The sequence below is a fragment of the Sinohyriopsis cumingii genome, chromosome 15, assembly GCF_028554795.1.
Source record: "Sinohyriopsis cumingii isolate HCF-2022 chromosome 15, ASM2855479v2, whole genome shotgun sequence".
Taxonomy (NCBI): domain Eukaryota; kingdom Metazoa; phylum Mollusca; class Bivalvia; order Unionida; family Unionidae; genus Sinohyriopsis; species Sinohyriopsis cumingii.
In genome coordinates, this window is record NC_142975.1 from 49,606,333 (window position 1) to 49,678,421 (window position 72,089).

At 35.6% G+C, this 72,089-nt stretch overlaps 1 protein-coding gene across 1 annotated transcript; it reads right to left on the reverse strand.

The window, feature by feature from the left end:
• Window positions 1-11,417: 11,417 nt before the first annotated feature.
• LOC149781774 (neuroglobin-1-like) lies at window positions 11,418-51,622 on the reverse strand. The gene is made up of 3 exons (XM_089935926.1): window positions 51,073-51,622; window positions 20,766-20,991; window positions 11,418-14,920 (listed from the first exon to the last, which is right to left on the reverse strand). Exons 1-3 carry the CDS (start codon window positions 51,252-51,254, stop codon window positions 14,762-14,764), a joined length of 567 nt encoding a protein of 188 aa, XP_089792052.1. The 5' UTR covers window positions 51,255-51,622; the 3' UTR covers window positions 11,418-14,761.
• Between the last annotated feature and the right edge of the window lie 20,467 nt (window positions 51,623-72,089).

The window sequence follows — 72,089 nt, forward strand, 5'->3', positions numbered from 1 at the left end:
TGATATGATCCATCTGATACGCTGACGACTTCCCCGGGGGGGGGGGGAGGGGAGCGTTTCAACAGTGTTGGTTTTGTGTGAAAATACCATCGAATTATTAGCGTCTAACCCACCAAATGATTTTTATCTGATACATGGCCAGCTATAATAGTGTCGTAATTGCGCAAGTACGATCTCACGTTTCCGACCATTGGCGGATTTTATCGGAGCTGAAAAAACTATATCATTTCAGGCCGCGTTGACCTCGCCGATAATCATTGTGGTAGTCGGCGGTGTTGTGTTAGCGATGATCTTCTCCAGTCCTGTGGTTATTTATGCGGTCATTGTTATAGATATGGCGGCTTCTAAATGTGGTGACTGCCTCTGATATGGCGGAGTTCTTTTGATACTGATAATAAATATCCCTAATTGCAACAAATTCATTTCTTACAGTCGATTAACCTCGCTGACAGTATCTACGCTATATTTATACACGCATACATCGCCGCATACTTTATTTCTGTGTGTTTACTTTCTTGCTGCCACATTTAGATATTTTGTTCACGATAACATTGAGGATACCAGCAACACCCAAACAACCGCGACACCGATTCTAACAACGGATATCACGTACGTCGCTGATAACTTGCCAATTAACGTCGTTGTTTCAGCGACCAGCGAAGAGGCCGTGTATACAATATTGTCAATGACGATGATTAGTCTGCAATATTTGTTTGCTTTGTCATGTGCTCGTCGATGATCTCTTTCAGCGATACATTCTACGCACAAGCTTGATTATACCAGAATGTCTGTGTTCAATTCATTATGGTATTATACTAAGTTACCAAATGAGGTGTTTACTCGACGAATTCCAGACAACACCAATACATAGTTTCGGCTATATTCCTCAGTATTTTGATTTAATACGACTGACACCGTTCTAGGCAATCTATCAGTGGAATGACGTCATGGAAATTTGGTGAATATCCTAAATTTAACGGCGCTAAACACGAAGAGCCTGTACACCGAAGTGACCTCAGCGGTATGTTTGATGGAGTTGTATTGTTTTGACCATGTTGCTGATCCAGACGCTACTGTGTATACCGTATGAACAACTCCGGTGGAAATCTTTTTGAATTTTTCGTCGATATCATCGAGTCGTGTACGAATTTCGAAGATTTTAATGTCAATGAGATTAGAATTTCCAAAGAATCCATTGATGAGTCTATTTAAAATTTAGTAAAAGATCGTAAACATGGTCACATAACTACTATACTCATATTTGAAATTGGCTAATACTTCATTGATCAGTTTCAACGAATTCCTTATCGCGACATCGTTGTTGTCCATGTATTTCTTTATTGCAGTGTCATCGACCGATCTTGGTTCTTTCAAATTAGCAATAACATTTCCGCCCATGTTGAATTCACGAGTAATTGTATCGCATGCTTTAGCATTACGTGTACTGTAATGACAGTGGATTATCGTGCGTGATATGCCCCAGTCTTTGATTTGTTCTTAGTATAACCACCAGCTCACACTTGTAAGTCAACGATTTAATGTCTAAATAAATCCAGCTGTTCCAACGAAAAGAAATAAATCGGATACAACGTCGACATTCTTATCACGCTCCATAAATCTCATCAGTCTATGATATGCCCCTGTTACGTTGTTTTGGCCAAAATTCATTATTATGTCTTCGAATGGTTTATGATGTCACTGCTAATCTATCAAACACCATTGGGTTTGCTGTCTGATTGATATACCTGGTGGCACGCTGTAATGCCACGAATATAGGTCGTGGTGCTCAAATTCTCTCCTGTGATGCGATCTGTCATGAAAATGTTCCTGCTGTGTCTGGATCTTTGACTGTGGTCATTGTCCGCCAAGGCAGAGCTCCAAGGCAGAGTTGATTTACCAAAACTATCCCTTAACGATAACAACCGTGCTTCTTCTGTCACTGATATAGTCAATGTCGGCATCCATAATATTACGAGCACCAATCTCAGCACGCCAGATACCATCCTTGTTTATGTCACGTCAGACCCGTGCAACCATATGTTTGGCTTCAAAGATAACTTTTATAACATGTCTTCTATATCCCAAGATATGTGACAGCTGTATCACACATGAAAATCCACCATCGGCGTTAAACTGAGATCGTCGTTTGCGAACCCTAAGTTTAATTCTGGATTGGCCCTCTTCAGTGTCGCAAAAGCAGCGTCAGGCCAAGGTATCGTTCGAGCTACTACAACATCGGTGCTAGCCTGTTTTAATTGTACTATGAGCTACTGTCTATTGTCAGGCTGGTCAGTAATGTTCTTTGCGAACATGATTGGTCGGCCGGTGGACCGTGAATAGCCATCGGAGTATCTCGCAAGACCGATAATTATCGTAGCAACATCAACGTTATCGAAGCATGCTTCGAGTTCTCTACCGTCAATGGTTATGTGACACTGTTAAACAACGCCATAATACCGTTGTTAACGAATCCACATTTACCTTGACCTTCAATAAATGCCTCGGCTGGCAAGAACTTCCTTGATGTATCTTGGACCTGTAATTCGATTCGTCCACGTTGGTCTGGTTTTCGTGCTTCATATGAATAATACTGATAAGCACGTATCGACTCATCTTTGAGTGTTGGTGCATCAATGACGAATGCGAGATCAGACACACGCTTGCTTGAACATTTTTATTATATTCGCTGCTGTTCTAACACCGATCAATATTGTCGACGACAACGGGCAGACAACTACCCGCCATAAGGTTTCCGGTTATATTCTTTTTCATTCTCGGCTGCGTCTTGTTTTTAGAGACCGTCCGCCAGCCAGTTCTTTCAACCACTCATTTTCAGCTTGATTTATTATTGTACTGACACTTGCTGCATCACTTCGTGGCAGGGCAGTTTTACTGGATGATGTCGAACCGCTTGCTGTCTGCGTTCTAATTCCGCGAGTCCTTCTTTGATCCCCGACAACGCTTTACCAGCATCACTAGCAGTGACAATACCCTTATCACGAGCAACTTCGATGGTTTTCATGCCTAATTATTTTGAAATCGGGATAGCTTTTGGAGCGATCTTTCTTAATAAATTTTGAATAATGTCGCCGAGTACCTATCCGTCGCTCGCACTATAAACACGTAATCGTGAATTTATCACCCTGACGCTTGGGTATTGTGTATAATAGTGTTTTTTTGTTGTCGCCGACCGAACTGATTACTCACTGTAATAATCTTCGGTAATTTAATCGATCAGTGCCAGATAGACTCTGCTGTTCATGACGCCACCGGTGTATAAACGCTGACATATATCAGCTGCTTAATTGATGGTTTCCTTTGAAACATTGCCGGCTCGTCTTCCACCAGTTAACATTTCCAGTTGATCATCAGCAGCGAGGATGTTATTTGGACAAAGTTTATCCTGAATCACCGGCGAGGTTTGCTTTTTACGACGTCGATCGGTAGTGGCAAGATTCTGCCCTTAATATGGGTCATCACTGTTTATAGCTTATCGTTTATACGGATGGAGAGTATGCAGTTTAATCAGCCTGGGATAAAAGTGTAGAATTTTGCATCTTAATATTTACATATGATGGATATCAAGTGTGTTGAATAAACATGTGAACATTTATAAACAGGACTTATAATACAACTCCGGTAGCTAGTGCCTTATCTTCAGGAGTGCCAAACTAGGAATAATTACGTGTCTTGTCCATTTCGACACATTCTGATGTATTTTCTTGTGACCAGCCTGAAACGTCCATTGATTGCTGCTTAGCTTATACCTATTCTTATCAAGAAGACGACCGTACATGCTGCTGATACATGTACGTATGTATGTATGTATGTATGTATGTATGTATGTATGTATGTATGTATGTATGTGTGTGTGTGTGTGCGTGCGTGCGTTCGTGCGTATGTATGTATGTACATGCATGTATGCATATATGTAGGTAGGTAGGTAGGTAGGTAGGTGCTGAAAACAAATTGATAGCGGTCCAATTTCAAATCGGTTTCGCAACGTTTCAATGTAAACTATGTCTTTTTCAGGAGAAAAACAACTTACATATGCAAACAAGCACTTAAATTCTACGAAACATTCTGACTCCTGCATGTTAGATCACCAGAGGCAATTTTCATCTTCATTAACAAAATACTAAAATTTGCAAGATTCACTTTTGATCTAATTTCAGAACGCATTCTATTGTTACTATTTGTAAAATTTGAAGAAGAAAAAACAGTATTAAAGGTTAATAAGTTTTCTTTGGTGGACATTACTATGAAGTATACCTTGACAAGACATTCTTCCTATTCTTGTCCAGTCATAAAATTGGAATAAATCGTTTGCAATTATTTACACATTAGCCTTATATATTGATAATTATTACATAGCTATACCCATTAAAGCCGTAATCCCGTATGAACATCCATTATCATCGCAACCACTCTGGTTTTAAAGTCATTCTAGTTTTTAGTGCGATTTTGTTTAGTTGATTTTATGATTATTTATGATCATTCCTCCGCGGCTTGGACTGAGAGAACTTTCTTGTTGTATTACTTCAGTACTAAGCACAATGAAGATTACACTCGATATGATCATTACGTAAAAGTATATAATAAGAATGTAATATCTCTTCATTAGAGAAGACAAATTTTTGATTACAGCAAGAAACAGCAGACATACACAAACTGTGACAATTGACTGATATACTTGCGCATCAATGCATAAATGTACAATAGAGTAAAATCCAGTTATGCAAGAAGCTGCACATTTATTCATGGCTTTTAATAAAGTATACAAGTTAAAACTTCTTTTTAAATACTTTACGGTTTTAAATGATTGCAAGCTTATTACAAAAATAAAATAAATAGGAAAATAAAACTCAATCTTCTGTTTTAAACTGATCTCTTGCTTTTTCCTAATAGAGATTTTATTGTCATCCATTACTTATTAGACTAAGCTGAGGAACAGCTTGGTGTACATGTTTGTTTAAAAACAATTTTTAATACTACTTGTGATGACATGACCTCTGCAAACACACACATCTGTTGATGACGGCGTTTGTTACCTGGTGATACATCATTGTCTGTCCAGGAATTTTTAAAATTCCGATGGTTTATTTCCACTGTAACTTAGGAAACGAGACACAGTCCATATAAGCATATGCTTATGAATATTTAACTAAGTATGAATCAAATCGACTATGAACCAGACCATTGATAGAAGGTGATTACTGTATGGAGTGGCAGGGCTAACAATATTTTCGGAATATGTAAAATGTAAGTGAATTTTCGAAAAAGTATAAATCTTGGAACTAATATTGGTATTTTTGTTATATAACCCGTGAACTTCTATGAGCAGAACTTCATATTAATCACTGTGTAATAAAATGTGTCAAACGATTGTATATGTTCAAATCGAAGGTTTCTAAGTTTTCGTTTAATTGTGCAATGAAAGTGTGTCATGGACTATTCTTTTAGATGGTTATCGATGTCTACAAGTTGATAGATTACGATGTTATACCTTGGATGAAGCGGATATAAAAATATGAAATTATTTGCTTCAATAAATAGACAATTGTACAAGATTAATTCTTGGAAGCACATCGACCAGAAAGCTGAACTAACTCAGTTCTAAAATGCAATTGGAAGTTTCGTTTCACCTTATGACAAATATTTCAACCATTTGCATTTCGATAAACACAATCCAAGCTTTACATATTGTCCAGCTTCGCCTGACATATCAAACGGTACCTAATTATTAATCAATCTTGGCCCTACCCTAGGCATTCAAATATTAGCATACTTAAACACGCCACGAATTTAGCCCGTTGCAAAACTGCATACATCGATTTAAATCCAAAACAACATGGCATTTCAGTGTCGGCTGAGAGTCTTATGTCTTCCATCGAGGCTATCCAGCGATAGGTTCAGTTCTGTGTCTGTGGCTGAGTCTGTGGCAGCTCTTCTACGATTCTTCTCTGAAAGCTACAAACAACATGGGTGGCCTCCCAGACTCACGGTACTGATGATATGGAGGAAAGGGATTCAGTCTCTAGATAGTTGAACATAAAATAAATTGCATTTGGGTTTGGCTGGCCAGGATTGCATGATACTGGATGTAATATTTCGATAAAAGGAATCTTTTTAGATCATAACCCAGTTGTAACTGAAAACATAAATAAAGCCAATGTTTTATTTCTATTTCTGGAAATTCAGTCCATTCAAAGACTGTAGTTTGGAAACTCATTTCTGAAATTAGCACCTGGCTGATGTGGAATTGCAATCAAATGTCGATCCATAAAATACAGCGGTTCAAATAGTTTTCTCTACACAGAAGCTGTCACTAGCTGTCAGAATGTATATAATGATATGTATCCGTTTGATCACGATGATTCGGAAGTTTAAAGAGACTGAATCTTTAATATCATGGTGTTTGCTTATGATTACTATGGGAACTGATTAGTAAAACAGTCCCACAATTCCTTCAGAGTTGTTACTCTGCGTTACCTTAGCCATTTGTGTTGTAATATGTATCAAAATGGCTACCACGTGACTTCTAAACCGCCTGCTATAAGGAGATGACGTAGCAATGTGTGTGGTCATGCGGACAAATATATGGTCCCGTCTCTTCAAATAAATCGGACATTGCTTCGCGATAATATTGCTTTTTGTTGATTTAATCTGTACAAAAGTCGTATTTCTGTGCATTAATTCGGGTGAGACATTAAAAAGAATACAAAATTACAGTCAGTGATGCTTCAATATTTGATATTAACATATTTTCGCTGTAACCTTTGACAGTCATTCCATCTTTGAATTTATCATGTATATTTTAATGCTGTTAAAATGATTAAGAATAAAAACATCTTTTGTTTTATTTTCTTTTACGATTAAATTATATGTTAAGAATGTTCTTTCTCAGGGAGTCTGTCAAACATAATATAACCCCAATTGTATGTTAGCTTATGCAGAACATCAGTATAGAACAATATGAAACAATCAAGAGTTGTGCCAGCTTCCACCTTTAATGTTTTTCATTTGAACAGGTATTCATTATTATAACGATCATATATTTTCTATTAGCTCTAAGTTTTTCAAATATTTTTTTCTTCAATTTTTCTTCAGCCGCAAAAGTGTTTCTATTCACCGATACCCACCGTCAATGGGACTCATACGTGTTGTCTTCTTGTGTGCGCGTGTTTGTGTCTGTGTGTGCTTGTTTCTGATTGAGTTTTCTATGTACTGGCTGTCTTTGTGAATAAAATAAACACCTCATGACTGTTTTCGTCGTTCACTTATTGTTTATGTCTAAAATTATGCTTAGCTCAGGAGCTAGCACGTCATCCAATTTAAAGACATTTCTATAGATAAACTTCTTAAATGCTTTTGCTGCGCTTCCTATCAATGTTAACTATACCGCGAAAAGTAAAATGACCAGCTACAATGGTACATATTTCTGTCGCACGTAATCTGTTAAGTAAACAGCTTTCATTCAAATAAAACATGAAACTGTTATCAGAACGTTGCATGCCACAAGTTATTTCGTTTGGTACATGTTATACTATTCGCTGTCAATGACCGGATCATTTTTAAACATGTAAAAAGTAATGCCATTGTCAGTTGGTAGTGCACGTTATAGCGCTGGAGCACTTGAAGCCTTTTCACTTTTTTATGTAAATGAAAGAGAAAGTTTGCTCTCAGACAGATTTACTGTTTGCATCGAGTATGTTGATGACTTAAGGTGTGTTATTCTACTGTATATCTGGTATAAATTGTCTTGAATTCTAGGAAAATGTGCGCCATGGTTGCAACGTCATGATTTATCATGTTAACATTTTGGTTTGCTTTGAGAAAAAGAGACAGGCAGTTCCTTTGGTTTATTGGTATTCATTTACAGAATGTTAAATGTTGGGTTTTTGCATAAAATTGATACGTTACAATTTCGTCTCTTAATAATGCATGCAGAAAGAAATAGTAACACACTAAGATGAATTGGAATGAATAAAGTTACAACATTGTCAATGCTATTAGCCAAAGACGTGAAACAATTTATATATTATAATTTGATTTTAACTTTACTTGTTGTGTGTGAAGAACTGTGTCTGTTACAAGTCCATTTGCTATGATGTTTTCGATGGTTTGAAGAATTGTGTCTGTTACAAGTCCATTTGCTATGATGTTATCGAGGGTGTGAAGAACGGTGTCTGTTACAAGTCCATTTGCTATGATGTTATCGATGTTGCGAAGAACTGTGTCTGTTACATGTTCATTTGCTATGATGTTATCGATGGTGTGAATAATTGTGTCTGTTACAAGTCCATTTGCTATGATGTTTTCGATGGTGTGAAGAACTGGGTCTGTTACAAGTCCATTTGCTATGATGTTATCAATGGTGTGAATAATTGTGTCTGTTACAAATCCATTTGCTTTGATGTTATCGATGGTGTAAAGAATTGTGTCTGTTACAAGTCCATTTGCTATGATGTTATCGATGGTGTGAATAATTGTGTCTGTTACAAGTCCATTTGATATGATGTTATCGATGGTGTGAAGAACTGTGTCTGTTTCATGTCCATTTGCTATGATGTTATCAATGGTGTGAAGAACTGTGTCTGTTACATGTCCATTTGCTATGATGTTATCGATGGTGTGAAGAACTGTGTCTGTTACAAGTCCATTTGCTATGATGTTATCAATGGTGTGAAGAACTGTGTCTGTTACAAGTCCATTTGCTATGATGTTATCGATGGTGTGAAGAACTGTGTCTGTTACATGTCCATTTGCTATGATGTTATCGATGGTGTGAAGAACTGTGTCTGTTACATGTCCATTTGCTATGATGTTATCGATGGTGTGAAGAACTGTGTCTGTTACACGTCCATTTGCTATGATGTTATCGATGGTGTGAAGAACTGTGTCTGTTACAAGTCCATTTGCTATGATGTTATCGATAGTATGAAGAACTGTGTCTGTTACATGTCCATTTGCTATGATGTTATTGATGGTGTGAAGAACTGTGTCTGTTACAAGTCCATTTGCTATGATGTTATTGATGGTGTGAAGAACTGTGTCTGTTACAAGTCCATTTGCTATGATGTTATCGATGGTGTGAAGAACTGTGTCTGTTACATGTCCATTTGCTATGATGTTATCGATGGTGTGAAGAACTGTGTCTGTTACAAGTCCATTTGCTATGATGTTATTGATGGTGTGAAGAACTGTGTCTGTTACAAATCCATTTGCTATGATGTTATCAATGGTGTGAAGAAGTATGTCTGTTACACGTCCATTTACTATGATGTTATCGATGGTGTGAAGAATTGTGTCTGTTACAAGTCCATTTGCTATGATGTCATCGATGTTGTGAAGAATTGTGACTGTTACAAGTCCATTTGCTATGATGTTATCGATGGTGTGAAGAACTGTGTCTGTTAGAAGTCCATTTGCTATATGTTATCGATAGTATGAAGAATTGCGTATGTTACAAGTCCATTTGCTATGATGTTATCGATGTTGTGAAGAACTGTGTCTGTTACATGTCCATTTGTTATGATGTTATTGATGGTGTGAAGAATTGTGTCTGTTACGAATCCATTTGCTATGATGTTATCGATGGTGTGAAGAACTGTGTCTGTTACATGTCCATTTGCTATGATGTTATCAATGGTGTGAATAATTGTGTCTGTTACAAATCCATTTGCTTTGACGTTATCGATGGTGTGAAGAACTGTGTCTGTTATAAGTCCATTTGCTATGATGTTATCAATGGTGTGAAGAACTGTGTCTGTTACAAGTCCATTTGCTATGATGTTATTGATGGTGTGAATAATTGTGTCTGTTACAAGTCCATTTGCTATGATGTTATTGATGGTGTGAAGAACTGTGTCTGTTATAAGTCCATTTGCTATGATGTTATTGATGGTGTGAAGAATTGTGTCTGTTACAAGTCCATTTGCTATGATGTTATCGATGGTGTGAAGAACTGTGTCTGTTATAAGTCCATTTGCTATGATGTTATCAATGGTGTGAAGAACTGTGTCTGTTACAAGTCCATTTGCTATGATGTTATTGATGGTGTGAAGAATTGTGGCTGTTACAAGTCCATTTGCTATGATGTTATCGATGGTGTGAAGAACTGTGTCTGTTACAAGTCCATTTGCTATGATGTTATCAATGGTGTGAAGAATTGTGTCTGTTACATGTCCATTTGCTATGATGTTATCAATGGTGTGAATAATTGTGTCTGTTACAAATCCATTTGCTTTCATGTTATCGATGGTGTGAAGAACTGTGTCTGTTACAAGTCCATTTGCTATGATGTTATCGATGGTGTGAAGAATTGTGTCTGTTACAAGTCCATTTGCTATGATGTTATTGATGGTGTGAAGAATTGTGTCTGTTGCAAGACCATTTTCCGAAGTTCTACCAAGTTTGGCTCTATATTGATCTATTGACTTTTGTGAAGAATCCTGCTTCAACCTCCGTTCTAACCTCGTGCATCGATTGTGCAGACTTTATTTGCTCTACTCTGAACCTGGAAACTGCTTACCTGAAGACGATGATCCAGATGCGTGTAATTAATACAGATTGTTGATAATGCAGAGTTACTGCACGATTTTGGTAAAATAGCACAAGAGAAATATGTTCCGGTCGAAGTGTCAACGTTTCTTTTTAAGTGTTAGTTCTATACGAGGAAGACAGAAAGAAAGCTTTTGGAATGAATAGTTTGCATTGGAACTTGAAAGAAACAATATTAAAATACAAAACATGCGCTATGACAACCCTGGTGATAGGACAGTTGAAATTACGAGTGAATGATACATCACATCTATATTTGCACCTGACATACTAGCTAGAACAGGGTGGGCAAACTTCGGCTCGCGGGCCGCATGCAGCCCGCCAAGAGCTTTCATGCGGCCCGCCAAGGGTTTTCATGCAGCCTAGGAACAAGTCATCATTCGCACTGACTCTGTTTATGTTACTCTGTTTATCAAATAAATGTGCTTCTTTTGAAGTTTAAATTTAAGTTTTCAAATATTAACAACATATTAACAACTGAAAATTAATTAGATGTTATTTAGAAAAACCTTTTGTTTTTGCTATTTCAAATAATAATTATTTTACTTAATGAACTATGCGGCCCGCGACAAGGTGTAAATTTGTGTATGCGGCATTTGCACTGGAACATTTGCCCACCTCTGAGCTAGAAGGAGGTGTTGGTCACATTAAGATGGACAAATGAAGGGAGTAAATGGGTATAATCCGTCTGGGAGAAGACACAACCTAAAACTACTCTGGAACTCATTATTGGTCAAAGACATGTATGCAATTGTGCCTGAGGAAATATATGTGCAAATAGGAGACATAAATGACGCGTTTAATGACCAAACATGGGAGGAAGACGTTTTAAAGTTGTTAACATAACGAAAGCATTCAATGTGGGTTGTTTTTATTCACTAAACAGGAGGAAATGTAATGAAGAGTTATCAAAATGTCGCGGAAGTTCTCAATTCAAAATTATAATATATGAAATATGATGTTACAACTTATGAGAAAGGAGTGAAAAATAAAGAAAATAAACCAGCAAATACAGAAATCCAAAATAAAATAAAATACTACTCAAGAACAGTTAGACAATAATGAATTGCTGAATCACAATTCTGTTAGTTGAACATCTAACAGGGCTGGAGAGATTTGTTCAAGAGAAAATATTCAAAACTCAATTGTAAAGCTAGAGTAAAATTAAAATTAGGTTAAATCTGAAATGACTGATAACAGAAATATGTGTTACAATATCATATAAAGCCACTTCCTTGGAGATCACAATAACAACTGCTGTTCTGCTTTGGAAAAGGGTCTAATATTGGGCTACTGCATCAGAAGGCAAAGATGATTCGTTAGCTGGCAAAGTTTAAAATGGCTCGCTATACATAGATCACTATTGATTTGAGTTAGCAAGACATTAGCAACAGCGTATTGACAGTGTAACAAGTTGACTTACGAAAGCAACTGGATACTTTGTTTATTCCCTTGTTAAACATGCTGTTTGTCCATATGTTGTGTAACTGATTGGTATGCCAATTGCTTTTATGAACGTTGTTGTGAAGAAAATTTCGTGCAAGATTATGGGAAGTTCATATTCATAGTGCGATTAAAGGTTATGAAGGCGAATCGTGGTTTAGACTACTGCAGGGGACACAATAAATTAACTACTTCCAAAAAGTAAGCTAACATTTCCCGTAGTATTTACTGGCCATATCAAGTATTGTTTGTTTAATGTTTAATATTGTGTGTTGATGCAACCTGCGTTGGATGTGCATCTGTGTTCTTTACATGCTTGGCGAACATCAGAGTGTAATTGTCATCATCATAATCCTTTGTGACATAATTACTACTAATTTGGTCATTGTTCGTGTCTTTTATAATTCCTTATCACAGATATCAGCCTTACTGATACCATTCATCCTTACTTTAGTACTGATGGCAGAGATTACTCAGGGTAATAAGAGACACCACGTTTATGAAATTGTTCTTGTATCCAGCGATACTATCCTTTTTTCATTATAACAATTAGCACAAATACACAGCAACATTATCATGTTATAATTACCGTTTAAGTCTGATGCATTGATGAAAGATGGTCATAGGCGTTTTATCTAAATTAGCAGTTAGTTTGTCTTAAACGTATTAGCTCTATTTACTTTTCAGTAATTTGATACCGTTGAAACGGGCCGTGAAATAACTGTTCTATTTTGTACCTGTATTCCAAATATTTAAACCCAAATGCTTTCATTTATTGCTCCTCCGTCCGACCGTTGTTTTCTTGTAAGAAATGTGCCCTACCTGTTCTCTTGGTTAGTCTACCATGAAATGTATCTCATCAGTTGATTATGTTTTGGAGGTTTCAGTAATACTATCATTATAGTTTTATTGTCAATTGTAAGCTTTCAAAACATCAGATGTTGCAAGTACGTCGAGTAGAGTTTCGTGATGTGGCTTGAAACTATAAGAACTGTAACAATGCACGAACGACTGTTTCTGTGGGATATGTGCTGCTTACACTTGTGAGGTTTGAATTGTGACAAGTACGCCTTCCACTTATGAGATTTTCTTTGTGACATGTGCGGTTTTCATGAATGGAATGCTCGAGGAGTTTGTGGAATGGTTTATGCATAAAGAAATGTCTGTGAAAGCTATTTCAGATAAAATTGCTCATCTTCGTTGATTGAGCAATACAACTATAAACAGAGTATTGAAATGAGTATACGTGTATCATCGTAACGCTTTTAATACTGATGTGTCAGGTCTTCATTGTGGAAATGAATTTATAGTTGTATCATCGTGACGCTTACAGGAACGGAAAGCCGTGTCAGACCATTGATAGCTTATAATCATCGCATTAACACCTCTTACTTTTTCATAACTTAGATACATGAAAAATTATTTCCGAATCTCATAGCATCCCGTTTATCAGTAAAGATGTAAATGAATTTGAAGTAGTCGAATGAATGGCGCATGCTATATTAATTTAATAAACACAGACGTAATTCAGGATGCAGATCTTGAGAATAACATGATCCACTTCCTATCTTATACAATAAACTATAATCAAAAATAGTTAATTGGCTGTGTTCACGTACATTGTAAAACAAGCGGTTTCTTATTATCTGCTTATGTCTATGTTTTTTTTCTTTTCTTGTAATTGTCTGCACAAGAGCGCGTCTTTATTTTAGTCTTTAACCTCTCCTTTATTCTTGCTAATTTCTTTTGTAGCTATTGTAAAAGTATTTAATAAATAATATCACAAGTTGTAATTGTATTGTCTTTATTGTCATGAATTATGCTCTAAAATGACCAGCTATTTATATCTATCTTATTTATTGATTTTCTTGAAACACAGGAAGAAATCAGATTATACCAGCAACTTTTTTTTCCTTTAAAATGATTCACTTTATATTTTTGTCTCATTAAAACATTTTTTATAAAACTATTACGGGGGGGGGGGCATATTCCGTATTTATAACTGTACCCTACAACTATATAATTATTTTATATTTTGAAACTAATTTACACAAATAATGTTTTATTAAAAAGTGCAGCTTTGAACGTAAACATTTGCTATATAACTTCAAATATTATGCACCTGTTCTGATATAAAAATATATTTGTTTACACTTCTAAGATTGCAGTTGACGAGCATGAATTCCAAGACTGATAGACGACATCGACAAAAACCGTCGTATCAGTACTAATATATAAGTTTACACACATACAATTATATGCATATAATTGTGAACTGAATTGTTAATGTAAGGTCAGAAAACACACATCGGTAGATTGCTTTAAACACGAATCATGACATGATGAAAATGTCTCCAGGATCCAATCTTACTTCGTACTTTGCCTGTACCAATCTTTATAAAATATATTGATATAATAGCCCCAAATTAAATCAACAGAATAGCATATTCTGTCACATTTGCAACGAACGAATGAACTACTGTTTAATAGAGTAAAGATTACTGACATGTTCTTACTGTAAAGTAAATATATACCTAAAGGACGTCATCAAATAATTATCATTGTCCTCCGTGATGTAAATAAGGCCGAACATTTGCTAAAGGTGTGTAATATAGGACAATTGTTTTCTAGGTCCTATTGCAAAGGATGTATTCCTGCTGTTTCTTATCTTTGGGTATGTAGAAGTTCAATAGTCAAATTAGTAATTTGAAAATGGGTCCCAAATTTAGAAAATATAAACCCTGTAGATCCAATATCAGCTGAATGGTTTGATGTTGTCCTTACGTTTTTCCATTCCTCTTTTCATGTAATATGCCATAATATTGAACAAGTCAGAAAACGCCTTCTCATGGGCTTGGGACCACTGATCTGTCAGATGTGGTTTTAAAGCGTGGACGAATTGCTCCCCCATTAACTGAAAGAAAGAAAGGAAAAATAAGAGAAATCCATCTAATGGCATGTATCGGATGTGTTATATAATATAGGTTATAAAAACCTCTCATGTATATATGAGCCAATCTATCTGTTATGCCATGCATGCTTCATTTTAGATTAGTATTTCAAATAAAGTCGAGTTATCTTTCTGCTTCTCTAAACGTGGAAATAATCTAATCGATATCAAAAGAGATAAAATGGAAAGGGTGGAAGGGGAAATGTCTTTTTATTTCTGTCGGCAATATAATACCGTAGGCAAAGGCAATGACGCGTTATAAACTAAAGAGTCATATAATTACCATTATCTTACAACCGATATATTCCTTGTGGTAAGATTAGAGTGATTTACTGTTAACTAGGGGCTTTCATTTAGTATACCGATAAGCATGATATATGGAATAGTTACATCCACGTGTAAGCAAAAGAACGGATGTCGTATTAATCAGGACTTGCACAAGAGAACGTCAATTGTAGCGAGGTGAAGATCGAATAGTATCAGTATTTTGTTGTTATTTTACTGATCGTCCTACTTAAGATTAAAGTTCTCGTGTAATCTCGACTATCACAGATACACATTTGAATTTTAGTATGTTGGCTGAATTAAACTGCAGGTTAAAAACATCGAATGGTCTTTCGGATGGTTAACATAGCAATACTTAAAACAGGGAAAGCAAAAATCCAGTGCCATGCACAACTAAAAAGCATTGCGAGGCAACCTTTTATCTAAACAGTGTGAAAACAGCCAGAAAATATTCATTAAAAATTATAATTTTAAAATTATAATGACATTCTTTTATTTTTCAGCGACTAACTTTCGATCATTATATTGTGCCTCTGGTTTCGTATAGCATGGTGCCCGTATCAAATGCAGTTGGTTGAGTGAGTTCTATTGGTAGTGTTGACTACTCATTATCCAATTAACTAATCGCAGTCCATACTACAGGAACGCAGGGTATAACCTTAAAGAGACATGACTCGCAACTGTTTGCCTCTTGTCAACATACCAACGTATATTAGGATTTTTTTTTTATATTCGGGTTGACACACTGAATGCGTATGATCTAGGGTTAATCATTTAATTGGTCTGCCGCTGGTCTAGTCTTACGCTTTCTTATATCGGTCTGTTGAATATACGGAGACTCGCTAGATAAAATTCACTTGAGATGGTTAGTTATCGATACGGAATATGTCAAGTTTAAATAAACACAAAGTTTTGTCTTAAACTATAACGGTTTGTGGACTAATGCCTAAATAAAATTTCCATGTGGAAAGCTTAGAGTACCCAGTCTCCTTATTACTTCGAAGCAGGATTAATAATGTCGGACAGGCAATTATCTGAACCGTAATAATAAACATAAAAAGGGTATGTTTCTTGTGAGTGGTAGGAAACTACTAGAAAGTACATAGACATCACGATATATTGTGGAAAAACAAAGTGTTCGATTATGTTTCATTTGCTGACTTCAAATATATTAAATATGATTGGACACTTGTGAAGTACTTTTCCAGGACTAATGAGTTACAAGTATTGTGTACAAGTATTGTGTGGACTATGCTGTAATTTAAGGGGCATTTAGAAACAACTGCAGCACAACCCGATTTTCAAAACGTTTCTTCCCCTGCAAAGAGAGTTCTGAATTCTTTGGTCTTTTATTAGTTATCCCCGTGATTCCTTACAGCTCGGAATAGCATATCTGTCCGTCAGTCCATATATACATACATACGGTTATGTACGTACGTATACGTGTTCGATTAACTGACACTACATCCGGGTTTCATATTTAACATTTCTTCATGGAATTGATATTGGCTTTCTCCATCCTTACCCAAAGGCACTTAGCCCACAGTCACATCAGCATACTTATTTGGCATGACAAGACAAATGCACATGCCCAAATGTTATGTGTCAGTCTTGAGCGCACAACGGGAAAGCTCGCTTATACGTGTTATACAAATGGATATTTCAGGATTTAAATTAATTTGGTGCATTCCGAAATACCATATAATATAAGTGTACGTCTACGAAAAACAAATGTTACAAACTATTGACAGGTTAAATAGACAAATATTTTCAAAAGTGGTATAAAGTTTCTCCATAATTTAGTTAGGATACGCTATAGACACTGTTCTTCAGCAAGGATATTAGAGAGAATTAATTGTCAGGTGTAATAGGCAAATAACAGCTCTAGATCAGTATAAGTGTTCACCTGTTAATGCAACGTTATATTTACACAAAAAGCTCCATTAAAAAAATTCCATCGCATCCTTAATATATATTTTGCTTACTTATTGATGTTAATTATTTGTACTTAATCGTACCCCGCTACGTGTGTCATGTATTGCAACACTCTTGCAAAATGAACTAATATTAATCTGAAAGAAGTCAACTGAAGCCATTGGTTTTATTATATTTAATAAGCTCTTTTATGTAATTACTAACAAACTGTGTTGATTAAAATTGTACTCTTTACAGCGCGTTGGCCAGGCCGTACATAGGTATGGTTATGTACGTACGCATACGTGTTCGTATTGCTAGCACTGATCCCTGGTTCCATATTTACTCCACCCCCAGCAATTTAGCCTCTGGGTCTATACATAGAAATCATTTATTGATTTATTGCAGTAAGGAATTTTAAAAATGTATTCTTAGTACGCACATGCTCTTGTTCGTCATTCGAGTTCGAAGATGGCAATGACATCACCAACTGGTTGATTTCTGTGAGTATGCGAGTGACTGGTCAGGCCAATTTGTGCTCCGAAATGTCTGTTATACAAATGACAGGAATGCCTCCTGGGCTTGATTGATCAATAGCGGACGTTGCGTAGTTCTGAAATTTACCTACTCGCGCGTCTGCATTGCTCCTGCAATTACTTCCATTCAACACCTGTAGCTCTAGTATGGACGATACCTCACCAAAAGTAATCATGTGATAGCTCTTCTCAATACTCGTGGTAAGTTTTGAAGAAGACTTGAGGGAGTCTTTGAAAAGTTTATTTTGCCTACCATGAGATCGCTTTCACCCCTTCAGCTCGCCCTCGAAGAAATTCTGAAATCCTGGTGGAATGGCCTGCCCATGTCAATTATGATTTCATCTGCAGGGTGTGGATGCTTGGAATGTCCACTTGTGAGAACCTCTGATTCTGGAACCCTGCCATGCCATGGGTTTCCTCAGGCAGCTCGTGTGAAAACGGCGTATGTATACATTCGGAGATTCGCAAGCTCACATAAGAATCGACAACACAATAATTGTGTAGACCTTGTTTGTAGACTGTTGCCTCTGTTCTCCCACATATGTGTGAGTAGTCTGACAATGCCACACTTGCCGTAACAATTCTGGTTTTGGTGTCATCATAGAAGTGGACTGCATACGAAAGTATGCTGCCGAGATAGGTGAACGTGTTCACTGCCCCAAGCGTTTGGCCATTTACTGTGAGGGAAAACTCTACGTAATACTTTGCTGGTAAAGGTTGGTACATCGCCTATGTCGTCTGGATACATGAACGTTAAACAAAATTGTCACAAGCTGAATGTAAATGATCCATATTACGTTGCACGTCAGACTCAGATTTGGCATTAAGAAAACAGTCATCAGCGAATAGGGTGTGACGCATAATCACTCTAACTTCATTTTCGCCTGTAGTCTTTTCAGATTGAAAAGTTTGAGGTATCTAATAACAATCCAAGTGTCATAGTCACGGAAGGCAACATAAAGCATGGCAAAGCACATCCGTTCTGTAGACGGTTGTTGTCATCACACGGCACGACCGAGCATGCTATCATGGAATTGCCGAACCATCAGAATGAATTTCTCTGGCAACCAAATTTTGTTATTATATTCAAAAGTCCTCAAAGCTGACACTATCAAAGGCTTTTGTCAGGTCGATCAATGTCGTGTACAGGCTAAAGTTATGTTCCTGATAATTCTCCTAGAATTCTGACGAGGACTTCGCTGGTTATTGACAGAAAGCATATGTCTCGATGGTTGTCGCAGGATTGTCTGTTGCCTTTCGGTTTATTGGAGTGGACGATGGCTGTTTCAATAAACTCCTGGGGCATAGTTTCCTAAGCCCACATTGACTGAAAGAGTACATTTACTTTTTGTACCATGTACGAATCTTCAGCTATGTAGACTTCTACTGGCATTGCATCTGCTCAGGGTTCTTTGACATTTTACAGCAGGTCAATTGCTTAAACAACTTAAATAAGCGTTGGAGGTTCAGCAAGTGACGAGTTGATTTCCACATTGGCAGTTGTTCAATTACTTCTTCAATTATAGATGACGTTTGATTGTGGATGTTGTCAGGGTGTTCCACTCATCTTTAAAGTATATTTGCTTTGTCCGTCAGCAGTGTGGCGCTATCAGCACGCAATATTGGAGATGTGTTTGGTACCTAGGGCCCGTTGATTGCCTTCGTAGAACTGAATTCCGACCGTATTATTGCTCAACCATGGGTCTTCACCCTCTCCGAGATGGTATTGGACAGTCCTCTTGATACTGTTGGAGCTGTCTTATTGGATGATGAAGTAGTGTTGTGTTCTAAACATGCCTTCTGTAGCCGATGTGTCCCATTAAGAAGTTTCTGTCTGGCGGCATCATTTTCATCAAAGTCTCTTAAGGATACCCAGTTTTCTTTGGCATTCTCGTTTTTATATATATTGTATCTAGCTGGCTGCAAATTTATATTATTTAGATTTAGAGACATTAAGCTTTTATGGTACCATTTGCCCTGTGGTTGTCTGAAAGCTGAGTCTAGATAATGAGTACATAGTCTCATTCTCCGGCTGTATAGACAGATGGCTAGATCTGTGTGGATAGTGCAGTTCATCAGCTCAGACGTAGTACGAACTGATGGAAATCCACTGCATCATGGCGTGCGTGTCTCCGTACTTTCTTGACATTGTCTTGCTATTGAATTCAGACAGACTTGGACGACAGAAGTAGGAGTACTATGCGCAACCTTCCTTTGCGTAAATCCAACTCACGGGCAAATCATGATATCAATCCCTTTCCACCACCACATACCTTCATGTCCTGTGCCGGTGGGAGATCATCAAAGCGGCAGGTGTTCATACACTGGGAATGGTAGCTACAGACCTGCACACAGGCGGCTCATAGTAAATGGTCGTCTTTCACTGGATCGAAGATGCAATGGAACTCGGCAGCCCCCATACATTGAGAATCCTATTTTAAGATCGGACTGATCATCACCATGGCAGTATACCGTTGCTGACGGGTATTCCACCTTAATGGTTGAAAACCTAATAAGAAGACAGAGGTGATTCAGCTCACATTCGGTGCCTGGAATGAACACACACTAATGTACAGTATATCAACAGATAACCCAGAGAGATAAACAGCTCTAGTTGCTAGAGAACTGAGCAGATGCAATGTCCAGATATCAGCAGCAAATCTCATCTAGGTGAGAAAGGACAACTCACTTTTCTTCAGTGACTGAAGTAAAGAGGAGCCAGAAATTGGTACTGGGTTTGGTATCAAATCACAGCTACATATCAAGTGACAAATCTCCCAAGGGGTAGGAATGACAGACTAACGCAAAAGAGACTCCCATTCTGGATAAAGACATGCAAATAACATTAGCGCATGTGACCTAGTTTGAATGACGTTTGTTTATTATACCAGATATGATATGATATGATATCAATCTGTGTTTCCGGTGTCTAGAATTTTGAGCGTTACATAAACAATAAAGCAATCTAGCCAGTAGGACATGCATCATGTTATATAGGTACAGTACTTGTGTAATTTTAAGACAAAAGGATCAAACAGTCAGACTGAAATATCTCATTGATTTAATTTACTCACGTCAATGTATTCTTCTGTAGCGTTGTAATTGGCGTGTCTATTTCCAAGCTCCTCCATAACAACGAAGAATTTTTCAGGGTTATCAAGGCGTGAAATCCCCTTATCAACCATTGCCATCACCCTTAGTGCGTGTGACCGCAATATTGCACTTTGTTCCATGTCCGACATTGAAAGAGAGCGGAAAGGCAGAAACGCGTCGTGAACTTCTGGATGTGTTTCAAATAATCTGGAATTAAAGGAAGACAATAATAATAATAATAATAATAATATTATTATTATTATTATTATTAGTTGTTGATGTTGTTCATGTTGTTGAAGATGAAGTTCTGATGTTGTTCTTGTTAGTGTTGTTATTTCACTAACTCAGTGAAGCTGTGGTGATAATATATTTGTTAATGAGATACGTATAACACTATTACGGGCGACTAATCAGCTTGAGCAAGAATACACCTTCATTTCCAAAGCAAACTTCTCGAAAATCTTTACAGGGTGCCGAGGGTGGCCTAGTTGTCTAATGCGTCCGCCTTTACAAGTCGCTGACACCTCATGTCTATCTGAGCGGGTTCGATTCTCCGCTAAGCCAACGCGGGCATGTGAGAAAGCTTGCCAGCAGCTTTCCGTTCGTTGTTAGTTCTTCCCTGATTTTTTTCGAGGTCTTCCTCTTAGCCGCCATATATTGCATAGCGTGTTCTAAAAATGACGCTTTACCCACAAAACCACAAATATTAATACACAGATGCGTGTATGACATATTATTTATTACTGTAAATTTCAAAATATTCTTTATTCCATTTGACTTGATGGTGGTTGTGTCGGGGCGAGCAAAATGCAAGGAAAAAACTGTTTTGGAGAGGAAATGGATGAACATCTTTCTTATTGCTGATTAAAGTAGATACAAAATATTGTGTGCTTTTATGACCTGTATACTGGCCGCCCTACACTATTTTATGACATGTATTCTTCCCGCCCTACGCTATGTTATGACCTGTATACTGCCCGCCCTGCGCTTTTATGACCTGTATACTTCCCGCCCTACGCTATTTAGTCGTCAGTTGTCTTATCGAGTTCTAATAACTCTTGATGTATGCTCATAACTCTTTCTCGGAAATAATGACTAAATGTAAATATAATGCTAACAATAAAAACTACTTTATCCATTTTGTTTATAGTTTATAAATTCAAGAAGATCAAAAATCGCCAAACAAATTCCATTTGTCTCACTCTTATAAAGTTCCGAACACAAGATGAATGTGTCTTTTACATGTTGTTCCAAATTATGAAAACTTTTGTTTTATTATTTGTCATTCATGCTCGAACACGAAATTTTGAGTTACATTATAGTACAATATACCGGTTACAGTATTCCCATTAGGAATTTAATATGTTTCATATTAGGCTCAGGCGTACTTAAGCGCTTCAAATGACGCGTCCAAAATATGTATTGCTTGTGATTCAAGAAAACACTATATGATGATCATAAAGCAGTCGGCAATTCAGCCAGCTCAATACTAAACAGCAATTAAGTCAAGCCTATTTGTCTAATAAGCAATCATATTCTTTTGTATTATAAGAATGGGGTATATTACTAAAATTGAAGCAGAAATTGAAATAAATACATTTTTTAAATTAAAGCAGAAATTAAATCATATATATGCTTGAAAAGGTAAGAAGTTACAAGGTCGATATTTCAACTATTTTCATTCTTGATTTGGCAACGTACGGTGGAATAACGTTTGATCTTTAAAGAGTATAGGTAACAGGCCAAATAGACACCAGATGGACCGTAACATGGCAAATGGGTGTTATTGCGATGAAGACAGACATTCACAATGGTCTACTGGCTGTGATTAACTGATTAAATAAGTAAAGGCAATGAGGCGTCTTTAGGTAAAACCATGTTCGTTAATATAGTCTTTCTAACTTATTTAGACGATGTGTGGAAAATATGCCAAATGTGATGTAGGGTAATACAAAATGGAATACACAATTTAGTAACGATTGCAAGCACTTGTTATTATTAAGCTGTGAATGGATAATCCGATTACAGTCTGCATTTCAGACAGTTATGTTGCGTTATAATATGGTCACTTACATGATCCTGAAAGGTGAACTTGTTCGAAGGAAAATAGCATAATGAGGTATACATGACAATTTAAATGACTGCCTCCATCCACCCCCACCCCCAGCCTAACCGCCTCTGAATGTTGAACAGCATAAATGACACATAGCCAACTAAATAACAAGAGTAAAGACTTAGTAACCTGATAACATACAATCTCATGTGTGTAGTTTTGGTAAAGGCATGACATGTCCTCAAGACTAATTGTGACATTATTCACGGAAGGAATAAGTACCTCTAATACACTGGACAACAAATTTTTACAAAAGTCATGTTACTGAAATAAAATTAGTCAATTCTTATCAATTTTTATGTGCTGAACACGAATATGACAGTCAAATTGCAAAATTGGCTCTAGTTTTTTTGTAATCTGCAAGAAATTAATGTTTACATAACGAAATGCATTCCAATAGTAAAAGGTCAACTGTAATAGCCTACCTATAAAAAATCAAGTCATTGACTACATCTTAGATTTCTTCGCCTGTCTCTTGTACAGCTGTTCGGGAGCATCTCTGAGGAGTGTCCAGCAGTAGTCAGCCAGCATTGTAGTGGACCATTTTCCCTGGTATCTTTGTTCCATTGTTGCGATATCTTGATGAAAACGTTCGCCGTGTTCATCACTAACAATACCACAGTTGCTAGGAAAGAAATCCAAATGGGAATGAAGGAAGTGAATCTTTAGAGACATATTGCAGCCAAGTTTCTTATACTTCATCAACATGTCTTCTACTAGTTCCTTATAGTTTTCTGCCCTAACATTTCCGAGGAAGTTTGTAGAAACTAGGCGAAAAGCATTACATGCTTGTTTCGCGTCACCTTCCAGCAAGTTGTTGAACCGGTCATCTTTGAAAAGCTCTCGAATCTGAGGACCCACAAAAACTCCCTCTTTAATCTTTGCTTCGCTGAGTCGAGGGAATTTTTCATGCAGGTATCGGAATGCTGGCAAAGTCCGGTCAATGGCTTTCACGAAGTTCTTCATCAAACCTAGTTTGATGTGAAGGGGTGGTAGCAAGATTTTCTGAGCCTCAACCAGAGTTGGGTGTTGGATATTCTTCTCTCCAATGGCTACATTCTGCCTGTGAGTCCATTCCTTCCTCATGTAGTGCATTTCCCTTGCTCGGCTATCCCACTCGCATAAGAAACACATGTATTTTGTATATCCTTGCTGCAGTCCCATTAAAAGGGCAACTACCTTCAAATCACCACAGAGGTGCCAGCTGTACTTGTTATACTCAATGGAATTCAGTAGCTGCCTTAAGTTCTCGTATGTCTCTTTCATGTGGACAGCATACGCTACTGGAATAGATGGAAGAATGTTTCCATTGTGCAAAAGCACAGCCTTGAGACTCAGTTTCGAAGAGTCCACAAATAGTCTCCATTCTTGTGGGTCATGAGTGATTTTTAAAGCATTCATGAGGCCCTCAATATCGGAACAGAATATCAGATTACTTTCCTTTCTGAAGAAAGGCTCCAATTGCTGGTGGCGCTTTCGATATGCAGTAATTGTGACATCTTCTTCTAGAAGATTCCATTGTTGGAGTCTTGATCCTAGCAATTCTGCCTTGTTCTTTGATAAGTCCAAATCACGAATCAGGTCATTTAGTTCTTCCTGTGTTATTCTGTGTGGGGTTGATGATGCACCACAGTGAAAATCTGGATCACTGCATGCTGATGGACCAGGAGAAGAACAGGTCGACTCACCTTTGTCTTCGTCAGATGAATCAAGAGAATATTCTGCTGCAGGTTCTGGAATAGGAAGTCCCTCACCATGTGGAACTGGTCTCAATGCAGACGGAATGTTTGGGTAGACTATTCTCGACTTCTTTCGCTTCGTTATTCCGCCGGAAAGAGGAGGAACCAAGCAGAAGTAACAGTCATTTAGGTGGTTGCTTGGCTCTCTCCACACCATTGGGACTGCAAACGGCATTGATGACCTTTTGCAATTCAACCACTGTGAAAGCTGTGTTGTACATGTAGCACAGCATATATGCGGAGCCCAAGGCTTGTCTTGGTCACCAACCTTGCATCCGAAGTAAAGATGATATGCCTTCTTCACTTGAGAATTGATACTTTTCTTCTGGTTGGCAAATGTCACTTCCCCACAAATATAGCAAAAATTGTCCGCGGTATTAACACACTTTCGAGGCATTACTGTTCTTTATTGTACGTAAATGGATAAAATAATAAGTTTTATGTAACAGTAGCTTGAACTGTCTCGCACAACGTCTAAAATATTTTAAATGCTGAACCTATCTGATTGGGCTTTATATAGTACACTGCTTACGTCAGCTTCAGCAGCCGCCTGGCATTAGTATAATAGGCCTACACATGTATAGTACACTGCTGACGTCAACTTACTTCAGCAGCCGCATGGCATTAGTATTGCATTGCATCAGAAAATGATGCAATCAACTGTGGATGATGTGAGCATGATGGTATTATGCAATGTTACATCATTATTCCGGATGTTGCTGCAGTCCTACTGGAGAAATTTACACAGTGAAACATAGAAAATGAGGTATATGAATATCTTCAAAACGAGAGCCAATACAAATTTTTCACGGTTATATTCGTGTTCGGCACACCAAAATACTACAGATTAGGGCCTTTTCAAGTCAGTAATGATTTCACTGTTGACCAGTGATATCTGTCAGGCATTCCATTCAATACCTTTGTTACTCACTGTAAACGGAACACAGTTAATTGGGTTTTAAAATTGAAGCTTGCAGTCATCACCATGTTTGAAGCAACAGCTTTGGACAAGTGTTTATTGTATTCACTGTCCAAACATGATTAATGTCCAATCACATTTCCTGCGGTGACATGTATCGTAAATCTTTTCATCATGTTTGCTCCTGTATATGGTAACTTCCCTCTATCGCGATAGAGGGATCATTTTGAGTGACAATGTTTACATCGTATGTCGTTATTCCCAATTAGTGTTAAGATACGATATGGCTGTCTAGCATATAGTGAGCCATTAGTATGTGGCGAGCCGGATGTCTAATTGTGTACATTATTAATACATCTGATAATTGCTCCTATATTGAAGCTGGCATTGAAACCCGTTTCGAGTTTGTTATTGATTGAGCCCAGTGTGATACCGATTCCATTAGCGAAAATATTATTTTAAGCAAGAAAATTATCTTAAGACTAATTGGAATAAATTATTAAGTAAGAGATGACAGGAAAAGATTAGAAACTAGTAAAGTCAGTGCCGGATTACCCGTTACGCACACTATGCACGTGAATTGGGCAACATCCCAACAGGGGCACAAGAAAAAATTCAAAATAATTGTTGCTGATAATATTGAATGAATTATATATGAATATTTCAATCTGCACGAACGAGTATTTTAGTTTATAATGATGACAACACTTAATTTCCCTCCGTTCTAACTTTCAATATTTTGAGTTTCACATTTTGTAGGAGGGACCATACTATTTCCAGTGCTAAGGGCCCTGGAGGGAATTTAACCTGGCACTGATTACAGCAATAATGTATATAGTAATCAAACGGTCATAGAGATCTCTAGATCAGACACAAGTCTGTGTATATTTTTATAAGAATGTCCAGCAAAACTCTCGATCAGACAAAAATCCGTGTAACGTTTTGATAAAATTATTTTCCATGGCTCTAGCTCAGACAAAACTCAATATATTTGATAACAAAATGTCCAACAAGGTTCTAGATCAGACAAAATTCCTTGTATTTGTTTATAAATCTCTCCTACCAGACTCCAGTTCAGATAAAATACATGATTTTCTTTTTAAAATTGTTCCAATAGACTATAGATTAGACAAACAAATGTTTTGTTTTGCAAAACTGTCATACAAGGCACCAGATCAGTAAAACGTCAATGTACTTTTAATGAACTGTCCTGCAAGACCCTGGATTAGAGGAACGTCCACGTAATTTATTTTATAAAAATGTCCTACAAGACTCGAGCTCAGACAAAAATGTATATGAATATTTTGATGAAACTGTCCTTCAAGGCGCTAGATCAGAACAAAGTCCATGTATTTCTTCATCAAACCGCCCTACAGGCCTCTAGCGTAGGCAAAAGTCCATGATGATTTTTAAATAATTGTATCGTACAAGGCCCAGCTCAGACTACGTCCATGATTATTTTGGTTTATCTTGGGAGGAATAAAAGTGTTCCACAAGGCTCTAGATCAAACAAATATGTACTTTTTGTACAACTGTCATACAAGGCTCTAGCTCAGACAAAATATCCATGAATATTTTGGTAAAATTTCCCTGCAAGGCCCTAGCTGAGACAAAAGCCGTTGAAATTTTTGACATAATGTCCTAGAAGGCTCTCGATCAGACTAGTCTTTAAATTTGTATAAACGAGTCATACAAGGCTCAATATAAAATAAAATAACAGCACGTTTATTTTTTTTATATAAAATTGTCCTACAAGGTTCTAAATCAGAAACACGTCCATATATCTTTCCTGTAAACGGACAGAGACATGACTTAAATAGTTCCTAATTGACATAAATGAAAAGAGAACTTTTATGCTCATGATGGGTAAGGTTGTGCTATAGAATGCATAGGCTATTTAAGTATTTACACGTGGATGAGATCTCAAAACCCTTGCAATGAAATGGAACATAAATTATCTTTATTATATCTCACTTAGTTGCAGTGAAATCCTGTATTAAATAAAATAGAAAGAAATTTATATTTTTCACTATTAATTTTACATTACGGTGTCTTCCTAGAATTAGAACCATATATTAACAAAGTGTCACCGTCCCAAAACTTAAAGAACTAGGAATATCTTGTTGCATAGTCAGTAGGAAGAAGGAAATAAACTCTGAATTTAGCAGAGCATTTTAAAGGTAAGCTTAAATAAAATTCAGATATTCAGAAAGCTTCCATTTTTCGGTTACGCTTTGCACTAGGATTTGCTGCACACAATTCGCACAAAATGTCACATGTACATATGACAGTTGTTCATGTTATGAACATTAAGTACGCTTTTTATTTCAGTTTCCAAGAGTCGCCTATATGATTTACATTCTTGTCACAACTGAAAGTCCGAGTGATTTAAGAAAGCATAACGAAGTACTTTTATCCATCATTGATCTAATACGCATGAAATGGCGGAAATGATAAAATGACAACGTAGATATAAAGATGGAATCAAACATTTTGTGCGGGAATAGTACTAAGGAAAGCCCCACTGACTTTTAATTATATTAAGGGTCGTATCTTCTGTGTCTAACGAACATGTTAAACAAAAATATATTGTTCGTGGAAAGGTTGTTGTGATTTACAATAAGACTATAGAGTCCAAAGGTATACGCCATTAAAATATGGTTAGTAGTAAGTAATTATGTTACAAACTTAAACATAAGTTCACAAATTATATTATATATTTCGTAACACCAAAATCTTAAAATTTGTTAAACGTTTCCCTTGTTTCCATGATCCAATTCTTGGACAACAGTTTTAATAACTGAATGTAGCAGCACTAATGTTTATGAAATACTGATATTGGGGATTTCAAAACTGATATAAAAACTAAATACAAATTTAAATTAGTTTTCATACCAGTTTCATTATTGTGGATGAATGTTTCCTTTTATAAGATAATTAATAAACCGCTATAGAATTTAAAAGAAATTGAAATATCTTATATACTCTTGGTGCCTATTTAAGTGCCTGATATGTTCTTTGATCAACATGGAACACACTGCTGTCGGCAAGCTTCATCAAAATATTCATCTGACATTCCTTTAGTAACTGAAATTAAGCTACATAAATAAATGGCACAATAAACGATTGAAAGTTACCCAGTTGTCAAACTTTACATATATAATATACAAAACTTACAAAAGGAAATGGATATTTGAAAAACAAAATAATAGAGATGTAAAGTGTGTGCATAATCAACAATATTAAAATGATATTGTAGCATGAGATGACACTAAAGAATTACGCGTAGAAAACAACACTACCTAAAGGACTATTGTATATGCACTAGAAAGTCATTCTCGTGCTAATTTTGGTAACAAAGTTTATGTTGGTTTTCTCATATACTCATGTACCATTTGGTTTTGTAGAACCTATAGAAACTGCAGAGCATTGGCGCGTGTCTCTGTTAACTGCACGCGTGCTGAGTACCACGACAACACTGGAGGACCATACAGTAAATTCTTAAACAAAAGAGGTTTCTTCTAATGGGATCGTGTCTTCGGCAGACTATTACTCTATTTTAGTATCGTCCAGCGATTCAGTTTAGCACAGTAAATTGGGTAAATCACATTAGCCAAGTTAACATTTAGCAAATTTATTTAGCGAAATAAAATCAAATATTTGAAACTGAATATTTTTTCACATAACATAATAAAACATATTTGATAATTATGCTCAAACATTTGAAACGATGAATGTATGAAGAAATGCATAGTAGAGTCTAACACACTATATATATATATATATATATATATATATATATATATATATATATATATATATATATATATATATATATATATATATATATATATATATATATATATATATATATATATATATATATATATATATATATATATATAATAATAATAATAATAATAATGATTTCCATGGAGTTACCTGCTGATAATGTAATAGACAGCAAAAGGAATGTTAACACCGAAAAGTCTCTAATTTAGAGATAAAAGAATGTTTTAAAAACACTGTACAAAATTTTAGATGATAATTAAAGAACAGGAAAAAGGAAATAATTATTATTTGGGTATGATACTACATAACGATTGTAATGTTAGCGGAAAAAAATTCGTTGAAATGACATTAACTATTTAAGAACTCCTAAAGTTACAGAGTCATTTTGAAAAGAAAATCCGCACAACCTTTGAAATAAAACATTTCTAGAATTACTGTCGATGACAACATAGCAGCATATAATATAATATCAACTAACGCGAATTCCCGGATGTTTCAGATCAATCAATTGTCATTATGTCTGTTTCGGAGTCAGGATGTAACGCAAATCTTTTGAAGAGAGTTTAGCAGTACAAGGAGTAGCCCGAAACTTTGTTAAAGAATAGTAATTGATACATCATTAATGGGACCTACTTGGAAATGTTAACGTTATGAACGATAGTTCTTGTAAAAGATAAAATAAATCTTAAATACGATCTATAATTTTTTTAAATTGATTCTCACATTTTTGAAAAGGATGCTTTCTGAAACAATCTTAATATTTTTTTGTTGTTACATGAGAGACTTTTTGATCATTAAAAGAACAGGCTGTCACAGAATATAGCAAAAAAAAGATTACTTGGTTATGCCTTAGAACTATTTGATTATTTTTCGTTGTAGATGCGTACAAGGTTATCGAGGGTGAATAAGTGTTTTTCCAGGTAAGCGACTGTATTAACATGTACCTGGACGGAAATTACTTGCCATAAGGGACATTAATAACATGATATGCACGGGTATTTTACCCTGAATATTGCTCACTGTCTTATGGATTTAAGTAAGATCAATTTCTAAACCGACACTGGTCGTTTTGGATCACATCAAGGAGTGTACGCTCTCCATTGTTCTCCAGCCATAGGGGTAAGTGTTAAATTTATATTTCATTTGATATGTGAAGCTTATTCGGTTTGTAATGTCTTATCGCGTAATAATGCATTTATTACAACGCAGATTTGAACTTTGAACTACAAGTCACTATTAGAGGTTAATGTATTAGCATATATCAGGAGATTTTACAGAAACTATTATTATGACCAGTTTGGTTTTATTGTAGCTGATTGTGATAGTGACTGTGACTATGACTACAGCTGACTAGAGTTGACTAGAGATGTCTAGAGCTATCGAAGCTGTTTCGAGCTGTCTAGAGTTTCCAGGGTATTTAAGGTTGCGTGCTGTCGATACGTATGCATGCATGTACGTATGCCTGTGCCACGAACGTAGACGTATCTAATTAGAGGGTGCTGTATGCTGTCTGTACGTGTGTATACGTATGACTGTACATGTGGTGGATCCATGAAGGGTGCGAGCGGCCGATAAGAGTGTGAGCCAACCCAAGGAATCATGCGACTGTACAAGGGGTCTAGAAGCATACGTTTGGTTCAGTTATTGTCCCAATTGGGTGCATTTATTTCTGTTTATAAGATTATTGTGAATCTTAGTTGTGTTCCAAGAGATTATGTGAATCTCTCTCATAGTTTAGGACATTATTTTGAAACACATTTGAATATCATAAGATTATTTTGAATCTTAATCTTAGTCCATACTTGAGATTATGTGAATCTCTCTTGCAGTTTATAATACTGTTTGAAACGTATCTGCTGTCCATGAGGTTCTTGGATTTGTATGTCATATTGAGTTCATATTCATGGTTTACTTTCAATGTGTGAATGTTCGTGTAGAGTGAGTGGGTCAATCGTATGTTGAGAACGTGAGAGAATCATTGCATTTTTACACCATATATTTTTCTTTATCAATTCATTTCATAAATTTCCATCTTTCACACATTGTGTTTGTCTTATTCATTTAGTCCAAAAACCCACTCGGTTTCTATTCTGCGACACAGGCAATGAGGAATTCTAAAACTAAAGAAATTGCTACATCACATTATTCTCTCCATATTCGATTAAGGTAAAGTTTTCTACACAAAGAAATAAGAGTGTAAATGACCTACATTGGGGCATTTATACAGTTTGTAATCATTCAAAAAGATTTTAAAGAAACAAAAAAAAAACATTTTTCATTTTGCAATTAAAACCTTTTAAGAGATGTGCAATTCGATGCTTTCAAGTCACGTTTCTCAAATCAATTCCTTGAGGATGGCCTGAAACACTTAGCAATGTTGTGGTCAATAGATACTGTAAGGAAAAAGCTGTGACCTGTTGTAATGTGCTTGTAAATAATATGATGGGGAGGTTTGAAAAGACGTGGAAAGACTTAATATTCAAGTTCAAGTGTATTTTATTATCTCTATGATGGAAATAATCTTAGAGAATGGAATGTATGTCGTACATTTATCGCGCCAATAGTGACGATGAAATTAATGGCATTTCAGCTGGCGGCTTGTCTGTGATATTCAATCAACGACAAAATGTTAGACTTAATATGTGAAAAGAAGCAACATTGTCATAGTTTAATAACTAAATAGTCTAGTATGCCTAAACAGTGACCGTGTTGTTCTAGTTCCACAAGATATGAAAGTTTAACAAACTCAAAGCAAGAAAAACATCAGCTTCACAAGTACTGGCAAGGCGGAAAGGTATACAAGTATTGGAACTGCAAAACGTTCTTGAAGAAATTCTGTCTGAATCAGATCTGATTGGTTGGTTTGGCTTTGTCCTCAGCAGCAAAGCAACACTTTGAAGATTATATCGTATCGCAGGTATAGTGGCTTGCCATTATACCAAGAGTCACCTAATTGTATCCACACGAAACAAATATTGTGTTATTCATGAATATAAATGTAGATTAGAATATAATTTGTTTCAGATTAGATATGTTATGGCAGAACAAACAAGATGAATTCATTTATAAGTTATACGTATTTAAGGACGAGAAACGTTCGAATTTTTATAATCACATGCAATCTTGTTTGTCGTACACATATTCTTGTACGAACGTAGAAGTAGATAAACCTTGTCTGTATGTATAGGTAAGGTTTCCAGTGGTTTAATATTGTTTGTGAGAGATGGAATTAAGGGTGTGTGCTGTGGTGTCAGAGATTCAGTTATCATTAATTTGAATTGCAATTAGACGTTTAATTCGCGTGTTTTTATTCTGTGTCTTCGCCAGATCTAATCCTACCTGATGTCATCACGTTACACCGATTACAGTAACCAGACTGGACTGATCCGATTAGAGCAATCAAACCACCGCCCATCTAGTCAGGAGTTAAACGATTTGCGACCAAACAATTGCAGCTCCATGCAAAAAAGACAGACGAATAACCACAAAAGAGACGCAAAAGAGATAAGTTATTTGCAAAACATCAACTCAGAATAGAGATGACTTAGAATGTATGTTTTACTAACTACAAGCAATACAAGGAATTTGGGAAAGATTATTTATAGGAATTGGGACAAAATAAATGAGGACCTTGAATAAATGGAATTAAAATCAGAGCAAACCGAACAGCTACTATAGTAAATATTTAGTCACTGTCTATATTCAATTTTCTTCCATAAACTGGATCACTGATATCCAATGTTCTACTGAAGTTGCATCGTGGTCGAAAGAGAATGCAATAGAAAGCGTTGCACGAATCAAGCAGAGAAATATTCAGAATATTTTAAAATTACAAATACTGTAAAAAGTCTGAAACATTTTAACAAAAATCAATAATACAACCTGGCTCTAAAGATTCAATATTTAAAATTGTGTTCATTTGTGTCATTTAAATGTCAGAGACATCAAAACATAATAAATAGCATTCCCCATCTATTGTTGAACATATTTTCTACGACTTATTCAGCATGTTGCTGCAACTAAGATTCCGTTGCAAGAGAGGGATATCATCCAAAATGTCTTGCTTGTGCCATTTGCTATGTTCTACAATAGACTATGCTATTGCTATGTTCTACAATAGACTATGCTATTTAATTGTGTATAGAGTGTTGTTAGATAATCGCGTGTGTACGGTAAATTTCATTTGCAGGCCAGAAAATAGAATTATAATAATTATATTTACTTTGTCTCTGAAACCTTTGTCGTAATAATTATAACGTTGTGCGTTGTGTGTAAAGTTCGAAATAAGCTGCATTTCCTATAGTATTTTACCGATAAAAAACGAAATCTATAAATTATATTGTGGAGGTCATCTCAGAAAATCGACATCTGACATGCGCAATCTATGCAGGAATCCATTTTAGTGCATGCAAATAAAATTCGTAATATTTGCAGAATCCAGTTGATGACATGGAGTATACGTATCCGCAAAAATCGTACACTATACCAAGCAACTTGTCCCATTAATTTTGTTTCTCACTAGTTTTGGTACTGAAGCACGAAACATGACAGTCTTTCTTGTGCTGTACCTGACTATAAATATATAAATATATATATATTAGACTTTGATATGTACAAGTGTATCGGAGCTATTGCTGCATAACTATGTTACTATTATTATTATTATTATTATTATTTACTCTGACGCAAGTCAAAATCATGTTAAGATTTTAAATCACCGACTGCATCGCTGGTTATGTTTACTGCGACGTCATCCACGCATAAAAAGTAGTTCACATCTGCTGAGTTAAAAACAGCAGACTTTCTATCTTCATCTCTGTACATTACATTTACACAACGCAGACTGGTTTCCTAACCCATGTACGCTTTACAATATTTATCTACGTTAAAGTCCTACCATGCGGCATTTTTGTCATGTCCATTTTATCTAACCAATAAGATGTCAAATGACATGATAAAAGGGACTGCAGCATATCTAATATAATGACTGATTTAAATTTCGAATTCTTGTACGCTCGACGTATTTATACAATTTAATCTGTTCTTTGTGTGTTTGTTTTTAAAGTTTGCTATAGTCCAACTGATCATTGTATTGACAACTCATATTCCATTTGTTTATGCTGTCCACATATACAATATATTTTATGAGGATATTGTTCTCATAAACGCTTAGCAATGCTGTTTCCCATGGCCAGACAAAGAGAGAAGAAGAAATTCAAGCTCTCTTAAAAGATATGTCACTCATGACGGTGTAGATACGGCTACATCTTGGAGAAAATGGCATTGCGATATAGATTTAAAATACACGAAATACATATAAGATTACACTTTTCCTTCGAGCTTACCAGCTTCATACATTTGTATAATTTCTGCCTTTTAAAATATAATACCGATAGTCAAATCTTGTTGAACTGGGTGATAGCAAAGGGTATACAATTCAATAGTTGCGATTAATGCAACAATCATTTTGGAATAGGTTGCTAAAAATTATTCTTTATTACTTAAATAATATTTTATTTCTACGTTAAATTTAAATATGAAGTTGGTAACGAACTCAAAAGTTCAAAACAACTCGAGTATTAACTTAAGGACAAATATGCGCCAGGAGATGATAGGTTTTATTTACTGCTTGCATCGGCATTTTGAGATTTCCGAACAAAATAGCAACCATACAAGTGACTAATAAGTATAGAAAGCTTTTACTCACATTATTTCAAACCTATTTGTCAGATTACGCACTAAGTCACCCAAAGGATTCACGGTGAAATAGTTTTAACTTCACTCGCCAAAGCGGCATTTTGGATATAATGCCAAGAGAAAACACTATTAAATAATAATAATAATAATAATAATAATAAATTCCCTAGGGTGTTCGTTTTCAACGATTAATCTTAACATTCATCATTTTGCCATCAAATTGAAATAACTAACTCAGCAGAGGCTTACTACTTTGTTCACGTGTACTTGAAAAATAAACTTGTCGACACTAGGTTAGAATTAACGAATAATCTGCTACAAGTCTAACATTTTGCCAAGCAACTTGTCCCATTAACTTTTTAACAAGTGAAGGATTAAGACCTCGTATCAAAACGAGGGTTTACGACAACTAAACGAACATATCCAGCAGAAAGCCAATTATATCTCTACACGTAAATATTTTGCAACTATTCTATTGATATCGAAATGATATATATTTTTCGTCAAACACTATTATGATATCGAAGCGATATCGCGTCTGCGCCATTTGTTTTCTTTCCCGAAAATATTAACATAACGTTCAAACTAAAATATATTTATTCTGTAGCAATGAGTATATACGCTTATTCGTGCAACCAACAAGACACTAAAAAAGACTCAATTGACCACGTCCTATTTGGGTCGAATCAGGCTGGCTTAAAATCACCTGCTAACCATAATCTCCCAATTTCGCATCGCCTGGCTTTACATTTATTTACCACAAATGAAGCTTAAATAACGTTCTTTCTTCCATTTAATTACCACAGAGGTAACTTAAAGAACGTGCTCTCTTCCATTTAATTACCACAAAGGTAACTTAAAGAACGTTCTCTCTTCCATTTCATTACCATAGAGGTAACTTCAAGAACGTTTTCTCTTCCATTTAATTACCACAAAGGAAACTTAGAAAACGTTCTCTCTTCCATTTAATTACCACAAAGGTAACTTAAAGAACGTCCCTCGTTACGATGTTACCTAACACATGGCAGCCAGTGAGAATTTCGTTAAATAGGGGTGAGTAGGCAGCTGATATAGTCGTTAAATCTGCACATTTATCTTGCTGTTGATGGTATCCTTTCCATCGTCGTTTTGTCCGTACAAATTCGTATATTTGTCCCTCAAACCTCGCCTACTACGACTGACAGAGCGCAATTGTATTAGTATGATGGGGGGTGGGGTGGAGGTCATTAGGTTAGGGGATTAGTACTGACACGGGAGATTTCAGATCCTGGGAGGAAGGGCATGTGGGGCATATCACATTTTCATAGGTATGATGGACTCTTCATTTTGACCTTAAATTCATTTACATTGGCTGAGGAATGATGATCAAATTAGTAAATGTTAGTTTACTGGCATGTACGGGACCCCGGGTGGCCGAGTTGTCAACAGCTCTCGCCTTTACAGATCGCTGACGTCTCATTTTCGTCCGTGTGGGCTGGAGTCTCAGCTCAGCCAACATGCTTAAATAAGTAGCCTCCAGCGGGGCGATAGTTTTTCCCGCTTTTCTTCCGGGTTATTGCTCCACCAAAATGTGCTGACCGCAATGTATTATGTGCTGAAAATGGTGGTAAATTAAAAAAAAAAAAGTAATGAACCGAATCCTACCACTTTCTGTGGCAAAGTCGGGGACTACGGTGAATATATTAAATGCATATCAGTATTAAAATGAAATACTGCTTGGAAAAAGTAAACAATGAAATAAATAGACAAACCCCTTATGTAATACACTGACACGCAAAAAAGGAGTACGTTTTATATATATATAAAGTGTCATTATTGACATACGAAAAAACACACGATAAAACGTCTTAATAATCCCCGTTTTCTAAATGAATTGAATATGGTACACAATTTCATCGCAAACCCTTCTCCTCCCCCCCCCCCCAATACAAAACGGAAAAAAACTACGTACAAATCTGGAGTGAGAGACAAAAAGAATTTGTGTTTGATGAAAACCTTCAAATTGAACTTACACCAAGTAACCTAATAAAATATGATTCTTCGTAACGGTACGTGTGCATTTTCTTGGGATTTATTTACAGTGTTTATCCATGATACAAAGTTGCAAACCTGTCGACATTATACATTAAATTTCTCGGTTGCGTGATACAAATACTGTGGTGTATTTAATGGCATGTTTTTGTTATTGTTTCTTGAACGCGTTATATTGTTCTAAACAACTTATTAATTAAATATGATAATGTCGAAATGCCGCCCCCCCCCCCTCTCTTTCCCATCGTAGCAATTTACGGGGAAAATCTATCAAAAGACGAGCGTTACGGATTTTCGCTTGTGACGTCCAATGATATCTCTGGATTTGTGAATGGTGGTAAATGTTCGATCAAACCAACCAAAGGATGAGAGAGAGAGAGAGAGAGAGAGAGAGAGAGACAGACAGACAGACAGACAGACATACAGAGAGAGAGACAGACAGACAGACAGACAGAGATGGGGGGTGTTTTATGGTCGGTATCACTGTTATTAAAGCAGAATAATGACTTAGATTAACTGTACATATATTAAAATATTTTAATTACCTCGTCATTTCGCTTAGTTTCTATTCCACATTAATTTCCATGCGACGGTACGTGAATGTATGAGCATTCATGTGAATGGCGTAGCTAACCATATGTTTATAATAATCAAACTTTCTTCATTAAAACCATCTTTCATGTTTAAATCATAAGTGTGTATTCCTGTAACGATGGTAAAGAGGGGTGATTAATTAAATTTGGCTGTCGTTAACTAGAGGATGACCTCCTTCGATTGTATTGCCCGGTGTGAGTGGATAGATAGAACGTCAACATAGAACTGGGCACAACTACTGAGAAGAAATAATGCAAAACGAGCCCCCTTTAGAGAAGAGAATAACAATTTAATCAGTGACATAAACTAATAGTGCCAGATTCAATTTAAGCAAATTTACGTTACAGAATTTCAATAGCAGTGTTCTTTTATTGATTCCTTTCATCATGATAACGAGAGTGGTGAAACGATCACAATGTCCACGCCTGATTTGCATCACCATGCGTTGCTTCCTGTCTTCGTTTCCGTATATCCCACGTCTTCCCACCTTCACGTGTATACGTTTGATCTTGCTTGATCCGTCTATCCCAACCGCCTGATCTCTTATCCGGACTCCCGTCTTTCGGACTGTCCCAGACTGTTATAGAGGGCAGTTTACTTGAATGACAAGATTATCACTCAGTCTCTATTCGTATCACCTTCTATATGTATATAAAATTCTCTCACTTTCGTTACTCAGAAAGCATAAAATAGTTATCGAAACACTGCATAAATTTTGGCTTAAGGTGACCTTAACGGTTAATGTTCCTTAAAAATTTAGACTGTATTTTGAGTAAGGTACAGTCATTATCTCTCGTTACAAACGACCTCTGTAATGTACATCTAAGTCTGACCTAGTTAGATAGGTCATCACCTCGCTTCACAGCAACTGACCGTGTGTTATTTCAAGGGAGCTATTAAGGCATATGCATTATTTCAAAGGATGTATTAAGGCATATGCGTTATTTCTGATCAACTTATCCTTATACAGCTTGACTGTAAACCTTACAACGACCTAGAGCTAAATTAGTTTTAAATTAAAACAGCTGCGATTGATTGATTCTGATATTCCTATTTATACACTGTATTTGCAACTTCTCTGGTGGATAGGGATTCATCAACACTAAATATGCTGATCGTATATGATTGTATCTGATGCGAAAACTCTCTTACAGCGCAAGATATGCCAGTAGCAACGCCGTATTTGTCCATCATGTGTTATAATGCGCAAACTTTGCACCTCTTTGGGTTTTTATCCTGCTAATGGTAAACTGAATGTAGAGACATACATATAATATACCGAGTGATCAGTTTACGAAAGGAAAGCCACTGCTAGGTCAATTATCTATCAATAAATGCAAATATAAAGCATCGTAGTAATCAGTAAGTATTCTTATGGGGAGCGCGTAACGCATTACCCCCTACATGACCTTTGTTATAATCCTGCAGGAATGACCGCATAAATATCATCTAGCATCGGTAATTTAGATGAAAGGCGTCTGTGCTAACAAGTACATGGGAAAATAGTGCTGCCAAGTTTTATAATGCAGTAATCCTGGAGAGCACTGCCCGACCGTAACTCCTGCTTCCTTTCATGTTCACATAATGTATATTGCAAGAGCATACATCCATAGCTGACGTAAATAAACGAAATACCATGAATACCTACAACTTCTGTTCGACTTTTCTAGCATTGGATAGCTTATATCTTCCAATGAAACATGGATGGTGAGGAGTGTAGACGGTGCCTGTTTATTAAGTGCTAACTAAACATATTTTAATGTCCCTCTCAAAAATCTAAGAAATGAAATCATAAACCAGTCGTTTTATGAATGACATACGACTATTTCATTACTGGCCGAAAAACTCTTTGCACATTCTTTTTTCCATTACTCGTTAATAATCTCCTTGTACGTTACCTTTTGAGAGCAAATTCAAGACTGAATAATTTAAATTGTTATGAATTGACCGACATTTCTGCAATCAAATTGGATATAATCTGCCATGTGATACTGATCAATAATTTTTGATACATTGGTAAATTCTGCGTATTACCTGTTTTTGACTAAAGGATTTCCAGTTAGGCAAAAATCCATGACATTTGAAAAATGTTACCTTCGTGTCTGACCCTTTTTTGCGCATAAGTAATTTTTTAAAAGTAGCTATGTGATTATTTTCAGAGTAGACCCGATCCACAGAAGGTGAGAAAGTTCTTGTCATTAAATCTTTCTTTTCTACACTGAAAAAACAATAAATAACCAAATAAAAAATCAATGACCTAACGATTAACAGAAATATCGATCATTATATTGGGTAACCCCAGGTAAAATAGAAACCTCGGACAAATTGACCAGAATATATTCTAGTTAATTTTCTCCCAGAGTAAAGCAAATTTAAAGGGGTGTAAATTTGGTCAGTCAGATTCCGGAGATAGATATGGTTTTGAGAAAATTATACCGTAAGTCTAGAACATTTTATTTTCTGAATTTGTATTCTTTCAGGCTTTGTTTTCGTGGATTAACATAGAGAATGGGAATTAATTATTTTAAACCTAAGTAACAATTAGTGCATGCACTTCGACTACAGAATAACTAAATTTTTCTTTGTTTTGCTTAGCTTGCAAGCACGCGTGCATGGGTTTCTGGAAGTATGTGGAAAATAAAAACTATAAGAAAGCGCCCAAAACCTTTTTCCTTTTTTTATTACTGGTAATAAAAACGATGTAAAAAAATTATAACTTTTACAATATTGTATGAACTAACATATTAACAATAAGACAGAAGATGGCCGGTGCGTTTATGTTCCGATAATATGTGTATCTATCAGCGTTTACATGTTTTAAAGCTGGTAAGGAAGGGATCAGCGATAATTGTCTGTAGTTACATGTATGTATAGAATGCATAGATTGATAAGTATAATAGCTGGATGAATGGCTGGATTGGTGTTTTCACAAATTTGATCTATGGGCAGCTGTCTGACCGTTTTGAACGACTTTTATGGGCTCTTATATCTATATTATTTATTGCAAGGTTACATTTTAATATACCTACTTATGTGCATATACTGATTTATTACACATCAGTGTTAGTGTCCATTGACTCGGCCAGTTGTATTTAAAACTTAATATTCATGTGTCGTGAGTTGCAATAGATTATCAATCAATGCTACAATGTAAAATTGATCAGATTTGATACAAGCAACCACGTAAAGAACAAATGAGTAATTAACATCTATTGTTTTACTGCAAATGATGAACTCAACCTATCTGTGTCGATCACACCACGGTACATGTATACATAAAGTCGAACTGAGAGTAGAATAATGTACATGTCATTCAACTCGTCAGTAATTACTCGAAAGTAATACGATTTCTCCCGAAATAATTACACAGTGGGCGTTCTGCTTCTATTGGATAAATTAATTATATTTAAAAGAAATAATAGTAATGCTCGACGCGTAAATGTTTTCATTATATACTGGAATCAAGCTGTTACATTATTAGTTTCTGTCATTAACTTGAGAATAAATGTTGATTGTAAGTGGCTAATGTGGTCTATTAAAACTAACGTTACGTAGATGTCAGGTACTTAGTAATAAAATTACGGAAGTGTTAATGAAGGCTATTCTACTTCGTGTATTTTAACAATGTAATTGTTTGGCAAAGATATCGTTTGACACGCATTATTTTGTACATTGTCATAGTGTATTTGCTGTTCCATTAGAAATAATTTTCGCACCGTGTATTAAGTGTTTTTGCATGATAAAATTTCACGCTAAAAACACGAACTCTGAATGAGGTATATAAAGTACATACAGGGCCGGCGCTACCATATAGGCAAACTAGGCAGCCGCCTAGGGCGCTGATTTCGTTGGGCGCATTTTTTTAAAAAAAATTATTGTTTATAAATATTGAAATTGATATTTTCCGGGGGGGGGGGGGCGCCAGAATCTAACCTTGCCTAGGGCGCCAGATAGTCTGGCCGGGTCTGGCGCCGGCCCTGAGTACATATATTACATTTTCGACATTTACACCAATGACTCCAAAAGATAGGACATCATGTTCTTTCATTTTATCAACAAACAAAAAGAAACGATTATTTAACGAATATTGACTGAAACAAAAATCTGATTTAAATGGAATGCAATGCGTTATCAGCGCTAAGATGGCCTAACTTAAACACTATAATATTTTAGTGTCAAATCTAGAAATACATGACCAATATGACTATTGATATGGCCTAGGTCGTATAAACAGCCACCGTTAACACGCGCATATATGAACTATATGAATTTTACTATAGCCTAAGTCTTACAAGCAGCCACCGCTGACATGAGATTGTCAGTTACAGGTGGGTGGAATGGCGGTGAGGTTAGTTCTAGTGAAGATTTGCTAAAAGGTAGGTACGTTCCCTTGGAGGGTACAACTAACTACTAAAGAAGATCGTAGTGATCAAAGACACGTTTTCTATATATGGTCATGCAGTTTTATGGGTGCGTTAAGAATTTAAATCTCTTCACACAGAAGGTACATGCAGGTAAAGTGACATACATGTATTATTGGTGTTTTATTGAATACTTTCTTTTCTTTTTGCATTTGCATGCAGCACAGTTTTCTGGGCACCGTTGAATGTATGATCATTGAAAATGTTATGTTAGTACTCATGGAAAGTTAAATCTTTTGAAATAAAAACAAACGTCCGATCAAACGAACCATATATCATATATAGAACGTACATATGGATTTTGTAATGCTCGGCTACTCTTTACCGTATATATTACATTGATAGAGCATATGCATTTCCTAATGATCAGTTACTCTGTTACCGTATACCATACATTGATAAAACATGTTTCGTTATGATCTGCTACTCTGGCTATACTAGAACAGTCAGTAAAACGTTTTTACACCAGGAGACAGATTTTTCTAATAAGTCTTTGCTACTGTGTATTTTAAGTTTTAAGTTATCCGGATTAGGTAATCGTAGACAAACAATATTTATACTCGTATGTATAAATTGTTGGTGATTGTGCTATAATACAAACACAAAAGAAAGTATACACGGTAATGCAATTTGTGGAGTGGCGATGGGACACTTATGGATACATATACTTATATTTATTCGTTGCATGTTTATGTTCTTGATTCGTGGCATTTACAAACTACATGAAAATTGGTACCCGACGAATAATAATACATACACAGTTTACACAACACAGTTTATTTGTACAATATGCAAAATCGTGAGGAACGTGCACGATTTGGACATGCCAAATTATCAGAATGCATCCAAGAGTTAATTTGCCTCCTTGAAGTTCATTAGCCTATTTGAAGTCCATTATCCTTCTTGAAGTCCATTACACTCTTTGAAGTCCATTACCCTTCTTGAAGTCCATTACACTCTTTGATGTGTGAAACATCATATAATTATTAAGAGCCTTTTATCCTTGAATCCTGTACAATTTTGTCATTTCAGACGATGTATTAAAGATCAGCAATTAGAGGGTCCAGTTTGTGAAGAATACAAATAATTTCAAGGAGAACATAGACAAATAGCGTATTCTTCAAGCAAGACAATGACAAAGATACCATAACGTTTAATGTTTGTTCTATGCAGTTAATGTGTGTTACTTGTTTGTTATCCATCAAATTATTATTGCCCCAAAAATGCAATGATTAAATCTTTGTCTAAAATATTTATTGAACAAAACAAAATGATTTTATCAAGCTACTGTTAATCCAAAGATTTTATTTTGAATGAGTGTTTGACATATGAATGCCTCCCTTACGTGCACAATAAACGTACATTGTCTACGAGTTTGTGACACACAAAGACCAATCTCAGGCCCCAATAAACTTACGTTGGTTTGAGTGTTTGACACACGAAGGCCATCTCAGGCCCCCAATAAACTTACGTTGGTTTGAGTGTTTGACACACGAAGGCCATCTCGGGTACCCTAGAATTGCCGTTACTTAGAGTATTTGACACACGAAGACCATATCAGGCACCCTAGAATTGCCCTTACTTAGAGTATTTGACACACGAAGGCCATCTCGGGCACCCTAGAATTGCCGTTACTTAGAGTATCTGACACACGAAGACCATATCAGGCACCCGAGAATTGCCGTTACTTAGAGTATTTGACACACGAAGACCATATCAGGCGCCCTAGAATTGGCGTTACTTAGAGTATTTGACACACGAAGACCATATCAGGCACCCTAACACTTACGTTGACTATGATTTTTTGACATACGAAGGCCCATCGTACGCGTTTGGTACACGAACGTTGTCTTTGAATCTAACTGTCAAAGATCTGGTATCAAATATGAGTGTTTCAGTATCTTCGTGTTATTCCTGATATTATGTGTGAGAATTGTTACTTTTATACTGTGATAACTGCTTATAGTCTAATGTCATGAAGACAACAAGATGAAGACAACAAGACGATGCTTGAAGACGCCGTCAAGGTCTTTCGACCACTGCGATGTGGATTTAATATGGATCATTCTGTCATCCCTAAATAATAGCCTTTTATGACATTGCACAAATGAGTCGCTGGAAATGTAGCACTTACAACCGAATCACCAAAATTGAACTGCGATATAGAAATGACCCATACATTTCTAGCGTTTTTTGAACGATAATGACACAATCTGAAAACCAATATTGATGTTGTTATTTCATATATGAAATACGTTCTACTATCATGACTTAACTGCACATTGTTTGCCAACATCACGTATGACAATCATAGGCAACATTGATTATATATCAAACGCAATGCTACTTTTCATCACAATTGGAAATACGGTCAAGGTGATAAGGAAACTTATCAGGCAGGCAATTAAACCATGTGAACCGTTTTACTGAATCGATATCAGAGCAATGTGAATAGGCAATTGATGTGTGTTACTTTTTTGCTTAAACTGCAGCGTAGAAATGAAAGTCATCTATTTCAGAGCATGGTGATAATCAATGGTCATTCGAAGTCTCCAATTAAAACTATGCAAAATAATTAACTAAATTAACTGCAGCAAACACAGCATGTCTTCGGAAAAGAATAATAAAATCTGGACTTGATGGGTATCTTCTCTCTACCTATCGTTGGCATTGTTCAAACTGGCTATCACTTCGTTTTCACCTAATCTTTTATGCACATAACTTTCTAAGGGAAACAATTAAGAATAATACCGTATTATAATAAGTTAATAATAAAAGACTCAAAACCTTCTGGAATTGCATCGACACCACTTTTTCCAAATCTTTTTGTGTCACTATCCTTTGTTAAAAATAAATATGTTGCTGTCAGAGAATATTCCCTTCCGTCTTCGAAGTTTCCTTCAAGATCAAATAATACAAAAATTCACGCCTGAACACGATTTACAACTAAACTGTTAATTCCATTCGAAGAATAATACCTTTTCCAACATTATCTTAATTTTGTTCTATTGAAATCAAGTAAAATGTGTCTACTACATTTCCATGTTTGGAATTATATTGACATAAACAGAGGCAGGCAAACATTCTTATTTGAGATGCTAGCAGGACATTGTATATCAATATAATTACATAACTAAATCTGAATAAAAGACCATTAATTTTTTTAAAAAGCACATATCACAGGTGAAAACTGTAATGATATCACATTTCTTCACTGATGGGAAATCTATGCGCGGCTTGCTTAGTTACAAGAAGAATAGACATGCGTATTTTATTTTCCCAAGCCTTTGTCTCACTAGAAGAAAATGGATTAATTTGTAAGTCCATGGAAAGCTGACACTAGCCTATTAATCAATATAAAAACTTGTACAAATCATATAATCTTAAACAATGATGATGTAATAATAAAGCTATGTCTGGGCTAGATACTGGAGGGGGGGGGGGCAAGGAAAATATATCATTTTAACCTGATTTTCTGAAAAGAAAAATAAATTGTCAGTATTTAGTGTGTGCCGATAGCGCCATTTAGCTCTGCATGCTATTTTAAAGTGTTGTCTTTGTCACATACATTTGAGATGTCTCAACCATACAACATGAGACAATTGCTCCAAAAGCTAATTTATAGTCATCTTATCTGTTATGATTGCGTGTGTAGAACTATGTCCCAGTGCGATGTTTCAAAGGTTACAATAACAGGAAACAAAGTTACGTACTTAATGGATTTTAGCTGATGAACAAAACATGTGTATTGATTTAAAAGTAATTGCCCCACACAAGATGCAAACAAATTACATCTGATGAAAACTCCTTATTAATAAGAGCAAGTAATTTTCCTACACCTAATCAATTTTCTCTTCTTGCTGTGTTATCACACGGATATCAATAGAAACAAAGCATTCCGACACCCATAGCAATCTACAATAACCTTTCTTGCTTAGATATCACACAGCAATCTACAATAACCTTTCTTGCTTAGATATCACACGGATATCAATAGAAACAAAGCATTCTGACACCCATAGCAATCTACAATAACATTTCTTGCTTAGATATCACACGGATATCAATAGAAACAAAGCATTCCGACACCCATAGCAATCTACAATAACCTTTCCTGCTGAGTTATCACACGGATATCAATAGAAACAAAGCATTCCGACACCCATAGCAATCTACAATAACCTTTCTTGTTTAGATATCACACGGATATCAATAGAAACAAAGCATTCTGACACCCATAGCAATCTACAATAACATTTCTTGCACAGATATCACACGAATATCAATAGAAATAAAGCATTCCGACGCCCATATCAATATACAATAACATTTCTTGCACATATGTCACACGAATGTCAATAGAAATAAAGCATTCCGACGCCCCGAGCGATCTACATAACCTTTCTTGTTTATTTATCAAACTGATAACAATTGAAATAGCGCTTAGAAAAAAAGTATTCAAGACGTAATTTCAATCTGAGAATTTTAGTATGTAACTCGAGAGGCATTTTCTTCATCATATGCTTTTCTCTAAAAATGTAAGAATTTACATGTTATTATAATTTTCTAATTATGCAGAGTAAAATTTTAAAATTGATATATTTTGTTGCTATAAATGAATAAAGATCGATCGAATGACTGATATGACACAAATGCTGTTTAATAATCAATAAAAAAAAATAAAAACGAGGTGATAATGTATCGATTAATAGTATGAAATAATCTATCTTTTTAGTCAAATACGACTATTCACCATTTGATTATCACTCTTAGACAATTCATTGGTATGCTAATAAAATAACCATTCCAGTTATCCTGCTACGACCATTCCGATTATCACTCTTAGACAATTCATTGGTATGCTAATAAAATAACCATTCCAGTTATCCTGCTACGACCATTCCGATTATCACTCTTAGAGAATTCATTGGTATGCTAATACAATAACCATTCCAGTTATCCTGCTACGACCATTCCGATTATCACTCTTAGAAAATGAATTCGTATGTTAATCAAACACAAACTAGTCGCCATTCCAGATATCCTGCCTAATACATTCTGATTATCACTCGTAGACAATTCATTCGCAGGTTAATCAAATACAAACCAGTCACCATTCCAATTATCAAGCTTAGACTATCCGTTTATATTTAAAATCATCAGGCAACTGTTAACACTATGAACTTATGAGAATCTATCGCTAAGACGTTAATATGTTGGCGCCTTAACATTCAGTAACTTTATGTCCGTCAGAATCAGACTTTTACCCATCAGAGACATGCTAAGCATGCTTTCCTGCTGACACGTTTTTCGAATTATTGTATTTGTTAATCATGTGTTTTAATTCAAACGCCAAAAACAGCGTAGAAGGTACATAAAAACAATAATATATATATATATCCTAATAATACTAAATTCCTTTACTGAGAAAAGTAATTGGTATTTAGGAAATTAACATTGCTACGAGTCCATCGCCAAAATTGCATGAGAGCAGACTGTTGGTCTGGAATACAACGTACCTTGGGGTTTGATGTGTTAAATTAATGATTCTGCTTCACAGTCAATCCCGACAGTTTTGAACTAGCAGTTAACCTATCACATGAAACGTCGGACATGTGTGATCTAAGAGTAGGAATTGTTTTATAATGAACTCGCTTTCGTTTAAAAGCTGCCCCATTTATATTCCACTTACTTAAAAGTATGACTAGGAATCAAGAACGATGCTATTTTATATCAACAACGTGAATAATTTTAATGAGGGAATACACGATGCATTTATTCAACATCAGCGCAATGACAACTCGGGATATTCATCGGATGTTAATGTCATCGTTGTAACGATAACTCAGATGCCTATCATGACCTAATTCTGGAAAGAAATTTCTCTGATCTGTCGCACTAAAAACTGACAGCACATCAAAGCTAGCGCAAGTACTTTAGATCCCAGATATAATGCGTCCGTATAAAATATTATGAATGTAGATCAGACTTATCTCAAGTAATTAAAAAGCCAGAAGTGCTGTGTTGGTGTAAGACTTATTCAGTACTAATCGTAAATGTATTATGGAAGTCAAATCCTAGTGATGCTCGATGTGCTTTGATTAGCATCTGAAATCTCGCACAACTGTTTTCCGAATCATAGCAACTGATTTATACACAATAGCCATAAGAATGAGCTTCAGCTGCATTCATTGGAAGATTGGATCCATCTGGGCGTTAAGAAAAGGAAAGCATATTTCGTCTGAATATTTGTTAAGCCGTGTTGTATGTGCCCAATGCAACATTATGCAGTGCACGTTTCAAATTGTAACAAGTTATATACCCGCGGAACATGGAGATATACAACTCCGGTACGTTTTGCATCAGGTAAATGCGAACCTGCTACCAAGACAAAGGGGTTACTAAGTTCACATTTTCTTTTTATTCTACATTTTCATGTCTTATAGTTTGATTTATAAGGTTTGAAAAACGTTTATAATTCCTAACCAAAAGTCGGGTGTTAATTTAAGAATTTCACAAACTCATGTCTTTAAACGGACTGTAAGTCTATCAAAAAACATTGTCTATATTTTTCATTTACAAGTAGCATAAACGATTCTTGACACTAAAGTAATACTTTCATTATCAAATTGGAACCTGCGCCCGCACACTGTATTGCCATTGGTTAATATGCCCGATGTGGACACGTGCACCACGATCCCGAACAAGGCGAACGCACGCTTTACTCAAGCGGCCAAGAAAATTCCAAGAACGTCTGACTATACATTACGATAAAAAGTGACACGCATTCCCTTCAAGGAAAATGCAGAATCACGTGAAAATAAATGTTAATTGCTAACGTGGAGAAACGTTGAAAAGCCCACCTTCATGTCTGAATTCATCTAGACGAGACTCTTGCTATGATAAAGTGGCTTTGTGTTGACAGGCAGAAAAAGGATCCGTTGCAACTGTAGTTTCGTTGTTTTGGGTTGCCTGTAAACTTTACAGTCTAAAATCGTTCAAATTGCTATATTTCCTGATAGCTGTCATATTGCTGCAAAAGGAAAGGTACACTCGTGTCTCTTTTACTTAATACAAAGAAAAGACAAGCTTAGAATTGACAGATCTATTCCTTTTGGTACTGAAAATGTTTACACATTTATACACAGACACACACACACATATGTATGTAAGCAGCTATGTATGTTTGTGTGTATGTGTGTGCGATTTAGACTTTTAACTTAGTTTTAACAATTATCCAGTCATATCGCTACGATGTCTGCAGTGTGGGATTTTATAATGATGTCTAGCAATGGGACATGACGCCGCAGACATATAGCATCATGTCCCACCCAGTCACATTACCCTGACACCAGGCCGACCACTAACACTAAGTAATAACACTAACATCTTACTGCTGAGCGCCAAGCGAGGTAGCTGCTAGTACCATTTATATAAGTCTTTGTAATGACTCAGACGGAGTTCGAGCCCGCGACTTACAGCTCATACCACTGAGGCCACAGAAGCAGTATATATATATATATATATATATATATATATATATATATATATATATATATATATATATATATATATATATATATATGTGTGTGTGTGTGTGTGTGTGTGTGCGTGCGTGCGTGCGTGCGTGTGTGCATACACATCGTGCAGTTTTAGTCTTTTTTCTTATCTTATATGTAAATGTGGAACTGGAAAAAGATATCTAAAATGTCACTATATGTAAAATATCACACGAATAATTCTGCACAAAGTTATAACGCCACGTTATGACTGAGATAGCAAAACGTATGGTTTCCTCGATTAAGACTTTATCCACAATATTGTTTAAGCCCGCACAGAATTAATATCAATCATGCGATGATTGGGTACAATGGTTGCACGCCTTCATACCAGACTCTAAGTCGAGTAGCTGTCATTAACATTAACTGCGTGCTGATTTACCATGCTTTCGTATATTGATAGTAGGCCTGTCCTATTCCGTGCGGCGAGGGTGAGTCAATAAGATGCGTTTTTAACATGTATTGGATTAACAAGAAAATTGGCGACAATGGCCCATTATTTGGATATATGCGCAGGAAGACTATATTCGGACAGAATACCGTACAAGGTGGTTGCTAAAGCCATTAAGTCCACAAGGGCAAGTTTAATTCTGTTTGAGTATCAGGGCACCTAATTGAATAAAGAAGAATAAATCCCTGGCAAAAAATGCTGTTATGTTAGATCAGCAGCCAGAGTATCGCTAACGTTTTCCTCTTTGTTGAAGAATACAAACTAGTTTATCATTAGATTATGCCTGTAATCTGTCCTACCGTTGATCATTATTAGCAATCAAGGGTCCATTGCCATTCTATTTTATGTCGTAGCTATTTTCACCTTGTTGTACTTCATGGTATATAAAGTTGACTCATCCTGGAAGAACGTATCCGGCCATTTATTAATCAATCTCAGAAGGGATTACCAGGTTTAAGACATTTCTGATCAATCACGTTTATCTGGAACCCTGAAATCGCATGTGATATTATTGTCTAATAAATATGCAATACATGTTATTCAATTTAAAGTGTTGCAGTTTATTTAAAAACACAAATGCTTATGTGCAATGTTATTGTAATGGAATAATATTGTTTCATTATTTCATAAAGCATTTTTTCCACTATAATTAACTGAGAAGTAGTTTAATTGTACAGCCTGGATATATGTTACCAGGTAGTCAATATATTTATGCATGATCGTATCTGAATGTCTGTCCAAATGTCTGTCTTATCTGGGTTTTCCTCAATGTGCAGTCGGAGTAAGGACAGAGTTTTCAGTACATATTTTATGTAACTGAATGCATCCGTGTTGCCTAACAATATGAATTTAAATTGTCCACACAGACCTCATTTTAATATATTAAATTAGCTGACAAAACTACATACATTTTTAAAAATTAATTATTGAACATGTTTTAACAATGAAATCTTTATATTTGCATTTACTTACCTCATGAAGGTGATAACACCAACTTTTTCGATGTCTTCTTTTAAACCCTGCCAAACATTTCTTAGTAATTTCTTCTGTTCATCCGTTAGTCCTGGAGGTTTTTCTTTGACCCGGTGAACGACCACACTCCCGTTGTTGCTCCGTTTCTTGAAGTCTCCCTCCACAGTATTATTATTACCCATATTTTTTATATAAAAAAATTGAAACCAGTCGATAACTTGAGTTGATAAAACTTGTATTCTGTATTATTTACTTACCCAAAAAGAATGTGTCCTTTACATACACAGTTTGATTAAACAATTTAAAAATCTCCAGTAACATCTTGCGAAAATTTTGAATGATCATATATACACAACAAAGAAACTCAATTATTTATGAAGTAACTAGTTTGAAACCATATATCCCACACGCGCTTGCATGTCGATGAATTATATTGACGTCTACAAGCCTTGATATGCTACATATTAATGCAGTGACTAGCGAGACTGAAGCTGTGTTTCATTATTTAGACCGGTCAGAAATAGTTCAGCACGCCACTCCAGTGTTTGCATCCAATAGCCTCTGTTGATAACACTTGTATGTGAGTGTCATAGACTGCGAGCTATTAATACGCTGTCAATAACACAAGGGTCTCTGCGATTTGCTAAACAAGATCGAGCAGTTTAGAAGTCGGTTAAAAGATCAGGACGCCTCCATTCACCAAAAAACAAGCCTCGATATAGTCGAGTAAGCGTCTCTTTAGTGTAGAGGTAGTCTACTAGCGTATAGGTTAGCCAAATATTAAAGTTCAAAATAAGTATAGGTTATTTTATAACATTGTTTGTTTTGGAAAAAATCGCCGAACGTTCGGGTTTATTTTTAATACACCATAAACCGTCATAAGGTATTGACACACTTCACACTGGGAGCACGTGCCCCTAAGGATTAATGTTGAAGGTGATATTTTATCACTGCTGGACCCGTGTTGAAGGTTCTTTGTTAATGTTTTCTGAATTCCATAGAAAAAGAGGACGTGTCTGTCAAAATTAACACATATGAAAACCAGTTTTCCCATGAGCCTGGTTTATGATTCATAGAGCATTTTCTGTGTGTGTGTGTGTGTGTGTGTGTGTGTGTGCACGAGGATATACACCTATCAAGATTTTGGGCGGTGCTTTACTCATAAACGTTTCGGGGGGAAATCTGGAGAACAGATAGTAGTCAGAGACTTATTTTATCTTTGCTTGATACTACACAAAGAAAGCATATCAGATCTTGACCGACTTCTTACCCTAACTTTAATTGTTCAGAAACCAATAACCGAGGAGAACTGTCGCATGCGAACATTAACTAGAGCAATATGTCATATACATGTGTGTGCGTGCGTGCGTGCGTGTGCGTGTGTGTGTGTGTGTTTCCATAACTTAAATGTCTATATCTTCTCTATAAATGTATTTTTTATTCATGTGACTGGTTTGTCGGCTACAGAAATTAAGTCGATATATATTTGTGTGCGTGCGTGTGTTTTCTGAATAAATAGATTAAACATATATTTTTCTTCCTGGCTTATCTGTCGTCAATTAGAGTGAAATATGTTTGTTTCACACTGGTTATCGGTTTTGCAATGATATACATGGGCAAGATTTATCGATTCAAATAAACTTCGTGAATTAAACAGTGTATCTCTGGAAAGGAATGTTTACTGAAGAATGCATGATAGATAGGATGGCAGCACGCATAACTTAACAATCTAGGAGGATTTCAAAAATGACACATTATGCATTTGCTACTCAATGTAAAGGAATCTGAGAACGTTTTATCAGCTGTCGATAAACCAAATCTATGTGCATGTACCTTCCTGTTTCCATTCTATTCATTTTTCCCTGTTCGATTTCAATTTTGTTTTCCTTGTTTTTTTGTTGTTGTTTTGTTGTTGTTTTTTTTTATATAAAAAAATTATGGCTTTGATCGGTTAGGTTGGGTTTACTTACCGCTCTCTTGGGATGCTACCTTTACTGCGAATATGTCCTGAAATAGTTTGTATTATTCCTGCAAAAATGAGTATGAATATACAAATAAGATTTTCAAGTAAATCGATAATATTTATATAAAAAATGTGCACTGATATTTCTGACGCGTTCTCCTCTTTACGCAGTTCGTTTGACAACGATGAGACAAGGACGATAAACCCTCCAAATTAAAGCCATTTTGTTTGCAATGACATAATCAATACTACTATAACCTAACAGGCAACGAACTTGGTCATCGTAACAAGAGCTAACAACAACATAATAAGCCGAGTGGTGTTGTACATTCCTAAAACATTCAACTAAATGCAACAACGCAAAATATTATGAGGGGTTTACAAGTGATTACAATTTTATGAATATTCTCGTTTCATTTTCTTAGTAAAATGCTGATTGAAACAGAGTTTGTTCAAAATAAATTTAATTTGTCTTCTTGTTACATGTAAATATGCTAATAATCACGTTTATATCCACGTTAAAAGGATCTAAGTGTTTTAGTAACTGTACGATACTTTTTCATACACGGCCGCTTGAGGAATTTATGTAAATCATTTTTTTATACACAGCGAGAAATCGATGTAAATGCACGCAAATGGTTCTTTAGACTAAAGCTGAAAATTTTAATCAATTTTACTGCACTATGTTGTTCAACAAGCGCTCTTAAAGCATGTGATAAGGCTGGCAACGAAGAGAAATCCATAGCGCTCATAGAGCAAATGATAGGAATGGTATGGAAGGGAAAGCCAAAGATCTGTTAAGGAAAAGAAAGCCAAAGCCCTGTTAGAGCACATGGTAGGGATGGTAAGGAAGATGAAGAAAAGCGCTCTTAAAAACACATGACTGGGTTGGTGTGGAAGAGAAGGCCAAAGCGATCTTAGAGCACATGGTAGGGATGGTAAGGAAGATGAAGAAAAGCGCTTTTAAAAACACATGACTGGGTTGATGTAGAAGAGAAGGCCAAAGCGATCTTAGAGTACATGGTAGGGATCATAAGGAAGATAAAGAAAAGTGCACTTAAAAACACATGACTGGGTTGGTGTGAAAGAGAAGGCCAAAGCGATCTTAGAGCACATGGTAGGGATCGTAAGGAAGATGAAGAAAAGCGCTTTTAAAAACACATGACTGGGTTGGTGTGGAAAAGAAGGCCAAAGTGATCTTAGAGCACACGGTAGGGATGGTAAGGAAGATGAAGAAAAGTGTTCTTAAAAACACATGACTGGGTTGGTGTGGAAGAGAAGGCCTAAGCTATCTTAGAGCACATGATACAGTTGTTAAAAGCCAATAATTGTTATATGGTGCTTGTTTGTCCGGAGCAACCAAACAAGTTTAATGTATGCGCAAACGTAGCAAAGTTTCATTTGAGTCTGAAAATATAATACGGCTGGGTAGTCCTTTGCAAAGAAAAGAAAATAAATTTTGCGTTAAGTGTATAGGTACAGACTGCATTTTCTTCTAGGAAAAATGAAACTTCGACTTTTTCTAAAGTATAACAAGACATACTAAAAAAAACTATTGTTAGGACCAGTCCACTAATTTTTAAGAGGTTTAACCGTACTCTTCACCGATGAATCAAAATACGAAATATTTTTTCATGACCCGTATGATAGCTAAATTTGCTTCCGTTAGACCGATTGCATTTGGGTGATCGAGATCATGTATTGGATGAAGCTTTCGTAGCTGTTATCGCACATGTTGCAGATTTTTAAAGGTACACTTTCTTCAGAAATGGATATGCTTGTAATAAATAACATGCTAGGATACTTTTGAGCCTTCTAGGTTTGTATCCTTTAAGTGCTTCTCGGAAGCTGTATGCAACACTGGTTGAAATTCATAGATGATTTTATATATATATATATATATATATATATATATATATATATATATATATATATATATATATATATATATATATATATATATTGAACTGCAATTATTTACCTTGTTAGGCAGCCCTTGATTGGCAGCCTGTAGGTAACAATTTCACCTTTCCGAAAGTATTTGCGATTTCGTTCTTTATTGGTTCGTTTAAGACACAATATTTCCCACTGACGCTAACTAAAGAAAAGTTGACGGAAATAAATTATCCAATAGCTATTTAGAGACTTTTAAAAAAATTGCATGCACAAAGTAAGAGACGAAAATCAGATACTCGTTAAGTTCAACACTATCAAAAAAATTATAAATATTCACCGTCTTTCATACCAAGGCAACATTTAGAAACTTTTTTTTTTTGCGATACAGTATATAGTTTTTATTTCCATGATACTACCCTTTCTTTACAAGTTTTGTATTCGCAAATGGATTGAGTACGATGTCATTCATAATCTTGCCAACCGAAGATTTATAGACTTTGAACACACGACATCAATACAATAATTTGTATTGGCAGCCGGAGTAGCGTCGGCCTGATAATCCAAGGGTCTCGGGTTCGATACTGTAACAGTGTGAATTTTGTAAATATCATGGTAACACATAATTGAGTGAACGTTGTAAAGGTCAGCATGACACATAGCCATTTTTTAAAGTCGATGTATGTGATTGTCACGGAAATAAATCTATGGAATGGGTAAGGATACAGAGCTTTAATTAATCTCATTGGGGGCATGATGATTAATAAAGTCTGTCCGACAACTGTATCAGGTTAACGGGGGAAGCTTTGGTTGTTCCTCATGAATGCCAAGGGTTGAGATGTTGCTGGAATAGCGTTTGTACTTGTTGAAATGATTTTTTGTACGTTGAAACTTTGCAGAGATCGGTTTGTTAAGGGACGTGCTAAATATCTGGAATATTTCAAACCTGGATAGGTGTATACAACTTTTGGGGGATAAATAAACTTAAAATTATGACTGGCTCATTAACAATTATGGTTGTGTTTCCATGCGAAGTTTCATGTTTTACAACTGACTTACACCGTAAATTTAGTCAGTCTAGTTCTGATTGTGACTCAGAAAGTAGTAAGAACTACATTCTCGTAAAAATGTCCAAGGGACGTGTATAGGAAGTCTTGAGAGACGATTCTGAAGAAAGGAGGAAGGTTCCACACAAAGCAAGGGGGAAATATAAATACAGTCCATACTGCAGTTGAGACCCGTAAAAGGCTGGAATACATGAAGGAGGTCAGTGTAGGTAGCATCACATGAGAATCCAGAATGAATAGGTCGACCACAAACAAGTACCAGAGTTGAATCTGGAGTGACCCGCAACCAAGTCATCAGGTTATGTTGACATGCTTGACAATTGAATTCGGAAACATTCATTCGATTTTATGACGCAATTTGTCATATCTTTGTAAACGGAACTGCATTGTTTTTAACAATAACTTTCAGAAATTATTTTTCTAATACAAGCGTATCTTTAAATTTTCTTGTATTGTTTTATATTGTTTATCTTATTGATAAAATTGTTATATTTCATATACTTGGGCTCCAGTTATTCTATTATATGTCTCTGCACAGAACTCTGCACAGATCTTCATTTATTCCAACATCCTAATTACATATTTTTCATAAGTGACAACACAATAACACCGATGTCTCACTATAAACTGCCACATTGCAGACATCGTAGCAATATGACTGAAAAATTGTTAAAGCTACGATAAAAATCACACACACACACACACACACACACACACACACACACACTTCATAACACCGATGTCGATCATTCTCTAAATAACGGAAACCACCACCACCGACCAGAAACAGATACCCATCCAAACCAGCCCGGGTAGGCTGCCTCTGTGTGTCATTGGGAAAGGCACTTAGCTCCCATTTTCTTTTCATTACATATCCAATAATTCTTTATATGTAAGGTTAAAACCAACAAAAAGAAACAAAATCTGCAGCCGTATTCCTCTTGTACCGGTGTATATTGAAGTAATTGTCTACATTTTACTGATAAATAACCTCACACATAAGAAAGGGGAAATAACATTTATACACTGTATTGTATCTACTGCGGCATCGGATGTTTGGTATCGCTTCTGGTTTCGTAAGGTTGTTATTTGTATCTCTTATCCAATGAAGACTTGGTAAATTAAAACTAAACCGTCTTAATTATTAATTACCCTATCGTAGAGAACACAGATGCACATAGAAACCTGCTGCAACCGAAAGCTGTACCAAACATCCGGAGCAAATACAATGCATGGCTATAACTTCCCCACAAGTTTCGAAAAATTGTTTTGAAAAACACGAGCAGTGTTCATTTTTCGGATTTCACATATCAACTGTGCAAAACCATTTCCGTTGCAGCCATGTGATATATTGTAACAGTAAATACTGATTGTTCAACGTTCCAAGCGTGATTAAGGTAGGCTGAAAACCTATTTTAAGATGTGAACATTTGAATGATTAAAAAACGTCTGCTGAAATTAGAGCTGAAGTACCTCGATATTTTTGGAACGGGTCAACCTTAAGGTGTGATACAGTACAACAGCATTGAATATCGCGCGCTGTGATTTCACAATGAAAGCTACACGTCTTGAAAAATACTCTTTCTATCCTTTTATATGTTATCATAGATCCGACAGTATCTTTTCGTAGCCCAGTTTAGTACCTGGCCACCACAGTATAAGTCAATAGTTTTTGTTCTGAAGTTGTTCCATGGCATTTGAAGAGGATCAAGCCTGAAGGGAATTGGGTAAAATTAAATTCGTATTAAATTTTAGAACAACAAGGAATATTTAATTGTATATATGTAAATGCGCATTCATGATCATATTGGCATACAACTTAGATCAATTACATCGATGAAGCATATCTTGTAGGAAAAAATATCAAGTTTAATTGCAACTTGTAACTGCGGTGGACCCCATGACCGCTATGGGTCACATAATTTTTTCGTAGTTGTCCTACCTTGATTCAGATATAGAGGGGTTCATAACAAACGTCATTTCCAATAATTTTACAGTTTCTTCATCTCAAGTGTGGAGTTCTGAATACTTGTGTATACACCTCTGCTCTTGAATCTCTGACTGTATTCGTTTGGCTTTGCCTTCAATTCAATGTACAGTCTATTTCATCACCATTTGGGTTGAGTATTTGGGGTTCTTAAATTTGTTTCATTTTTCTGAACGGTACAGTAATCTAAATGTTTATCAATCTAAGTTGGAAACAGAAATAAAGTTGGAGTCACATTGGTCTTTGTTTAAAAACTAACACCCCCCAAAAAATCCATAAAACAGTAGCTTCAAGTTTTACTATTATTTTGTGTGGCAGAAATGTAAATGTGTGTCATGACAGAAAACACCCACTGTGTCTGAAAATAATTATCAGCCATCAACTTTTTGATCTAAATGGATTCAAATACAAAGAGGATTTTGCTTGAGACGAGCGAATAACGGATATATTTCATCTAGTAGGAGAAAATACTTCGAGTTTTCACGCACGAGATGAAATATATCCGTTCTTAACACAAAACAAGCAACACTTATTTTATTATATATTCCAATGTATTTGTATGACAGATTGATAACAGATTTCTTACCTTATTTCTCGCGATAACGTCAGCGGTTTACCTTTTATGTTCAACGGTGTTTTGAGTATATTCCCACAGAACATATCAGTAGTAACATTGTTCTCCTTCCTATATTGAAGCCAATGCAATGCATGTTTAAAAAAAAGTGAAGAAACAAGTAATTATAGGTTACTGTATTTGTATGGGAAAATATGAACGAGTTTTTTGAACGGAAATACTGCACGACCTTGGGAGTGCAGTATATCCATCCGACAAAATGAGTTCATATTCTTCATACAAATGCAGTAACCTTTTTATCATATGCTAAATTTGTTTAATTCTACCTAATGCTTAATTATATTAACAAAATACACCACACGAAATAAAGTAACTGAATATATGCCGCATTCCAAACTAATTACACATGCGCATATTCATAATTACACAACAATAACATTATTACTGCGCACATAACTCCGGCCAGATAAATTTGAACTTAGTCGTGCGCTCAACATAACTTTCGAAAGAAAATGGCATGTCTAATTAAAATTGAAATTCTGAGTCATATTGTGAATGAATGCGCATTGCAACAACTTTTCCATTTAATCTGGAATGAATAAATTTTGGTATTGCTTCGATTATACGAAATTTCGTTATTATGGACTGGATTTATATGTGACAATTCCACATGAAATACATGGGATTGAAGAAGCGAGGGATAAGCGTGTTGACAGCTGCAAATCTGCTTCTGTTTCTGTCACTGAACGTTTGAAATCGTAATGTTATCAAAAAGACGCTATTGAATTTAATGCTTATTTAATTTTGAGTGCAGTAAGGATGATGTAATAGCACTTATCGAAATTACAGGACAATTTCGAAATGTGTAATCAAGATTGAGAACATATGACATGGCTCATGTAATTCGGATTTGCAGAACTAAAAAGGTACATTTTGAGGAAATTCAGGATGTAAAACTGTAAGTATAATTTTTTCCCATTCTTATCACCAGCTAAAGGAGACAGTATATGACTTGCTACTTATATGTTAGTTGTAAGGACTCTTTCTTGCATCTGTTGTATACTGTAGCTAGCCTAAATCCGAAATATTGTATCAACGCGGAATGTGCCAAAGCAGCTGGTATATGGCAGTCCACGAAACATCTGTTTTCGTTCATTCAGAAACAAATTTAAACAACCACAACGTAAAGCGCCTCTTACGCAAGTGTAAATGATTTGTTTACAAATCAAAAGTGCTGGCGTCTGCGTCTATTGTTTGTTTACAATATAAAGTAGTTCCTTTATGCACGTGAATGCATTATGTGTATTTGCATGCGAGTTCAGTATCGGGTAATGTTGAACGATTCTGAAAAAGTAAAGACAACAGAGAAAAAAATGAGCATATAAAAAATGAATATTATTGGATTCAAACTTGGTTCGTTTACTTGCGAGCCGACCATACTTAACGATAACACACGCAAGCGTTTTAAAACTAACTTAGATTTCTTGACTAAAATGTTTATCGACCGGCAGTGGAAATATTTATCGTATTTCGTTCAATATAAATTATCACATTTTATTTTACAGGACAAATCCTGTAATTCACTGCCATGTATGAAATAAAATGTAATTATATCAGTTCCTTTACGGTGAAAAGCATTGAACTGAATGATTCTGTAACTCACTAGTCGCAGAGCTTACCGTAATTTCTTTTTTAATAATCTCATAGATACCGCTCGAAGTATTTGTCATTTTCTGATTCATTCTTGTTTTTCTTTCAACTATTTCCTTAAGTTGATTAGAATATACATTTTGCTCGTAGTCATTCATGTGTGTTCATTTTGTATTTGGTGTAAATAGAGTATGTTCATGAGATTACACGCCGACGAGCTGAGGACACATCTCCAAACGAGGATGTCATTGGTTGGAAAAGGGGTAAGATATTGTTTCTATCAACATTTAGAGATAATAAAAATTAAAAACAATAATTTAAAAGAACATAATTTTTTTGTTGGAAGGTCCCGTTTACTCGCTTGTGCTTGTTTGCGATTTTGGAGTGTATGTTCCCTCCAAAGCTGTCGATACACACACACGAAACCATGTCCTCGAATACCTGGTGGAAAAAAAAAACTTTAAGAGATCCGTTCTGCCAAGGTGCAGGTTACCACAATTTATTATCTCCCTTTAGATCCAAACATGAAAAATCAATAACTTTGCTTGTGCATTGAAAGGTCCGTGGTAATATTTTTATTAATATTTTATACATGAATATCAATAATGATGGGGGACTCAATATATATTCACAATTTACATGTCCAATACAATGACATAAATTCACAACACCCCATACGAAAGAAGTACATAAACATGCCCTTGAAAATATGTTTTAATTTCATGTAGAGTTGTACCAAGACTGCATAATTAATCTACCAGAAAGTAAAGTCAAAACGTCCTGTTTGCGGTGAGGTTATTCAACGTAATGATATCGGAATGAAACCCTTGATAAGCAAGATTTGTATTATTCAACAAATTATATCCACTCTAACTGCCTGATTGCCTTTGTAGTGTTCAATCGAGGAGAGAGTTATTGTGAAACTCATGACAGAACCTGTTATTGCGACGAACCGAATTTGGAAGATACGCTCATGTAGCTACATTACATAGATCGATAAACAGATAGAAGTAAAATATTTTATAACCACGACAATCAGTCAGGAGACATCGTTAAAGCATTATGTGTCCTTCATCATAGCACTCTCAAGATTTCCAACAATGTGTGCAAACAAGTCATAAACTGGTGTATGCAAACAAGTCATAAACTGATATATGCAAACAAGTCATAAACTGATGTATGCAAACAAGTCATAAACTGATATATGCAAACAAGTCATAAACTGATATATGCAAACAAGTCATAAACTGATGTATGCAAACAAGTCATAAACTGATATATGCAAACAAGTCATAAACTGATGTATGCAATCAATGTGCGTTTGTAATCCTGCGTCATTTATTGATCTGATGATTTTGATTTACAGATTACAAATTATATAGATTTACATATTACAAACTATAGATTTACAGATTATACATTATGCTCTTATCCATTGTTCTATTTTGAAGGAAGTCGTGTTAAAACACTACGCAAAATATAAACACACAAAGCCAATCTGTATGTTCGATCGATCAGCGGTAGAGAGAGAGAGAGAGACAGAGACAGAGAGAAAGAGAGAGGACGTACATTACAGAACAAAGACATTCCTCTTTTCTGTCAAAATGATCACTGATGATCAGGCCAGTATTCTGCCATAAACGGTCAAAGCCAGGTAACTGGTATGATCTCCATAACTGAGCACTATTTCGAAATGTGTTATGGCACACTCAAGTCTAATTGTAGCACACTGGTATTCAATCGATAATAATAAATACTCAAACGACAGTGTAACTCACAAAAAGAAATGAAAATAGATGATGATGATGAAACCTTTGTGGAGGTTGCAGATCCTTAGCACTTTTTTACATTATTAACAAGCGTATCTCATGCGGTATTTAAATTAGTTCCCTTTCTTTGACAAAGATTTTAAGTCACCTAGTTAACGTACATGATGTTCCTTTCCAAATCGAAAATTTTTATTAAAAAGCTCGAGCAAAATTATTACCAGACATGTATCGAAACAGAATTCTGCATCTTATTGGACATGACATTGGATTAGTTTCACGTAATTAATGTTTGTAAGCATTTGGAAAAATTATGATAATCATTTTAGTTTAAAAATTACCAATAAATAAGTATGATACGATCGTTATATTCATAAATAGTGTCGGTTTTAGTTTGGGTTTCAGATCTTTTCATTTATACCACAATGTTAAAGTATCATTTGGGTCTTCGCTATTTAAAAAAGGCACAAATCGATCTGCCGTATAAAATACACTGAACATGCATTCCTAACCATGAAGCCTTGATGCGCCGGTTATATTTATTGCAGGTACACTGATATTGCGAACGCAATTATTCCATTCGAGTATATTCCATCATTCTGAATGACGCAAAGCAACACAATTAGGTTATTTAGTGCCGAGGGTACTAGCGTTAAAGTACCATTATCCTGGTCATACCAGTGACGCCGACCTAAGCTGATCCGATGGCAGGATTCGAACCCACAGCCTTTTGATAGCAGTTCCAGAAAGCTAATCACCGAGCCACAGCGGCTCCAAATTTCCGACCCATACATTTATTCATTTAAAAGTCACAATTATTTTCAAAATCAAACGTACATGTACAATGATATCTTTACTTTATCGTTCAAAATAGCTTTTTAAGTATCGATAATATAAAACAGTTCTTACAGAAATCATTCCCTTAATTCACAGCAAGTTTGCTTTTTATGTAAAATTATATGTATTTGTATTCTGATAGCAGTTTTGCATTTAATAAATTAAACTTACTTCTCGAAGAGAGACAAAGGTTTGATAAAAATAAAAGGATTTAAATTAATGTTTCTCAGAGGAACTGACGTCAAGTAACGCTTAGAGGTCAATAGTGAATCGGCAGAAAGAGTACGTTGAAAATGCACACTGAATGCACATATCTTGTGCACATACTGTAACAGCGTTACAAAATTTTAATTTGTTTTTAAAATTAAATTTAATGGAAAACTAGAAGTTATATGACCAAAACATGATACAATATTGGTGAGATTTAAATACAGCAAGAAATAGTTTTCCAAAATAGGTCCTTGTGTAACATGATACAATAAGGGTGAGATTTAATTAGCAACAAGAAACAATTTTCAAAACACAGGTTTTTGTGCTCTTAAAACTCATACTATTTACATCTACGTTCTGCTTGGTTTATATAAGTCACCTACTACTTGAATCTTCAAGGTTTAATTTTAGTCCTTTGAACTGAAACTTACTATAGAGGAATTTGTGTTTGCTTCTTCTTTAGCGCCTCGGAAGGTTTGCCTCAGTAGTGACCTGATTTCTTGAGCAACTTACACATACCAACAATGTCTAGACAATCAATTGCATATCAGAATGATAAGAACGCGTGAGGCATGCATTATTCGATTTTACTTGTACATATATACTGTAGTTTGCTTTTTTCATCTTTATACAAAGAAAGAAGGAAAACAAAATTACCTTTTCTTTTAAAAATAAGATCATACTCTTTTATTTCACTGTTTTTCTTGACAGACTTTAAATATATGAGCCTGGAATGTAATGCTAAGAAAAGTCATATTTTAAAAACTAAATTTGGATAATGGTCTGACATTTTATGTATTATATGTTACCAATTATATATCGTTATTTATTCATAAACGACTGTAAGAGAAACTTTAGTTAGAACATGTACTAGTGCGAGTTTGCTCATTATACAGAAGTGTTTATTTTCTATTCTACTTGTAAATCCTTCCAGCATTATACTGCAGAGAAGCGGAAGAAGAAATTATATAAGGCTGGTGATTTCAGTTCTAACTTGATCCCCACGCTGGTCAAGAGGGCATTATAATAGCGTTTCCTTAATTAGACACTGACCAGATGCAATATTATCCTTAAATGTTTCCAGAAGATGAGGTCAAGTTAGCGGGCTAGTCTGCATTTTACGGGCTTATTGGTGTCGAATACTCGAAATTAGCAACCAAATTTAGGGCAGAACAAAATGAAGTATTTGATTGAAAGGAAAGGGTTTTTCAATAAAAGGTTATAATAACACGTTAAACTATATGAACAGCAGTGAAGCATTTTACACGAGTGAATATTTGAAATGAAATCTGTGAAATGAGTTGAACCATTAAACACTCGCAAAAGACCTAAACTATTCAAAGTATTTAATAAATTTCATTTGGAATAATCTCAAATGTAAGATATTATATATGAATAGCAACGCTACTCAATAAGAAAAGCAAACATAGTATAGTGAATTGACTTTAAATTACATTCGCTATGTCATGGAGTGTTATTACACGTGTGCTATACTGGAAACTACGATATAGGTATATATATCTAAATAACAAAACAACTATGTGATAAATTCACACAAACAATCGAAGCAACGAAAGTACTTACACTTTTTAATTATTCTTTACATGCCAGACGATACCTTGCAAAACTCGAAAATGACGAAACTGATCACAGGTTCAAAATTACGTCATAACGTGATCGCACTTGTGTTATTGATTTCTAATCAAATTATGGTATATATGCCTTTATAAAAGAAGACACTGATTTCTAATCAAAGTATGGTATAAATGCCTTTATATACAAAAACATTGATTTATAATCAAAGTATGGTATATATGCCTTTATAAAAGAAGACATTTGTTAATGAGCACGGTAGAGGGTTTGATGCAGTTAATACTGATCTTCGTTGCAACACTTTCCCTGGCATTATTATAACAGGTGTTTCTATCAAAATAAATTATGACTCTAAAATAATGAATGAAAGCATTGATTATTTTTTCTATCACCATCTGTAATGAGAAAAAAATAGAAACTCATTTTATCTTAAATTGAATGTAGTTACATGTTCGACTTTCCATACTTCACAATGCATAAAAATACCCTCTTTCAACAATCAGGTAAATGTTTCAACTTCACACCCATGCCTCATACCCCACCCATGTCCGACCACCAACCACAACCCCTTTCACGGGCTTATTGAAGCATGTCCATTACGAAAGGCGAAGAATCTTGGAAAAAGAATATTTACGTAAACCTCATGCAAGTACAAATTTATCAGTAATAGTATTTCGTCTGGGTGGCTAAAAACAGATCTGGCAATAAATCAAAATAAGGATTAAAAATGTTCCACTTATCAAAAGATTTCGAGCAAAACTGGATTTGTAATGTTTCTTTTATTTTTTTAATTAATCAAGGTTTATATAATCCCTTCTCCGCATAAATCAATTTTTCTTCCACTGTGATATCAATGTTTGGCAAAACCAAAGATCGTGTTATTTCAAAACATCATAACAGTTCCAAATTTGTATCTCTTTGTACAGCAGACATCGATCGTCATGTATATATGTTATTTACATGTATGTGTAACCTAATCCAATGTATATTCCCCTCACCCATGATTTGTTTCAGCCTTTTAAGCAATTTAGAGTATCCCCAACATAAGACTCGCAAATACCACGATCGAATCTAGTCCTTGTTTTTATGGTCAGTCTCTGGACATTTTCAGCACACTAAACATGTGTGTTTGTGTGTGTGATTTGGATTTTTAACGTAGCTTTAAAAAAAATAATTCTGTCATATCGCTACGATATCTGCAGTGTGGCAGTTTATAGTGAGGCCGACAAGTCCTAACACTAACCTCTTAATGATGAGCGCCAAGCGAGGCAGCTGTTAGTACCATTTTTGTAAGTCTTTGGTATGACTCGGCCGGGGATCGAACCCACGACCACCCGCATCCGAGGCGGACGCTCTAACCACTAGGCCACCAGAGCGGTGTCACTAAATATGAATGTTGTTAAACTTAATTGACCTCACGTCATGCCAGCTTTATAAACATTAAGGATTTTACTTCCAACATCCATCATACATTTAACGGCGATTTTATATGAAGAAGCAATGTCTGACAGTCTTGATATCGCAACACCGGCGTGAGACACATATGTTGAAAACAACTTTCTTTGGTTGGAAACGAAGCCGCGATTGGTTCTTAATAAGTAAAATGACGTTAATAGTTTACATTTCTGAAGGGCTAAAAGAGTGGAAATATTGGTATTACCTCAAACTTTGTCTTTCTCAATTCATGAAATAAACATAAGCAAAAGGAAACAAACATACACAAAATCCAAGCAGAAAGAGTGCATTCGAATGACCGTCAATCAGTCACAGTGTATATTTATTGTTTGAAATGGTCTATATATCCGGATGGCAGTACATTTTGCTTCTCTTTAAAATTACAGTTGCCCACTTCAAGATACTATATAGCTGCACATAAAAAAGTGACTTCACCATCTGTTTTGTGTATCAGTTTCACTGCTTTTGCAATAAAAACGAATTTTGTTTGTCGAATTATGAATTCGTGTATATGCCTTTGATGTGATGTGATGTGATGCGGTTGTAGGGAAAAAGTTCTTTGCACTTGCTTACATGGATTAATAAAATGAGAGAGAGAGAGATATCGTGACATATAAAATGCTAAGACTTTTACTGTTGGTTCAAAAGTTTACAGAGATCTCGTCAGCAGTGCAGCTATATCGCAGTCTGGAGTACATTGCCATGGAAACAGCAATTAACAACGTTGGTAACCAGGTCTGTTTTGCATAGATATGTTTTGGGAGAGGATATTCGCTTGTTTGTTATTTGATAAATGCAAATACTTTAAATATTGATACTGTTAATATTATGCAAAACGAGAAATACTAAATAAAATTACTGTATACACACATGAAATAATGACAATTTTCAGGATGAAGCAAGGGACAGACTTGACTTTTTGATGTGAGATTACAAATATGAAGTCCAGCATGAAGTCCAATATGAAGTAAAATGTAACCATAATACATCGATGAGTATGAAGACATCGTATCAAAATAGAATTTGATAACTTTGTTATAAATCCCTTATATTCATTGATATTGGTCTTTCGGAATTGTGTCATAGTAGGACTTCGAAGTATTAATTGAATATTGTGCGTTGTATTATATGCTCATAATTAATTAGTTTCAATGCACTCGTGTTTGTAATGCGTCATTATGGGAAATGAATGTTATTCCGACAAATATTTCTTTTAGTGACTTTCATGTAATGAAGTTGTTGTGTTTATCTCATGACTATGATGATTTTGACATGCCATAATCAAACTTAGGTATATGCAGCTAGATGACGGGAAACATCTAGATAAATACGTTACTGCTATCTTTGACCTATGTTTCATTCTTATGTAACTTGTGGAGATTTTGTTTAATGTTGATCACTCGCGTGTGCTGTCCATTTGCAAGTTATGAAGCTAGATAAATTGATACAGCTCTGTCTGTAAGAAACCTTACAGCCAAAAGTCATCGTGACTTTTAGAGTGGACAATAGTAATACTCGATTTCATTTTAACTATGATTTGGAAAAAAATTGGAAAGAATATAATTACTTTTAATCAGCTTATTATGGTTTTGATATCACATTAATCCTCTTTATTACTTTTTATGGTATACCCTTTCGTAATGGCCAACACTATGTATGTCACGATGAATTTGACAGGACCATATTTTTCGACTGGCAGTTGGAGATTACGAAAAGCTTAGTAGAGGCCAGCTGTGTAATATTTCTTTCAAGTTCTCCAAGACTTCTGATGAACGCATAAATACAAACACAGTCTTATCTCTAGAAGTTACGGTGTGTTGTTTATACAATGCACGGGGGCGTGATTCGTAGTTTCACTCAGCATCTTTTTAACTCATTAACGCCTGGTCGCGGTCATAACTTTGCCTAAAAGCAGGGCCGGCGCCAGACTCGGCCAGACTATCTGGCGCCCTAGGCAAGGTTAGATTCTGGCGCACCCCCCCCCCCCCGAAAATATCAATTTCAAAATTTATAAACAATACATTTTTTTAAAAAATGCGCCCCCTGAAATCAGCGCCCTCGGCGGCTGCCTTGTTTGCCTATATGGTGGCGCCGGCCCTGCCTAAAAGTTAGGGTTCTTTGAGATATTGGTACATGTCTGGGGGAAAGGTAATCAGTATCCGTTATGTCTATATTTCACTTCAAAAGATTTGTAAGAATTTTCACATATAATTAGACACTAGTGTTTTGTCTCCTTTCTTATAAATTGGCATGCCATGCGCTATTTTCCTTCGTGTTGAGAACACGCTGGCTTCAAGTGATTTATTTAATAATATTTGAAATGACACAAACATTTCTTCAGCTTTATCTTTTAACAGTTTACGAATAATTTGATCGAGTTCAGCGGCTTTGTTTAGGTCAAAGACTAGTTCTTACACTATAATTTCATGTGGTTGTATAATGATGTCAAAAATATTAATTTGATTTCGAACTTCAAAATACTATACCTGTTGAGTATTATGTTTACATGTGTGTCAGAGAACAATTACGAGTTAATTGTCTTTGAAAACAACCTAACTATCCTCAATTTGTTATGTCAATTACACGGGTTGATTGATTGATTGATTGATTGATTGATTGACATGTAATTAGACTTTAGTGTGAGATAACAATTTCCGGAATAATGCACCATTCTGGAGATCATTGGAATTAGCTGAAGTTAACCATTTTTCACAGAAAACTAGCTTGATTGCCAACGATTAATTCTGCTGACAAAAAGAGGGGTGTCTTTATTGTTTAACGCATGTATGAACCATTCCTTTCTCTCTCTCTAATACATGCAAATTAAATGCTGACAATTTGATGGAATGTTACAATGATAGAATGCAGATAGTTATATCAGGCTGTTTCTGTTCCATTTCGAAGGGTATTTTATGTCAATCTCAGCACAAAGAATACTAGTATACTAAATAAACAATTAAAACGACATAACACAACAGATCTACTTAAACCGAACTGAAGTCGCAAGCTATAGATTCATTACTGGCGGCGAGCTTAATAGTGTTATTTTTCTGTAATTCTAGAAGTCAAGCATAAGGGTGATAAACCAGTCTATAATACATGTATGTACGAGTTAGGGAATAGAGGATACACTTCTGAAACATTCGTGCAAGTTTTTAAAATAGTTTCGTTGCTAATAACGTGAATAATCCTCTAGAATGTTATACTAATCTCACAGCTTACATTTCCAGCTCGTTTAAATTGTACATTTGGAAATTCATAATACCATGTAAAGGTATTTTTCTTAACTGAATGCGATTGTACAATGCCTGGAAAGGATATTATAAAATAGTTTTGTGATCCTCAGGTATCATTCTGTGTAAATCGTATTTTAAAAATACTAAATAATTAGGAATGTTCAATACAGTTAATGTCTCTAGGTTGGTTACGTCTACCTTTCTGCTTTTTTTGCTGTAACTAAAAACGTTGTCGTCGTCGTCGTCGTCGTCGTTGTTGTTGTTGTAGTGTTTAACGCCCTTTTTCAGTACATGATAGGCTATACACGGTGGCCCGTATAACTGGTGGAGGACGAACCCTGGAAAACCCCGGGAAGAACCACCGATCCACGAGAAGCTACTGGCAAGCTTTCTCACATAACCACACTAAAAACATATTTAAACATTAAAATGGCAATTTAAGTCTAGCTTGCTTGCACATGTAGTCCATATTCTTAAAGTGCAACAATGACAGACATAAAGCGCTATGATAATTCTTTTCTTGTTGGGATCGAAATACTGAACTCTCTCTCTCTCTCTCTCTCTCTCTCTCTCTCTCTATATATATATATATATATATATATATATATATATATATATATATATATATATATATATAACCTGCAATGGATTTATTTGCTTGTCTTGGACATGTACTTTGATCTTCCCATCGCTATTTACATCTATTATCAAACAATAATAAAGTTGCAGGGACCGTTGCATGCACTAGCTTGACACATTCTTAGCTTGCTAAGTTGACTGTATCTGAAGTTTGGATCTGAAGGGAGATAATACATAATAGAAAGCTTTAATTTGACAGTACAAGTCTATTTACGAGTTTTCTGATGCGCGAAAAGGGCGTTGCTTTGAGCGTGTGTTGCACCAAATTCGGAGGATAGGTGTACTCCAAAATTAGGAAAGAAGCACCAAGTGTGTAAACATCGATCTAGCTACCTATCATGGTTTTGACATTGTTTAGGGTTAAATTTTGTCTGTAGACGAAAGAGTTGACCCTTTTTCGGAACGAGAACATCCTCCGGTGTGTAATCTCATGAACGTTATCTAGTCACACCAGACACCCACACACACACCCACACACACACCCACACACACACACACACACACACACACACACACATATCCATCTATATATGTATATATGAGGTACAACATTTATTATTATATCAGAGGTATTCAATTATAACTCTTAACATAACGCATTTTAATTGATATCTATTAAACTCTCTTGATAACTTGTTTCGTCTTCACTCGCCTAATTATTTAATGAGAAGTCAAACAGTCTGTTCACTCCGTATGCTGTTGTCTGCACTCTCCAAATAATATCATGTCAAGAAGGTATCAGGTACATATAGATAAAGCTCTAGCATTCGGAGTAGGTACTAGATGCAATGAACTCATTTACAAACGTATTTAAAAGGCTAGTTTGAAAAAAGGTACTGCTGGTGATACATCATTTGTTTTGTTCTATTTATGTATGTGAGCATCTCAACTGAATAATCAACCTGACACCTAACTTCAGCTGTCCACTCAGTTTGAGAAGTAATTACTTGGAAATGCTCGTCTTCATGGGACAAAACCACATTTATTTTAGTCAAAATAAAACAATGTGTGCATGAAATTCAGGTAGAGCTGCAAGGGTGTTACGGTTGCATCTCTAATGATATCATCTTTCTACCTGTTAGGAAAAAAAGCGTGGAATCGGAAGTTATTCTGTTAACGGGCCAGCATTTTTGCAGATAATACTGATCACATTATGAATGTGTCGTTATACGGTGGTCAATATACTAGAATATAAAAAATTTAACGGTTTGTACAATTTGTTTTCAAACTCATTTCTAGTTATTGATAAGAAGAGAAAACAATTAATCATATAGGCTTTTAAAGACGCTTTAAATGACACCATTCCCTCCCTGCTAGTTTGATAGTGACTCATTGTTTAGTAAACCAGACTCATGATTATTGGGTCTCTGGGAGGATCTCTAACTCAGGTAACTTGTTAGGCTCTGTCGGTTTCTAATCAAAGAACTTTATTCATGAGGCATTATCACTGAGTAGTCAAAATATGATAATGTGCCTTGAAGGACAATTGCCAGCCAATCGATTTGGGTAATTTAGGATCGTAATTCAGCCAGCCAGTGGACATAAATTATGACTTTATTTCAACCAGCCAATCGATGCGGATAATTTAGGACCTTAATTCCGCCAGCCAGTCAACATGGGTCATTTTGGACCTTAATTCCGCCAGCCAATCGACATGGGAAAATTATGATCGTAATTTCTCCAGCCAATCGACTTGGGTAATTTAGGACCTAAATTTGATTTAATTAGGACCTTAATTCACGGCATCTTAAGAAGTATTGCCATTATTAATACTTTTTCTGACAGCAAACAATATTTTACCAATTCATTTAACGAAGAAAGGCGTAATTTTTCCTTTTTAATATGATTCAATGTCTTGTTATGTATATTTGATTTAATTATATCTGAATTAATTGTCTGTAGGTTTTAAAATCCGTTTTCTTTAAATTTCATTGTATGTCAAAATAACGTAGTTCTGTTTGTTAGGAACTTAATACTTTTTATATAAAAAGTTTGACCTTGACTGTTCGTTTTAGTAAACACCAAGTGTTGACCTAGATCCTGACCGTGATTCAAAATTAGTAGCAACCACACAAATAAGTTCTACTTTTTGGTTGTTGTCGAGGTCATGATGCGACTACGTGATTTAAGATGTAAACAATTTTTTT

Coding starts and splice junctions, on each gene's coding strand:
- LOC149781774 (XM_089935926.1), bottom strand. CDS start 51,254: ATGGGTAATAATAATACTGTGGAGGGAGACTTCAAGAAACGGAGCAAC. Junction 20,992..51,072: donor GGTGTTATCACCTTCATGAG/GTAAGTAAATGC, acceptor CTTTAATTCCAG/ATTATTTGAAACACATCCAG. Junction 14,921..20,765: donor CTACAGAAGAATACATTGAC/GTGAGTAAATTA, acceptor TCTTTCTTTCAG/TTAATGGGGGAGCAATTCGT.